General features: G+C 49.8%; 1 protein-coding gene across 1 annotated transcript; it reads right to left on the bottom strand.

Moving 5' to 3' along the window:
* Window positions 1–15,257: 15,257 nt before the first annotated feature.
* LOC141073075 (uncharacterized) lies at window positions 15,258–58,484 on the bottom strand. Its single transcript, XM_073560402.1, is given in 8 exon segments — window positions 15,258–15,401; window positions 15,404–16,846; window positions 40,766–40,883; window positions 41,007–41,104; window positions 54,749–54,872; window positions 56,746–56,925; window positions 57,241–57,388; window positions 58,371–58,484. Coding segments are annotated over 7 exon segments (2,130 nt in total). The 5' UTR covers window positions 57,319–57,388; window positions 58,371–58,484; the 3' UTR covers window positions 15,258–15,312.
* Between the last annotated feature and the right edge of the window lie 13,605 nt (window positions 58,485–72,089).

Raw genomic sequence — 72,089 nt, 5'->3', positions numbered from 1 at the left:
CCCCTCCGTCCGCTGATACACCCGTGTCAGTGGTGGGACTGTGACATAGTGGTGACACAGGGTCCGCTGTCCGTCGCGTTTTGGTGGCAGCGGGACTCCCGTTAGTGTCGCCCGTAAGTGGACGAACGGCGGTGGGCTGTTCGTCACATATTGGTGGCAGCGCGGTGGGATAATCCTAGAGCATTAGTGATTTGGTTTGAGCAATCATTCCTCTCACTAAAAACCTGCACGGTTCCTGCGGGAATCCTGCATCATAGGTTTTGGAGAACAGACTCAGTGGTTACTAGTCCTGAGACATTAGTGTGTACTTGCAAGTATCCCCCTCCCGTTTCTTCGTTTTTCTTTTTCTATCTTTTATTTGGCAACCATGGCGGCAAAAGGAGAACCTTGGTACACCCGGCAGACAAAGGAAGTTCTTGCTGCGTTATGCACGTACCAAGGCCTTGACGCCACGAACAAAAACAGAGCTCAAATGATCGCGGCTCTAGTGCAGCTGGACAACGACCAGAATCCAGCGAGCGCAGAAGTTGGCCCAAGTTGCAATGGGGCTGCAGCAGAGGCTCCACTCCTGAGCGCTGGCCCCACATTCAACCAGAACGGGGTGGACCCCTATCTGCAAATGGCCTTGGACGAACTCCCCGCCGAAGACAGTGATGGGCGGGTGAGGCTGATCCAGCAAGCTCGAGAGAGAGCAGAGCAGCGAGCCGAGCGGCAGGCGGAGAGAGCTGAGCGCCAAGCTGAGGCTGAGAGAGCCGAGCGCCAGGCGCAGAGGGCCCATGAACTGGAGGTACTCCAGCGGGGTGGGAATGCCCTCACAGCCCGAAGCCGTGAGCCCAGCAGCGTCCAGACTCCTAAACCCCGGCCAGAGCATTTTCCCGTGATGGAAAAGGACGGGGACTTGGACACATTTCTGCGAGCCTTTGAGAAAGCCTGCAGACAGTACCAGCTGCCTAGAGACCAATGGGCAAGGTACTTGACCCCAGGGCTAAAGGGCAAAGCCCTGGAGGCATTTGCTTCTCTTCCGCCAGAAGCCGATGATGACTATGACGCCATAAAGCAGGCGCTGATCGCCAAATACCGGCTGACACCTGAGGTATACCGAAAGAAGTTCCGACACCTCCAACGTGGCCCACACGATAGCTACAGTGATGTGGTGCAAGGACTCAGGACCCACTTTGACCAGTGGATCCATGGACTGTCCGTTGAAACCTTTGAGCAGCTACGGGACCTGATGATCAAAGACCAGTTCCTGCATCTCTGCCCAGCTGAGGTCCGACAGTTCATCCTGGACCGCGAACCAACGAACGCGGACAAAGCGGCGCAGATCGCCGACAACCACGAGGCCAACCGGAAGCCCGAGACGCGGAGGCCAGTCGCCACCAGCTGGAAAGGGGGTAAGCCAGCAACCAACCCCAATGCCCCAGCTAGCCGTCCCTCCGGAGGCCCTGTCCCTGTTGCCAACAGCAGGCCGGCTACTGACAGTCGCCTGTGTCACCACTGCCAGCGGCCTGGTCACTTCTTTTACACCTGTCCGAACAGGCCGAAGAACCCCCCAGCCAAGGCCCCCGGGCCCAATGCCTCTGTTCTTTTGGTGGGAGGTGTGGTTGGGAGGGCTGACGACAACGTTCAACCTGTTCAGGTGGGGGCCCGTCTTGCTACAGGCCTCAAGGACACCGGGGCTGAACGAACCCTCATCCGTCCTGGACTGGCGGCCCCTGAAGAGTTTGTTGAGGGGAAAACCTTGACTGTCACCGGGATTGGAGGCACCCGTTGTCCCTTGCCAGTGGCACGAGTTTTTCTTGATTGGGGTGCTGGGAGCGGGTTGAGGGAGGTGGGAGTGTCTGAAAATTTGCCCACTGATGTTTTATTGGGGACTGACTTGGGGAGGATGGTTGCATACTATGTCCCTGACACCCTTCCCCAAACTGATAATAAGGGTAACGTTAACCCTGATGATGTTGATGATGGGAAACTGAATGTGTTACCTGCTAATGCCTTGATGAGTAATGATGCAACTAACAACCATTCTTTCCCCAGGTACGATGCTGATGCTGATGTGAATGTACCAAAGCAAGCTGATAACCATTCTTTTCCTAGGAATGATGATGTTGATGTATCTGTGCCGACTGAACCCGTTAACCCTTTCTTTGAAACGGTAGATGTGTCCACAGGTACCGAGGTGCTCAGCCCCGTCACTCTGCGGAGTGAGACGGCTGAGGAACCCCTGGCAGGAGCAAGCAACGGTGCTCAAGAGAATGGGGAGGTGCATGGGGACCATGAGGAAGGTAATGCCATGCAGCTGACCAGTGCCACCGAGGAAGGTAACTGGCCCATAAGTAGCACTGCTCCTAAAGTGTTGGGGGTGGATGGGGAGGTAGAGCCCAGGGCAGCACCAGCTGGTGGGTCTGCAGAAATCCCCAGGGAGACAGCATACATAGCAGCTGTCACACGCAGTCAGAGTGCCCAGATCGCAGGTAACGCACTGTCTTCTGGACCCTCTGCTGCTACAGGAGAGACTGAACCAGAGGTGAACCCAGAGCCGGTTCCAGAGGGTCCCAGTAAAGAGGGGACCCTGACGTCACTTCTGGCAGCCTCCAGCATGGAGTTCCAGGCTGCTCTGCACTCAGATGCCAGCCTGGAGAAATTGAGAGGTCTCGCCGAGACGCCCACCTCCAAGTCTGATAAGGAGAGGGTGTTCTGGGAACGAGGAAGGTTGTACCGGGAGACAGTACCCGGAGATCCTAAAAAGGAGTGGTTGAGGGAAAGACAGCTGGTCGTCCCCTATCAGTTCAGAACTGAGTTGTTGCGGATTGCCCATGAGATTCCACTCGCTGGACACTTGGGGATCAGCAAAACAAAGGCACGGCTGTCTCAACACTTCTATTGGCCCAAGATGGGGACAGATGTAACACACTACTGCCGCTCCTGTGCCACCTGTCAAAAAGTGGGTAAGGCGGGGCCTGCTCTTAAGGCTCCCCTTATTCCTTTGCCGGTGATAGAGGAGCCTTTCCAGAGAATCGCGGTGGACATTGTAGGACCGCTGTCCGTCCCCAGCAGCTCCGGAAAGCGATACATTCTCACCGTGGTAGACTACGCTACCCGGTACCCAGAGGCAGTAGCTCTGTCTTCAACCAGGGCAGATAAGGTGGCTGACGCACTGGTGACCATCTTTTCGAGAGTAGGATTTCCCAGGGAGATGCTTACCGATCAAGGGCCCCAATTCATGTCTCGCCTAATGGAGGCTCTCTGTGAGAAAATGCAGGTGACGCAGCTGGTATCGAGTCCGTATCACCCACAGACTAATGGTTTGTGTGAACGTTTCAACGGTACCCTCAAACAGATGCTCCGCATACTGGTTGAGACCCAAGGGCGCGACTGGGAGCGGTACCTCCCACACCTGCTGTTCGCTTACAGAGAAGTTCCGCAGGCCTCGACCGGGTTCTCCCCCTTCGAGCTCCTGTATGGCAGGCGAGTCCGGGGACCCCTTGGGTTGATAAGAGAATCCTGGGAAGATGAGCCAAACCCCACAGAAGTGTCCATCGTGGATTATGTCATGCGCTTCCGTGACAAGATGCAGACCTTGACGCAGTTGGTGCATGACAACCTGACGCAGGCTCAGGCTGACCAGAAGCACTGGTACGACCAGAACGCCCGGGAGCGGACCTACCAGGTGGGCCAAAAGGTGTGGGCGCTGGTCCCTGTACCAACGGATAAGCTTCAGGCAGCCTGGGAAGGCCCGTACGTCGTCCACCAACAGCTCAACCCGGTCACCTACGTGGTCACGCTTGACCATGCTCGGGGTAGGCGCAAGGCCTTTCACGTCAACATGCTGAAGGCGCACTACGAACGTGAAGCTTGCATCCTACCGGTCTGAAATCTGCCTGAGTATGGGGAGGAAGATTCCCTCCTGGACATGCTGGCCCAGGCCAAGGCCAATGGGTCCATTGAGGACATGGAGATAAGTGGTTCGCTCACCGTGTCCCAGCGGTTGCAGTTGATGGCCACCCTGGAACTCTTCCGGCCCGTGTTCACCAACCGTCCTGGGAGGACGGAGTTAGCGGTTCATGAGGTGGACACCAGGAATCACTCCCCATTACGGCGAACACCTTATCGGATCTCTGAAACGGTGCAACAAGTCATGCGCCGAGAGGTCGATGAGATGTTAAGGCTGGGAGTGATTCGACGGTCAAAAGGTGCGTGGGCTTCACCTGTAGTCCTCGTGCCTAAAAAGGATCGAACCACCCGGTTCTGCGTGGACTACAGGGGGCTCAACGCCATCACAACCTCTGATGCCCACCCGATGCGGCGCATCGAGGATCTGCTCGAGCGGTTGACAAACGCCAACTACATATCCATCATGGATTTGAGTCGGGGATACTGGCAGATTCCCCTGAGCCCTGAGGCGCAGGAGAAATCCGCCTTTATCACCCCCTTTGGACTGTACGAGTCCACGGTCATGCCCTTCGGCATGAAGAATGCCCCTGCCACTTTCCAGCGGATGGTCAACCACCTGCTTCGGGGACTGGAGGAGTACGCAGTGGCGTACTTAGACGATATTGCCATCTTCAGTTCCTCCTGGGAGGAACACCTTCAGCACCTCCAGGAGGTGCTCAAGCGTCTTCACCAGGCAGGCCTGACCATCAAGCCGGGGAAGTGCCAGATAGGCATGCGCGAGGTCCACTACCTGGGGCACCGGGTAGGCGGGGGTTCCATGAGTCCGGAGCCAGAAAAAGTGGACGCAATCGTGTCCTGGCCCACCCCCAGGACCAAGAAACAGGTGAAGTCCTTCTTGGGCACTGCAGGGTACTATAGGCGGTTCGTACAGGACTATAGCGCCCTTGCCAAACCCTTGACTGACCTCACCAAGCAGAGGCTACCCCAAACAGTCAACTGGACAGATGACTGTGAGGCGGCTTTCCAAGCTTTGAAAGCAGCCCTGTGCAACTCTCCAGTGTTGAGAGCAGTCGACAGCAGTCGCCCGTTTCTGGTACAGACCGACGCCAGCGAGATTGGCCTCGGTGCTGTGCTTAGCCAGGTCGACTCGGGGGACCAAGAGCACCCCGTGTTGTACCTGAGCCGGAAACTTTTGCCGAGGGAAGTGGCATACTCGACCATCGAGAAGGAGTGTCTGGCCATGGTGTGGGCACTGCAGCGTTTGCAGCCCTACCTGTATGGGCGCGCCTTCACGGTGGTAACCGTCCACAACCCACTGAGCTGGTTGCACACCGTGTCGGGAACCAATGGAAGATTGCTCCGCTGGAGCCTTGCCCTTCAACAGTACGATTTTACTGTAAAACACAGGAAGGGCAGTGAAAACGGCAATGCCGATGGGTTGTCGTTGTCCCGCCGGGGCGAACCCGCTGAGGTGCGCATGGCCGATTACCGAGAGGTAATGCCTCCTTAGCGCCCTCTTAAGGGGGGAGGTGTGATGTACCATGTCTGCAAGATATGTTTTCTGTTGCAATGTGCTAACAAATCCTCCATCCTAGGACATTGTAAACTCTCAGTAGTAGGAATTCCTTCCCCCCAGGTTTTATCAACCCTGCCACTTCCTCTGGAAGAGCAGGAATGTTAATTAGCTAGACCATCTTCCTCACACCATTTGCCTTCTCTCCTCTTCAGAGTGGGAAAAACTTCTTTGTTTGAAACGAATAAAACTATGAGAGACTATACCATAAGAACCAAATACCCTAGAGATATGAAAATCATATTTTTGTAACCTGAGCGGTCCCAGCTTCGAGACCGCGTATGTTTCGAAGTTCTACCCTGTCCAGAACATGAGATAGGATTTGCGCCCAAATGGACGGTCATATCGCATAGATGTTTGATGTTTTCTTGATGGGCTCATTACGCTGGGAAACATGATACCACTGATGAGTCCATACCAGCTTCTCCCATAAAGTTATAGCTAATCTAAGTTTTGTAGCCAAAACATAACTTGGATAAGAGAGGTGGGATCAACCCAGAATGCACCTCTCTGTGATGTCACATAGGAAAGTCTATAAGGCATTTCCTGGGCAAACCAGCTCAGAACAGCTCAAGTCGTCGTGCTAGAAGGACCCCAATGAGCGGAGAAGTGCAGCTCCGCCTCCACCCACCTTAGCCGCATGGTCTGCCTAAGGAACAATATGGAACTGTGAGTGTAATCTCTTTGTTTTCTCCACTTTTATTTTATACCTGTACTGTACATATTTTATGTCTCAATTTTATAGCAACTTTTATCTGTAATCACTGTCCTCTTTCGGAAAATAAATGAAATTATTTAGATCTGTCTCCATGCTCTAAGAATCAAACTATACGCCTTTGATAGATAATCGCTACTAATTCAAGGGGTTTGCCACGGACCCTCTTAATTTAACACTGTGAATTAAGTAACCGTGACTGGTGGCAGCGCGTTGTGTACGGCTATTACGGCTTGCTGGCAGTCTAGAAGGGTCTTATATTGCTGAGTAAGGGGCTTCAGCCACAGCATTGATAATTCCCTTACTGCAGAAGCCTAATTGCCGGTTCACAACAGGCAGCCCGTCCGGCAACTAATTATCCTAGGTGCAGTTCCCTGACTGACCTGAGGGTAAGGGGGGCGCCGGAGAGCTGCGAGTTCCAAAGTGGAACTGAGAAAGTGGGATATACATAAATCCCCGCAGTACTTGGAAGATTGATAGCAGTGGTGGGGCATCCAAATTAAACTCCCCCTGCGGCAAATTGTAGAGCGAGATTAGCTTGCTGGATATTTTTGGTCACATGGTGCCAGTGTTGGGATAACTAAGATAAGCCCCACTGCGCCTGTGATAGCCGTGTGCCGGCATTGTGTCACGCCCCTCCGTCCGCTGATACACCCGTGTCAGTGGTGGGACTGTGACATAGTGGTGACACAGGGTCCGCTGTCCGTCGCGTTTTGGTGGCAGCGGGACTCCCGTTAGTGTCGCCCGTAAGTGGACGAACGGCGGTGGGCTGTTCGTCACAGTGTTAATTAAGAGGGTCCATGGCATACCCCTGAAATTAGTAGCGATTATCTAAAAAAGGCGCACAGTTCATTTCCTGGAGACAGAGCTAATAGATTTTATCATTTATTCCCAAAAGAATGCAGGCAGTGATTACATAGATAAAAGTTGCTATAAAGTTGAGACATTACATATGTACAATACAAATATAACATAAAGGTGATTAAAAAGACAGAAAGTAACACATGTGCTTAGTCTGTATCAGGCAGACCATGTGGCTGGGGAGAGAAGGCGGGGCCACACGTCTCCACTCATCTGGGTTCTGGTCGGCACGGACGCTGTAGCTCCCACTGACTCATTGTAAGGGAGGGGTGCCTTATAGCCCAGGGTCTGTGAAATCACGAAGGGGGCAGTCTGCCGAAGTTCATCCCCCCTTTCTCCAAGTTGCCAATTAATTAACAAACTTATGATAACCATATCTCAACGAGGGAAGCTCGTATCAACACACTGAGGGCCTCATAGGTTGTAGTTCATCGAATGCAACATCAGACATGCCATACGTAGGACACTCCGTTGGGGAGCAATCCATATCTCAGGTTCTGGCGGTGATAGAACTTTGCAAGAGACACCGTAGGGACGCCGGGTCCGCGCAGATCACAGAAATGTCCGTTTCGTTTTTCTGTCACGATCGGAGCCCATGCTAGCCTATTTTAATAACTCTCATAGTTTTATTTCAGACACATGTCCCAGAAAACAAAGGACTTCCTTTAGCTTAACTAATTAACATTCCATTCTGTGGAGATGGGCCAAATGCTATAGGGGAAGTGTCCTATTACCAGTGCGGACACAGGCTGTTAAGGAGGGGGAAGGAGGGAAGCTGTAGGAGCTGACAGGCTGAATTTCTCATCAGAGTGAAGTGGGAGATTTCTAGAAGGTTCTAGAAACATCATACTTTATAGACATTTTACATTACACAGGGATGAAGAGAACGCCATCTATAATGTGTATATCATGTAGAATTACTATACAGGGATGAAAAGCGCGCCATCCATAATGTGTATATTATGTAGAATTACTATACAGGGACGAAGAGCGCGCCATCTATAATGTGTATATTATGTAGAATTACTATACAGGGATGAAGAGCGCACCATCTATAATATGTATATTATGTAGGATTACTATACAGGAATGAAGAGCGCGCCATCTATAATGTGTATATTATAGATAAAACGACAACACAGGTATAATTATTTATTAGTATAGTTTGGTTGTTGGTGCCATTGGTGGGATAACTAAGATAAGCCCCCACTGTGCCTGTGATAGCCGTGTGCCGGCAGTGCATCACATCCCTCCGTCCACTGACAAACCCGTGTTGGTGGTGGGATCGTGACCTATTGGTGGCACAGGGTCCGCTGTCCGTCACAATTTGGTGACAGCGGTCCGCCGTTCGTCACATACTGGTGGTAGCGGTGGGCTGTTCGTCACATATTGGTGGCAGAGCGGTGGGATAATCCTAAAGCATTAGTTATTTGGTTTGAGCAATCATTCCTCTCACTAAAGACCTGCACAGTTCCTGCGGGAATCCTGCATCATAGGTTTTGGAGAACAGACTCAGTGGTTACTAGTCCTGAGACATTTGTGTGTACGTGGAGTATTCCCTTCCTTCTCTCCGTTTTTATTTTCTATCTTTTATTTGGCAACCATGGCTACAATGGGAGTAGAGTGGTATAAGCAGCATAACAAGGCATCTCTTATTGCCCTCTGCGGGGTGTGGCGGATCGACACCACGAACAAAAACAAAGCCCAACTGATCGCGGCTCTGGTGCAACGGGAAAACGACCAGAGCCCAGCGAACGCAGAAGCGGGCCAAAGTAACAATGGGGCTGCAGCAGAGGCTCCACTCCTGAGCGCTGGCTCCACATACAATCAGGACAGATTGGACCCCCTACCTGCAAGCGGCCTTGGACGAACTCCCCGCCGAAGACAGTGAGGGGCGGGTGAGGCTGATCCAGCAATATCGGCAGGAGGCCCGAGCCGAACGCCAAGCACAGGCCGAGAGAGCTGAGGCTGAGAGAAGGCCCATGAACTGGAGGTGCTCCAGCGGGGGGGATGCCCCAACAGCCCGAAGCAGTGAGCCCAGCAGCGTCCAGAGTCCTAAACCCCGGCCAGAGCATTTTCCTGTGATGGAAAAGGACGGGGACTTGGACACGTTTCTGCGAGCCTTTGAGAAAGCCTGCAGAAAGTACCAGCTGGATAAGGTCCAATGGGCCAGATACTTGACTCCAGGGCTAAAAGGCAAAGCTCTGGAGGCGTTTGCTTCTCTTCCGTCAGAAGACGACGATGACTATGATGCCATAAAGCAGGCCCTGATCGCCAAATACCGGCTGACACCTGAGGTATACTGAAAGAAGTTCCGGAACCTCCAACGTGGCCCACACGATAGCTATAGTGATGTGGTGCAAGGACTCAGGACCCACTTTGACCAGTGGATCCATGGACTGTCAGTGAACACCTCTGAGCTGCTACGGGACCTGATGATCAAAGACCAGTTTCTGCATCTCTGCCCAGCTGAGGTCTGACAGTTCATCCGGACCGCGAACCACCGAATGCGGACAAAGCGGCGCAGATCGCCGACAACTATGAGGCCAACCGGAAGCCAGAGACGCGGAGGCCAGTCACCACCAGCTGGAGAGGGGGTAAGCCCACAACCAACCCGTGCCCCAGCTAGCCGTCCCTCCGGAGGCCCTGTCCCTGTTGCCAACACCAGGCCTACTACTGACAGTCGCCTGTGTTTCAACTGCAATCGGACTGATCATTTCCGTCACGCCTGTCCGGAAAAGCCGAAGAATCCCCCAGCCAAGGTCTCTGGGCCAACGCCTCTGTTCTTTTGGTGGGAGGTGTGGTTGGGAGAATTGATGACAACGTTCAACCTGTTCAGGAGGGGGCCCGTCTTGCTACAAGCCTCAAGGACACCGGGGCTGAACGAACCCTCATCCGTCCTGGACTGGCGGCCCCTGAAGAGTTTGTTGAGGGGAAAACCCTGTCACTAGGATTGGAGGCACCCGTTGTCCCTTGCCAGTGGCCCGGGTTTTTCTTGATTGGGGTGCTGGGAGCGGGTTGAGGGAAGTGGGAGTATCTGAAAACCTGCCCACTGATGTTTTATTGGGGACTGACTTGGGGAGGATGGTTGCATACTACATCCCTGACAGCCCTCCCCAGTCTGATAATAAGGGTAACGTTAACCCTGGTGATGATGGAAAACTGAATGTGTTACCGGCTAATGACTTGATGAGTAATGATGCAGCTAACAACCATTCTTTCCCCAGGAATGAAGGCTGATGGTGATGTGAATGTACCAAAGAAATCTGATAACCATTATTTTCCTAGGAATGATGATGATGATGTTGTATCTGTGCCGACTGAACCTGTTAACCATTTCTTTGAAACGGTAGATGTGTCCACATGTACCGAAGTGCTCAGCCCCGTCACTCTGCGGAGTGAGACGGCTGAGAACCCCTGGCAGGAGCAAGCAACGGTGCTCAAGGAAATGGGGAGGTGCATGGGGACCATGAGGAAGGTAATGCCATGCAACTGACCAGTGCCACCGAGGAAGGTAACTGGCCCATAAGTAGCACTGCTCCTGAAGTGTTGCGGGTGGATGGGGAGGTTGGGCCCATAGCAGCACCGATTGGTGGGTCTGTAGAAATCCCCAGGGAGACAGCATACATAGCAGCTGTCACACGCAGTCAGAGTGCCCAGATCGCAGGTAGCGCCCTGTCTTCTGGACCCTCTTCTGCTACAGGAGAGACTGAACCTAAGGTGACCCCAGAGCCGGTTCCACAGGGTCCCAGTAAGGAAGGAACCCTGATGTCACTTCAGAGCCGGTTCCACAGGGTCCCAGTAAGGAAGGAACCCTGATGTCACTTCTGGCAGCCTCCAGCAAGGAGTTCCTGGCTGCTCTGCACTCAGATGCAAGCCTGGAGAAATTGAGGTCTCGCCGAGACGCCCACCTCCGAGTCTGTCAAGGAGAGGGTGTTCTGGGAACTAGGAAGGTTGTACCGGGAGACAGTACCCAGAGATTCCCAAAAGGAGTGGTTGAGGGAAAGACAGCTGGTCATCCCCCTACAGTTCAGAACTGAGTTGTTGCGGATTGCCCATGAGATTCCACTCGCTGGATACTTGGGGATCAGCAAAACAAAGGCACGGTTGTCTCAACACTTCTATTGGCCCAAGATGGGGACAGATGTAACACAATACTGCCGCAGCTGTAACACCTGTCAAAAAGTGGGTAAGGCGGGGCCTGCTCTTAAGGCTCCCCTTATTCCTTTGCCGGTGATAGAGGAGCCTTTCCAGAGAATCGCGGTGGACATTGTAGTCCCGCTGGCCTTCCCCAGCAGCTCTGGAAAGCAATACATTCTCACCGTGGTAGACTACGCTACCCGGTACCCAGAGGCAGTAGCTCTGTCTTCAACCAGGGCAGATAAGGTGGCTGACGCACTGGTGACCATCTTTTCAAGAGTAGGATTTCCCAGGGAGATGCTTACCGATCAAGGGCCCCAATTCATGTCTCGCCTAATGGAGGCTCTCTGTGAGAAAATGCAGGTGACGCAGCTGGTATCGAGTCCGTATCACCCACAGACTAATGGTTTGTGTGAACGCTTCAACGGTAACCTCAGATGTTCCGCATGCTGGTTGAGACCCAAGCGAGCGACTGGGAGCGGTACCTCCCACACCTGCTGTTCGCTTACAGATAAGTTCCGCAGGCCTCGATCGGGTTCTCCCCCTTCGAGCTCCTGTATGGCAGGCGAGTCCGGGGACCCCTTGGGTTGATAAGAGAATCCTGAGAACATGAGCCAAACCCCACAGAAGTGTCCATCGTGGATTATGTCATGCGCTTCTGTGACAAGATGCAGACCTTGACGCAGTTGGTGCATGATAACATGATGCAGGCTCGGGCTGACCAGAAGCACTGGTACGACCAGAACGCCCGGGAGCGGACCTACCAGGTGGGTCAAAAGGTGTGGGTGCTGGTCCCCGTACGAACGGATAAGCTTCAGGCAGCCTGGGAAGGCCCATACGTCGTCCACCAACAGCTCAACCCGGTCATAACTTGGTCACGCTTGACCATGCTCGGGTTAGGCGCAAGGCCTTTCACGTCAACATGCTGAAGGCGCACCACGAGCGTGAAGCTTGCATCCTACCGGTCTGCAACCTGCCCCAGGATGGGGAGGAAGATCCCCTTCTGGACATGCTGGCCCAAGCCAAGGCCGATGGGTCCATTGAGGACATGGAGATAAGTGGTTTGCTAACCGTATCCCAGCGGTCGCAGTTTTTTGAAACCCTGGAACCCTTCCGGGCCGTGTTCACCAACCGACCTGGGAGGACGGCGTTAGCGGTTCATGAGGTGGACACCGGGAATCACGCCCCACTACTGGGAACACCTTATCGGATCTCTGAGCCGGTGCAACAAGTCATGCGCCAAGAGATCGAGGAGATGTTAAGTCTGGGGGTGATTCGACGGTCAAAAAGCGCGTGGGCCTCACCTGTAGTCTTCGTGCCTAAAAAGGATCGAACCACCCCGTTCTGCGTGGACTACAGGGGGCTCAAAGCCATCACAACTTCTGATGCCCACCTGATGCCACGCATCGAGGATCTGCTTGAGCGGTTGGCAAAAGCAAGGTACATATCCATCATGGATCTGAGTCGGGGATACTGGCAGATTCCCATGAGCCCTGAGGCGCAGGAGAAATCCGCCTTTATCACCCCCTTTGGACTGTATGAGTCCACAGTCATGCCCTTCGGCATGAAAAATGCCCCTGCCACTTTCCAGCAGATGGTCAACCACCTGCTCAGGAGACTGGAGGAGTACGCAGAGGCGTACTTGGACGACATCGTCATCTTCAGTTCCACCTGGGAGGAACACCTTAAGCATCTCCAGGAGGTGCTCAAGCGTCTTCACCAGGCAGGCCTATCAAGCCGGGAAAGTGCCAGATGGGCATGAGCGAGGTCCACTACCTGGGGCACCGGGTAGGCGGGGGATCAATGAGTCCGGAGCCAGAAAAGGTGGATGCAATCGCATCCTGGCCCACCCCCAGGACCAATAAACAGGTGAAGTCCTTCTTGGGCACTGCAGGGTACTATATGCGGTTTGTGCAGGACTATAGCGCCCTTGCAAAACCATTGACTGACCTCACCAAGCAGAGGCTACCCCAAACAGTCAACTGGACAGATGACTGTGAGGCGGCCTTCCAAGCTTTGAAAGCAGCCCTGTGCAACTCTCCAGTGTTGAGAGCAGTCGCCCATTTCGGGTACAGACCGATGCCAGCGAGTTTGGCCTCAGTGCGGTGCTCAGCCAGGTCGACTCGGGGAACCAGGAGCACCCCATGTTGTACCTGAGCCGGAAACTTTTGCCGAGGGAAGTGGCATACTCAACCATTAAGAAGGAGTGTCTGGCCATGGTGTGGGCACTGCAACTTTTGCAGCCCTACCTGTACGGGCGCTTTCACGGTGGTTACCGATCACAACCCTCTGAGCTGGTTGCACACAGTGTCCGGAACCAATGGAAGGTTGCTCCGCTGGAGCCTTGCCCTTCAACAGTACGACTTTACAGTACAACACAAAAAGGCAGTGAACATGGAAATGCCGATGGGTTGTCCCGCCAGGGCGAAACCGCTGAGGTGCGCATGGCCGATTACCGAGAGGTAATGCCTCCGTAGCACCCTCTAAAAGGGGGAGGTGTAATGTAAAATGTCTATAAAGTATGATGTTTCTAGAACCTTCTAGAAATCTCCCACTTCACTCTGATGAGAAATTCAGCCTGTCAGCTCCTACAGCTTTCCTCCTTCCCCATCCTTAACAGCCTGTGTCTGCACTGGTAATAGGACACTTCCCCTATAGCATTTGGCCCATCTCCACAGAAAGGAATGTTAATTAGTTAAGCTAAAGGAAGTCCTTTGTTTTCTGGGACATGTGTCTGAAATAAAACTGTGAGAGATATTAAAATAGGCTAGCATGGGCTCCGATCGCGACAGAAAAACGAAACGGACATTTCTGTGATCTGCACGGACCCGGCTTCCCTACGGTGGCTCTTGCAAAGTTCTATCACTGCCAGAACTTAAAAGATTAGGGGTTTGGAACACTTGATAAATTTTTCCCTGATATGGCAAAACGAGACTCTACCGGAATTTGTTAAAATGGGAGAATTTAAAAATTGGATGACACTGGGAATACAGTACATGGTTCAGGTGCAGGACGCACTGGGACTGGTGCACTTTGGAAAGTTGCAGGAAGATTATGGGCTCCCGGAGGTCTGCAGATTTCAATATGGGCAGTTTAGGCATGCTTATGGTACGCAGAGTAGGACAATGAATATGGAGATTCACAAGGATATATTATGTCTGTGCAGAGGGGGGAACAAAAGGGGTAGTGTCGGGCATTTATAAGGATCTAATGCATACTTTTTTAAATAATTATCCTATTAGAGCACAGGGGAAATGGGAGGAGTTGGGAAGGATAGAGGAAGATAAATGGGAAGTGATTATGGAATATATACCCTAATTATCGCTGAGTGAACCGGGCAGACTCTCGCAGATATATGTACTCCATAGAGTATATAGGACTCCTGAACGGCTGTATAGAGCGGGTCTGAGACAGACTTCCGAGTGTCCTCGGTGCCGAATGGAGGGGGCTGGAATTCTCCATATGTTATGGCAGTGTCCAAATCTGAACCCATATTGGATGGCGGTGCTTAATGCCATAGGAGGAGCGTATAGTTATAGGATTGAAAGGGATCCTGTGGTGTGTATACTGGGATATGTGGAGGAGGTCCTGGTACATAAAATAAGGTGGCTATAGCTAGATTATTATAAATTGCGCAAAAACTGATCGCAAGATACTGGATAAATTAAGATCTGCCGACGTTGAGGGAATTTTTCAGACAGTCTGACTATATTGTGAATATGGAAAAAGACATTTACGTTAAGAGAAAAAGCATAAGAACATTTGAGACACTGTGGACACCTTGGGTGGAGAGAAGATGACCCTGAACTTAGGTTACACCATGCATTATTTGCTGCTCTTGTATGTAATGGGGGGAGGGGAAAAGAGGGAGGGAATTTCTGAAACTAATGACCATTGTTAATGTTTTCATTGCGATTTTTGTTCTATTGTTTTCCACCTTGAATTTGTATTAATAAAAATTATCTGATATAAAAAAAAGTTATATTAACCTAACTTACATGTTTTGATTACAAAAAAAGTTCCATTAAACTCAGTGTTGGCAACATTAATAAAAATCTTACCAATCAAAGGGGGTGTATTCATTTATGCTGAGCAATGTTTATTAAAATTTATAAAACACAGAACATAATTACAGTTTATTTCCTGCATGACTTCTCCACTGTTTTACAAGATATGATTTATGTATGAAAGATTTCCACCATTCTGAACATGCTTCTATGTGTGACTTCTCTCGTGGCTCACAAGACTTGATTTTTTTGTGAAGCATTTCTCACAGCGTGAACATGAATACGGCTTCTCTCCTGTGTGAATTCTCTGATGTTTAATAAGATTCCCTTTAACTGTGAAAGACTTCCCACAGAGTGAACATGAATACGGCTTCTCTCCTGTATGAATTCTTTGATGTGTAATAAGATTCCTTTTATCTGTGAAAGACTTCCCACATAGTGAACACAAATACGGCTTCTCTCCAGTATGAATTCTCTGATGTGTATTAAGCTGCGATTTAACGGAGAAAGACTTCTCACATTCTGAACATGAAAATGGTTTTTCTCCTGTGTGAATTCTCTCATGTGTAGCAAGATATGATTTATATAAAAAACATTTCCCACAATCTGAACATGAATATGGAGTCTCACCTGTGTGAATTCTCTGATGTATAGTAAGTCTCCCTTTATCTGTGAAAGACTTCCCACATAGTGAACATGAATACGCCTTCTCTCCTGCATGAATTCTCTGATGTGTAATAAGATTCCCTTTAACGGTGAAAGACTTCCCACATAGTGAACATGAATATGGCTTCTCTCCTGCATGAATTCTCTGATGTTTAATAAGACTCCCATTAACCGTGAAAGACTTCCCACATAGTGAACATGAATACGGCTTCTCTCCTGCATGAATTCTCTGATGTTTAATAAGATTACCTTTAACCGTGAAAGACTTCCCACATAGTGAACATGAATACGGCTTCTCTCCTGCATGAATTCTCTGATGTGTATTAAGATTCGCTTTATCTGTGAAAGACTTCCCACATAGTGAACATGAATATGGCTTCTCTCCTGTATGACTTCTCTGATGTGTATTAAGCTGCGATTTAAACATGAAAGACTTCTCACATTCCGAACATGAAAATTTTTTTTCCCCTGTGTGAATTCTTCTCATATGTGTAGCAAGATATGATTTATATAAAAAACATTTCCCACATTCTGAACATGAATATGGAGTGTCACCTGTATGAATTTTCTGATGTGTAATAAGACTCCCTTTATCTGTGAAGGACTTCTCAAATTCCGAACATGAAAATGGCTTTTCTCCTGTGTGAATTCTCTGATGTATTAGAAATTTTGATTTATAGGTAAAGCATTTCCCACATTCTGAACAGGAGTATGGCTTCTCTCCTTTGTGCTTCCTTTCTGCTAAAAATTCTGAGCTTAGAGAATATTGATTGTCACACTGAAATCTTGTATCCACTTTGTCACCTGGAATTGTGGTAACAATGTGAGATTGCTCAGGAGAGGTTTCCTCAAGACTAGGAGTATTATAAGAATGTGAAGTGCTGTGAAGTCCAGGAGGTCCATGGAGGGTAATGAGGTTTTCTCCATTAGAGCGCTTCCTGATATCTTCTTTACAGTTTAGTGATAACCAGTTATTCTCACAAGGATTTCCTATAAGGATGAAAGATAGATTGGATGTGATTTTTTTCGACAACACAAAAGAGATTTCAAATTTTTTTTCTGGAGCTCACAATGAAAACCCTGGCTAGTAAAAGTATCGCTAATAAGGAAGACAACTACATGCCATAACATTAACACGACGACGGGTAAAATGAATAACACTTATAAACTCGTGACATTGGCACAAATCAGGGGTGGCAGAGATTACACAGCAAATATACAGTTCTTAAAAGAATCCGGTCATCAGGAATTACCCCCCTAATGTACCACCAGTGCCATTTCACTCTCGTAGCAAGCTTCCTATCATGCCCTTAGTATAGATAAGTGTCCACGCAATTAAAAATGGAGCTTTAACATTTCAGTACCGTATGCAAATGAGATTGACTAATCACAAAAGTGGGCGTATGTTATGATGAGTCACCGAAGGAGGAAAAAACAAAATACCAGCTAAGTCCAGAAAAACCAGAGAGGTTGGCAGCTATCGGATTGCAGACCCCTGAACCTATCCACAACAACTAGCAGTAGCCATGGGGGGTTCCTACGGTGCCCTAGACCCCTCGATCACAGCCGGAGAACTATATAGCCTAAAGACAGAAAGGGGAAAAACTAAACTGCCCAAGAGCAGACCCCAAAGCAATAGGCAGCCCCCAACATATAATGACGGTGAAGCAAGATGAAAACACTAACACAGATAGAAAGATAGGTTGAGCAAATGATGGGGCCCAAGCTAACTACATAGGACAGGATAGGAAAGCTGCTGTCTGCCATCCGCAAAAACCCTATCAAAATGAGCCAACCGACTGATAGGAAAAACAGGCCCTGAAGTCGCTAGGCTTCAAAAGACTATCAGCACTCAGGTATATTCTGAAGACAGAGCAAAATATCAACAGATCAGAGACAAAAATGGAATCGAGCTCACCCCCGGCCGGGGATGGCAGAACTCCCAAAAAACAAGGCAAAACAAAAACAAAACTGAAGAGTACAAAGCAGAGCAGAAAAACTTAGCTTTGAGATGCAGGAATCAGACTGGTCTCCAAGAATCCAGCAGGAAAATCACCAGCCAGGAAGAAGGGCGTCGGCAGCCTTATATCCAGTCCTCAATTCCAGCCACCCAGTCATCATCCAGCTGCCCAGGTGTTTGGTAATCAGTCTCACTACCTTCTTTCACTAGAGGAGGAGTTCATCAGACCTCAATGGTGAAGGAAAAAATGAACTCACAACAGTACCTCCCCCTTGAGGAGGGGTCACCGAACCCTCATCCATGCCACCAGGGCGATCCGGGTGAGCCTGATGAAAGGCACGCACCAATCTTTCGGCATGAATATCAGAGGCAGAGACCCAGGAATTATCCTCCTGACCATAACCCTTCCACTTAACCAAATACTGGAGTCTCCGTCTTGCCAGATGGGAATTCAGTATCTTCTCTACCTCATATTCCATGTTACCTTCAACCAATATAGGGTCAGGAGGTGCCACCACAGGAACTACTGGTTCAACAAACCTCTTCAACAAGGACTTATGAAACACATTATGAATTTTAAATGTGACAGGAAGAGCCAACCGAAAAGAGACCGGATTAATAATCTCCAAAATCTTGTAAGGTCCAATAAATCTAGGCTTAAACTTAGGAGAAGCCACCTTCATAGCGATATTTTTTGATGACAACCAAACCATATCACCCACCTTAAACTGGGGACCAACGGTCCTACGCCGGTTGGAAAACCGCTGGGCCTTTTCATGGGAGAGAGACAACTTATCCACTACTTGGTCCCAGATATGGTGCATTCTCTCCACCACAGTGTCAACACCTGGGCAGGCAGAAGGCTCCACCTGCCCCGAAGAAAATCGAGGGTGAAAATCAAAGTTACAAAAAAAAAGGTGACATCAAAGTGGCAGAAATAGCTCTATTATTTAAAGCAAATTCGTCCAAGGGCAAAAATGTAACCCAATCATCCTGATCGGCAGAAATAAAACATCTCGAATACGACTCCAAAGTCTGGTTTGTTCTCTCCGTCTGCCCATTGGTCTGAGGGTGAAACGCAGAGAAGGACAACTGAACTCCCAGCTTGGAACAGAAAGTCCTCCAAAATCTAGACACAAACTGAACTCCTCTGTCAGATACAATGTTCTCAGGAATCCCGTGCAAGCGAACCACCTGTTGCAAAAACAAGGGCACCAACTCAGAGGAAGATGGCAACTTAGGGAGTGGTACAAGATGGACCATCTTAGAGAATCTATCACAAATCACCCAAATAACAGTCATTCTCTGAGAGACAAGCATATCAGAGATAAAATCCATTGAAATATGGGTCCATGGCCTCCTGGGCACCGGCAAAGGCATCAACAAGCCACTAGAGCGAGAACAAGGTTTAGACCGGGAGCAAGTCCCACAGGACTGCACAAAATTCCTGACATCACGAGACAAGGCGGGCCACCAAAAAGATCGACTCACCAGATCTCTAGTACCAAAAATACCTGGATGACCAGCCAATGCAGAGCAATGAACTTCAGACATCACTCTCTTCCTCCACTGGTCAGGAACATACAACTTTCCACTGGGACAACGCTCAGGTTTGTCCTCCTGGAACTCTTCCAGAGCACGTCACAAATCGGGCGAGATGGCAGAAAGAACTACCCCCTCGCCTAAGATGGTAGCAGGCTTAATCACAACAGGAGAATCAGCAAGGAAACTCCTAGAGAGGGCGTCTGCCTTGACATTCTTAGTGCCCGGAAGAAAAGAAACCACAAAATCAAAATGTGTGAAAAACAAGGTCCACCTAGCCTGTCTAGGATTCAAGCGCTTGGCCGACTCCAGGTAAATCAAATTCTTGTGGTCAGTAAGGACCACGACTTGGTGTTTGGCTCCCTCCAACCAATGTCTCCACTCCTCAAATGCCCATTTCATGGCCAACAGTTCCCGATTCCCCACATCATAGTTACGTTCGGATGGGGAGAACTTTCGGGAAAAGAAAGCACAAGGATTAATTTTAGATGTCACAGGATCTTTTTGGGACAACACCGCTCCTGCACCAATCTCAGAAGCGTCCACCTCCACCTGAAACGGGAGTGAGACATCAGGTTGCCGCAAAACCGGAGCAGAAGTGAATCTTCGCTTCAGCTCCTGAAAGGAAGAAACAGCCTCTGGAGACCTATTCAGCACATCAGCACCCTTCCTAGTCAAATCCGTCAATGGCTTGGCAATACCAGAAAAATTAGCTATAAATTTCCGATAAAAATTAGCAAAACCCAAAAACTTCTGGAGGGCCTTCAAAGAAGTGGGCTGAACCCAATCATAAATGGCCTGTACCTTGGCCGGGTCCATTTCAATAGTTGACGGAGACAAAATAAATCCCAAAAATGAAATCCTCTGTACCCCAAAAAGGCATTTTGATCCCTTGACATACAGGGAATTCTCCCTCAAAATCCGGAACACAGTCCGAACATGATCCACATGAGAGTCCCAATTCTTGGAGAAGATCAAAATATCATCCAGATAGATAATCAAAAAAATTTATCCACAAAGTCTCGGAATATATCGTTCATGAAGCACTGGAAGACAGAAGGGGCATTAGTGAACCCAAAAGGCATCACCAGGTACTCAAAATGTCCCTCCGGAGTATTAAACGCCGTCTTCCATTCATCCCCATGCTTAATGCGAATAAGATTATACGCCCCCCTGAGGTCAAGCTTGGTAAACCAGCAAGCACCGTTAACTCTGGAGAATAGATCAGAAATCAGGGGTAACGGATACTGATATTTAACAGTAATTTTGTTGAGGGCACGATAGTCAATACAAGGCCTTAATGAACCATCCTTTTTAGCCACGAAAAAAAACCCAGCACCTAAGGGTGAAGAGGATGGTCTAATATGACCCTTCTCCAATGCCTCCTTAATATAGAATCGCATAGCCTCGTGCTCGGGTACAGATAAATTGAAAAGCCGACCCTTGGGGAATTTACACCCCGGGTTCAGCTCAATAGCACAGTCATAACTCCTATGAGGAGGCAAAGACGCAGACTCATTCTCACTAAATACATCATAAAAGTCAGCCAAATAGTCAGGAACATCATGTGACTGGGGAGAGGTGGAGAAAACAGGAGCATCACTAAGGGCACACCGACAACCCCAACTCACCACAGACAAAGATTTCCAATCCAGAACTGGATTATGGATTTGCAACCAGGGAAACCCCAGAACAATGGTATCATGCAAATTATGCAACACCAAAAATCTGCAATTTTCTTGATGGTCTGGGGCGACCCGCATTACCACCTGGGTCCAAAACTGAGGTTTATTTTTCGCCAAAGGAGTAGCATCAATACCCCTTCAAAGGGATAGGCGTCCGCAGAGGTGTCATAGGAAATCCACAACGTTTAGCAAAATCCAAGTCCATCAGGTTCAGAGCTGCTCCTGAATCCACAAAAGCCTTGGCGGAAAATGTGGACAGGGAGCAGATCAGAGTAATTGCCAGAAGAAACTTAGGTTGAACACCACCCACAGAAAACGTGTGTGCACGTTTCTCTCGTTTAGGGCAGACAGAAATAATATGCGAGGCATCTCCACAAAAAAAACACAGCTTATTACGCCTTCTGAACTCCTGACGTTGCGCCCTAGACAAAACTCTATCACATTGCATAGGTTCAAACATTTGTTCAACAGGTGGTAACATCTCTTGTGTAGTTTTGCGTTCACGTAAACGCCGATCCACCTGAATGGCTAATGACATAGAATCGTCAAGACCAGAGGGAACAGGAAATCCCACCATAGTATCTTTTACAGTTTCTGACAAACCCTTCCGAAAGAGGGCTGCCAAGGCACCATCATTCCAGGTAGTAAGGACCGCCCACTTTCGGAATTTTTGACAGTACAACTCTGCCGAATCCCGACCCTGGCTTAATGCCAACAGGGTCTTTTCAGCCTGATCAATAGCATTAGGTTCATCATACAACAACCCCAAGGCTTGAAAAAATGCGTTCACATTATTCAGAATAGGATCATCAGGTTTCAAAGAAAACGCCCAATCCTGGGGATCGCCGCGCATCAAAGAGATGACAATTTTAACCTGCTGCGTGGAGTTCCCCGACGAGTTAGGTTTCAAGGCAAAAAATAATTTACAATTATTCTTGAAATTCAAGAATTTAGACCGATCCCCCAAAAATACATCAGGAGTAGGAATCTTTGGTTCAGCAGCATGTGAATGAGCAAGATAGGCGGAAATTCCCCGCACTTCAGCAGCGAGCTGCTCCACACGATCAGACAATTGCTTCAGCTCCATTGAGAGAAAAATCCCCCCTACGGCCTCAGAGATATAGAGGAAAAAATATGCACACAAAAAAAAAAAAAAAAAAAATTCTGACACTTATTTATTTATTTTTTTTTACAATTCTCTCCTGCTATTGAGTACCCTAGGATCTGCGGTGGGGCTGGTGATTCTGTTATGATGAGTCACCGAAGGAGGAAAAAACAAAATACCAGCTAAGTCCAGAAAAACCAGAGAGGTTGGCAGCTATCGGATTGCAGACCCCTGAACCTATCCACAACAACTAGCAGTAGCCGTGGGGGGTTCCTACGGTGCCCTAGACCCCTCGATCACAGCCGGAGAACTATATAGCCTAAAGACAGAAAGGGGAAAAACTAAACTGCCCAAGAGCAGACCCCAAAGCAATAGGCAGCCCCCAACATATAATGACGGTGAAGCAAGATGAAAACACTATCACAAATAGAAAGATAGGTTGAGCAAATGATGGGGCCCAAGCTAACTACATAGGACAGGATAGGAAAGCTGCTGTCTGCCATCCGCAAAAACCCTATCAAAATGAGCCAACCGACTGATAGGAAAAACAGGCCCTGAAGTCGCTAGGCTTCAAAAGACTATATCAGCACTCAGGTATATTCTGAAGACAGAGCAAAATATCAACAGATCAGAGACAAAAATGGAATCCAGCTCACCCCCGGCCGGGGATGGCAGAACTCCCAAAAAACAAGGCAAAACAAAAACAAAACTGAAGAGTACAAAGCAGAGCAGAAAAACTTAGTGTCATGGTCACGTGTGTCAGGACGCAGATGATACCGCAAGGCGGACCCATAACACACGTGACCCTGGATACAGCGCCTCCAGTGGGGCGAATTTAAATAATAAAACGTGCAGATGGATACACCGCCTCCACCTAGCGAATTTAGGAATTACGCGTTATACATACATTCTGGAAACCACGCCTCCAGTAAGGCCAATTTAAATAATATGGGGGACCTGGGAAATATAAATAGTGGTGGGCCCTGCGATAGGGAAAAGGGAATTGGAGACCTCCTGAGCTCCCCTGAGCCAGTGTCCCTGCACTCCTAACGTTCCCTATGCCGGTTCCGCACCGGGCGCAGCACGCGTACCTCAACGCCCTAGATCGCCCTGACCCTAAATCCTCACTAGGGAATTGGACGGTGTGGAAACTAATTCCACCACTGCACTAACAACACACATGAGGGAAAGAGACAATACAGGGGGACACCACTTAGCTTTATGCTCTGTGCTTATGCTCCTGCAACAGAGCCCTCCACCTGCGTGCGTCTTCTCCTCCACCCGGATCCATCACCATAACAGGATCCAGCACCATAGTGCTGCCTAGGAGCAGAGTCCACCACCAGTTGTTGCTGCTTAGTAACAGAGTCCCAAGGATGAGTTCAGCTTCTGCCACGAAGTCAAGCATGCTTGAGTCCAGCTCAGCAGCTAAGTCCCACATGGTGAGTGCCACTCTCCATAGTCGCCACTCCACCAGTCCATGCAGACACTTCCCGCCGACACCATCACTGCGACCCCACCACGCCATGCCAGCCCTTCGTCCAGACACCATAGCTGACAAACGTCCCCCCTGGCTAAGCTGCGCAGGACTCCTCCTCAGCTCCATCCTTCCACCAGGCTCTCACCAACTCAAAAGCAATGAATGAATGAATATCACCCGCAGTGATTGCACACCCTGAGACTCCTTTATAGAGCCCCACACCTGATTCCTAATTACGTGCACATTAAACTGAAACCTAAGGTGCGATACCACTAACCACCACCGGGGACAGTCAAGTCACCTTGGCAACTTGCCAAAAGGAAAAAGTTCACACAGTGCTTTTAAAACTGTCAGATCACTTCAGATCATGACAGTACCCCCTCCTTAATGAGGGGCCTCTGGACCCTCAAGACCACCCCTCATTAGGGAAATACCTACAGTGGGGACGCCCAGATCCTGAGTTCACTCCACCACTACCTGACACTTCAGGTTTATGACAACACACCACTGGTATTGGCAACAAAGTTCATTTTGGAGGCACCACTCATCTCCACAGCGCCGACCTGGGGAACGAGTTTATGTATATGTATGCTTGTTTGTTCTGAGCTGATCAGGCTCCACAACACACTTCCACAAGATGTTTTTTGGTGGCACACATACACGCTCGTTCACACACAGGTCCGGACCTGAACGTTTATTGCACACATTAGTTTGTCATATTTTGGTGAACTCATACTGGACTCGACAACAGAGGCGTCCCTCCGCTGTCACCACACTCACAGCCCCGCTATTCACCAAGGGACACCACCCTCCAACCCTTTCACCATGAGGTCTGCGCCTACCAGGGTTGGTTAATGGCGAGGGGTGAGAATTGTCCCTACTCCCCCGCAGCACACCTGCTGCTCACACCTGGGGGTGAAGGGACCGGGATATGGAGGGAATATACACTCGATGGTCGCCTCCACACGACCAGGAGGGGCGGCTTCTTCGGTGGTATTTGAAGATTTGGCGTAAGCCCCGCGGACTATCACACCAGTCTGCTCACTACAGGGACGTACCCCTTCACCTCGGGGAACCCCAGACAGCACCATGGGGACACCAATTCCACCCACCTGTCTGGTTACGTCCGCCTGTATGAACCAGTCCCGCTCCCCAGCAGCGACTCTAGGGGGCACTTTGCCAGAGCCGCAGGAATATGGAGGAAAAATACACTCGCTGGTCGCCTCCACACGACCAGGAGGGGGCAGCTTCTTCAATGGTATGGAAGATTTGGCATAAACCCCGCGGACTATCACACCAGTCTGCTCACCACAGGGATGTACCCTTTCACCTCGGGGAATACCAGGCAGCTCCGTGGGGCACCATTCCTCCCACCTGCCTGGGTACCTCCCCGTGCATGAGCAAGTCCCGCTCCCCAGCAGCGACTCTAGGGGGCTTTTTGCCAAACGCCGCCATTTTGATTTCCTGGTTGTCTGAGCAGAGGCCCCAGACCCTGATAACTGCTGCTGCAGCGGCTCTAACACACCATGCCGCTCCTCACTCACCTCAGTGAGGCCCGGCAGCAATTACTCACAGGTCTCCACATGGCCAAAAGCTCACCAGAAAAAAGGTAAGGCGGGTGATAATGTCATGGTCACGTGTGTCAGGACGCAGATGATACCGCAAGGCGGACCCATAACACACGTGACCCTGGATACAGCGCCTCCAGTGGGGCGAATTTAAATAATAAAACGTGCAGATGGATACACCGCCTCCACCTGGCGAATTTAGGAATTACACGTTATACATACATTCTGGAAACCCCGCCTCCAGTAAGGCGAATTTAAATAATAAGGGGGACCTGGGAAACATAAACAGTGGTGGGCCCTGCGATAGGGAAAAGGGAATTGGAGACCTCCTGAGCTCCCCTGAGCCAGTGTCCCTGCACTCCTAACGTTCCCTATGCCGGTTCCACACCGGGCGCCGCATGCGTACCTCAACGCCCTAGCTCGCCCTGACCCTAAACCCTCACTAGGGAATTGGTCGGTGCGGAAACTAATCCCACCACTGCACTAACAACACACATGAGGGAAAGAGACAATACAGGGGGACACCACTTAGCTTTATGCCCTGTGCTTATGCTCCTGCAACAGAGCCCTCCACCTGCGTGCGTCTTCTCCTCCACCCGGATCCATCACCATAACAGGATCCAGCACCATAGTGCTGCCTAGGAGCAGAGTCCACCACCAGTTGCTGCTGCTTAGTAACAGAGTCCCAAGGATAAGTTCAGCTTCTGCCACGAAGTCAAGCATGCTTGAGTCCAGCTCAGCAGCCAAGTCCCACATGGTGAGTGCCACTCTCCATAGTCGCCACTCCACCAGTCCATGCAGACACTTCCCGCCGACACCATCACTGCGACCCCACCACGCCATGCCAGCCCTTCGTCCAGACACCATAGCTGACAAACGTCCCCCCTGGCTAAGCTGCGCAGGACTCCTCCTCAGCTCCATCCTTCCACCAGGCTCTCACCAACTCAAAAGCAATGAATGAATGAGTATCACCCACAGTGATTGCACACCCTGGGTGTGTCTAAAAACGCCATAGTAAATTATGTGTATGAATGGTTGAAGGACCTGTGATGAGGTTATAGCTATGTGATGTGCTGGGCGTGGCTACGCGCCATATAAGGTGACCAGGGTAGGTCACATGAGTGAATGGCTGGACCCGGTTGGTCCATATAGAAGGTCTCGTCTGGCTGACATGCTGAGAGCACGTGGGACGCTGAGAGTAATGGCAGACCTGTGTCTGACAGTTACCTGGAGGGAACGGATGTCTGCAGTATGGTGAAGCAGCTAAGATGTAACCCGGACAAGGGAGTGTAACTAAGAGACTGTATAGCATGTACGCTGGATGAAGCACAGCCTGTCTGACCAGAGGGCTAAGGGGGAGCAGAGCTCCACTGTGAAGATACTCTGCTGTCTGCTTTAAGACTGTTGCATACTGCTTTGGTTTATGATGTTGAATAAACTGAATGGACTATGTTGATGCTTTTATGAAAACCTGTTCCGGACCTGGTTATTTGGCTGCTAAGAGAGTGTCCCCAACCTGAGAAGCAAGCGCTACCTTACAATGGTCACTCTTCTGATGGACACAGACAAAGAACCTGAAGGTCGGAGTACTATGGTCCACTTACCCTTATGTAGTGGTCACCATGGACGCCAGCATGTGGGAAAGGGGAACCCATCTACAGGGGAGAATCCTTCAGGGCAGGTGGCCGGAAGACATCAGGGGCAGATCCTCCAACTTCAGGGAGTTTGGGAGGCCTTAAGCCGGCACCGGTCCACGCTCTCAAATCGACACGTCAGGATATTATCCGACAATGTGACAATGGTCTTGTTCCTGAAACATCAAGGAGGTCCAAGACATCGACCACTTCAGGACCTGGCATTGAGAATATTTTCCTGGGCCGAAGGTACAGTCCTCTCCATAACGGCCATACACCTGGAAAGGTCCCAGAATGTGGTAGATTACTTGAGCAGACAGCAGGTCTGCCCAACTTAGTGGGAGCTGAACCAGGATATCTTCCAGGAACTATGCCGGTGCTGGGGAACCCCCAAGATAGACCTATTGGCAAACAGAAAAAACTCGAAGGTCTCAAAATTCTACTCTCTGAACCCCTCGGACGTTCCGGATGGGATAGATGCCCTGAGTCAGAAGTGGGTAGAACCCCTCTCATACGCTTTTCCACCCCTGGCGCTCATCCCAGCCGTCCTAAGAAGGATCCAGTAGGATTGTACAAGAGTCATCATGGTCGTCCCGTACTGGCCGAGGAGGAGCTGGTTCTCTCTGCTGGGAGCCTTGGCGATCGAGAACCCAATCGAGCTCCCACCAAAGGGAGGTTGTCATCCACCAGGGCCCGATTCACCACCTGAACCCAGAGAGACTCCACCTCTCAGCCTGGATCCTAAAAGGGACATCCTGAAGGCTAAAGGCTTATCAGACCAGGTCATAGCCACTATCCAAGCCAGCAGAAAACCGGTCACATCAGCAATTTACCTTATAATTTGGAAGCGGTTCTGTCTGGTAGGTGGCAGGTCCGACTTTGTGGCAGGTACCCCAGACATATCTAGAGTCCTAGATTTCCTTCAAGCAGGGTTCAACAAGGGGCTTAGGCCCAGCACCTTGAAGGTCCAGATTTCAGCACTAAGCTCTTTCTTCGACTATCCTCTGGCATCTCACCCATGGATAGTAAGATTCATTCAAGCGACACAGAGGCTGCACCCCACTATTAGGCAGTTTACTCCGCCTTGGGACCTTAATCTGGTCCTCAGGTTTCTGTGTAGGGATCCATATGTCCCCAGCAAAGATATACCTATCTCAATTCGCACCTGGAAAACTGCATTTCTAGTGGCGAACACCATGGCCAAGAGGGTAGGGGAGATCCAGGCCCTATCCACCAGAAACCCATATCTCCAGATCAGGGATGATAGTATAATCTTAAGATTAGACCCTGCTTTCATACCAAAGGTAGCCTCTAGTCGGAATCGAAATCAGGAGATTGTGTTACCCTTCTTTTGTAACAATCCTTCCAACGCGAAAGAGCAGAGCCTCCAGTCTCTGGATTTCAGACAGGCGGTTATAGACCATCCAGAAGCCACAAGTAGCTGGCGCGTAGACCCAAACCTGTTTATTCTTTTCGGGGGAAAGAACAGGGGGAAGAAGGCCAGTAAGGTTTCCATCGCAAGATGGATTACAACTGTAATCTCAAACGCTAACCAGGCCGAGGAGGTTAGACCTTGTCATGGTTTGCTCAGCTTGTGGGATTAGGTAGTTCAGAGGTTAACGTGGACGGCCTCACTCTGAGATTCTGGGAGGCTTTTTATAGCCTCATTGTGGGCTCATTCCTCGTCGCTTATACTCAGACTCTTGGCCGAGTGTTTGTGACCCTGGTGTGCTTTGTGACTGTGATACTTTATGATCACTCTGTCAAAACTTTTTGACAGTTAGAGTGATCAATGAGTGGAACAGGCTGCCACAAGAAGTGGTGAGTTCTCCTTCAATGGAAGTCTTCAAACAGAGGCTGGACAGACATCTGACTGGGATGATTTAGCGAATCCTGCTTTGAGCAGGGGGTTGGACCAGATGGCCCAGGAGGTCCCTTCCAACTCTACGATTCTATGATTCTATGCTTGTTTGGTTCTGATCCGGTTTTGTCCCTGTTACGAGTTTTGCCTGTCCCTCTTGTACTACGTTGCTATCTCTGTGTATGACTCTTGGCTTACGTTCTGACTACTCTCTGCTTGACCCTCTGGTACCGCGCCGCCCTCTCCGTGTATGACCCCCTCGTTTGTCTGACCTGCGTTTCCCTCGCCACTACTACAGAATCCCTGTAGTAGAATCCTAGAGTCATCTCCAGCAGTGGGATGCCAAGACCCGCCCACTGTGGTCACATGATCGTAGGTCCTTGTACACCTTTCTACCTTTAGCATCGCAGGTCCTGTTCTCGGAACTTTCCCTGTAGTTTCGGACCCCGCGCCCTCCCATAGTCTGGGTGAGTTACCCTGCTCAGCCGAGGCAATCTGCAGGCGCTGACAGGATCCTGATATTATAAATGACCGCACATTTTTTTTTTTAGAGTTGGGGAAGTTGTGTATATTTTCTGAGCAAATTAGCACTATGAATCCCCTGCAGGCTTTGGCCGATCATGTCAAACATCTAACCCAAATGTTCCAAAATCTCAATGTGGAACAGCGCACGCTGGCCCATACACAACAGCAGTTGGTAGACACCGTGCAGGGGGCCATGGCGGCAGGGTCTCCTGGTCCCGGCAATAGGGACGTATCTGTGGGATGCCCTGAGTCTCCGGTGAAATTGCCCGACCACTTTTCAGGGGATAAAAAGGAATTTAGGTCCTTCAGAGAGGGATGTAAGCTTTTTTTTCTTTGAGGCCCCGTTCCTCTGGGGACGAGTTCCAGAGGGTGGGGGTTATTATTTCTCTGCTGCGGGGTGTCCCCCAAGCTTGGGCTTTCTCTCTGTCTCCCGTCGCCCCCGAAAGAATGACAGTGGATGCCTTCTTTGATGCCCTGGGCCGCATATATGATGAGCCTGACAGAGTACGTGTGGCTGAAGATATGGTCATGAGTGTGCATCAGGGTAAATACTCGGCTGAGTGGTTTTGTGCGGAGTTCCAATGCTGGGCTGCGGAGGTCTCATGGAATGATGCTACCCTTCAGGGCTTATTCCGCAGAGGCCTGTCTGAACGCCTCCAAGATGCTCTGGCCCTCCATTCCCCACCTGACAACTTGGAGGATGCCATTACTCAGGCCGTGCATATGGACCGCAGGGACTTCGGGCTAGGGGTGTCATGCATTCCGAGACATCCCTATTCTCCGGCAGCAAAGAGACCAGTGCTGCTCATGAACCCATGGAGATCGGCGCCACTTTGGTCAAAGAAAAGGAGAGGAAACGCCGCCGTGAGAAGCAGCTCTGTTTTTATTGCGGGGAGTCTGGTCATTGGAAACAGGATTGTCCCTCATGCCCATCGTCCTCCAAGGCGACGGGAAACGACTAGGTCTGGGTAGTGATCGAGGAGGCTGCCCAGACCTTCAGGTACTTTCTTCCTCATGTTCTAAAGTTTTGCTAAGGGTTGAACTGTTGATAGACAATGTCCGTTTTTGTTTTACAGCACTGGTGGACAGTGGTTCATCACTCAACCTGGTCAACTCTGAGGTTGTTTGCCAATACCAAATAGGGACAGTCAGGCTTTCCACACCACTTAAAGTCATGGCTATCGACTCATCTCCTCTTACCCGAACTGGGATAATTTCGGTTTCTGAAAAATTTACTTTGCAAATCGGTTCTTCCCATGTGGAAGAAATTGAATGTTTTGTCATGGACAAATTGCCAGCAGGACTGGTGCTGGGCATGCCATGGCTTCGGTGCCATAACCCAGCGATTGACTGGGAATCTGGGGAGATTGTTAAGTGGGGGTCCAAGTGTGCTGATTGTTACCATAAATCAATTTGTTGTATGAAAATAGCAAAACCTGTCTCTGTGTCCTCTACTAGTCTGGAGGGTATTCCGGAGTGCCTGAAAGACTTTGAGGATGTGTTTTCTGAGAGCGAGGCCGAGGCGTTACCCCCTCATAGGCCATTTGATTGTGCCATTGATCTGATTCCTGGAGCCAAATTGCCCAAATCTCGCCTGTTCAATCTGTCAGGCCCCGAGCGCCTAGCTATGAAACAGTACATTTCTGAAAGTCTCCGTAAGGGGCACATAAGACCCTCAGTTTCCCCGGTTGCAGCGGGATTTTTCTTTAAGAAAAAAGATGGCGGTCTACGTCCCTGCCTCGACTTTCGTGAACTTAATAAAATTACTGTCAGGAACACATATCTCCTACCGTTGATTCCTGATCTCTGTAACCAGCTCTCCGGTTCCAAATGGTTTTCTAAACTGGATCTGAGAGGGGCTTACAACTTAATAAGAATACGAGAAGGGGACGAATGGAAAACTGCTTTCCTTACATCTGAGAGTTTGTTTGAAAATCTAGTAATGCCTTTTGGTCTCACCCGCAGTGTTTCAGAATTTTATCAATGTGGTATTTTCGGATCTTATCGGCCGTTTTGTAGTGGTATACCTAGATGATATCCTGATATATTCTGTTGACGAAGTTTCCCATTTGTTGCATGTTAAAACAGTGCTTCAGAAGCTCAGAGAAAGTCAATTGTTCGTCAAACTCGAGAAATGTTCATTTTCTGTTCAGGAATTGTCATTTCTAGGTCTGATAATTTCACCTCAGGGGTTTCGTATGGATCCCAAGAAGGCGCAAGCTACTGTGGAGTGGGTCCAGCCCTGGGACCTTAGGGGACTCCAGCACTTTTTGGGATTTGCGAATTATTATCGCAAGTTTATTAAAGGGTTTTCTCAGGTAACTAAGCCTCTCACGGACCTCACTTGTAAGGGGGCAGATGTCAGAAACTGGTCCTCATCAGCTAAACAGTCCTTTCTGACGCTAAAAAACTGTTTCTCATCTGCTCCTATCCTGGTCCAACCGGATCCTTCCAAAACATTCGTGGTCGAGGTGGATGCTTCAGAGGTGGGGGTGGGGGCAGTTTTGTCACAAGGACCAGCTTCTCTGACGAATCTCAGGCCCTGTGCCTATTTTTCTAAGAAATTTTCTCCAGCGGAGAAAAATTATGACGTAGGCAACAGAGAGCTTCTGGCTATTAAATTGGCGTTCGAGGAATGGAGGCACTTTTTGGATGGGGCGGCTCACCCTATTACAGTTATCACTGACCATAAAAATTTAGAGTACATTAAATCGGCTAAAAGACTGACTCCCAGGCAAGCCCACTGGTCACTTTTTTTTTTTTCCAGATTTCAGTTTTCAATTACTTTTCGGCCAGGGTCTAAGAACGTAAAGGCTGATGCCTTATCACATAGTTTTGAGCCGCTATCCGCCCCCGATCCGCCGTCCCCCATTCTTCAACCCAGTCTCGTGGTTGCCGAGGTGTCGTCGGAATTGGAGCGATAGAATGTGGGGGCTCAATCTTTGGCTCCAAGCTCCAAACCTGTAGACAAATTGTTTGTCTCGCAGCATTTGCGCAACAAACTCCTGTGGGAGTTCCATGATTCAAAGTTGAGTGCACACCCTGGTATAGCCGCCACACGGGAAGCAGTGGCAAGGGTCTTTTGGTGGCCTTTAATGGCCTCAGATGTCAAGAAACATGTTGCATCATGTGGGATATGTGCCCATTCTAAGAGCTTGAGTTGCCAGCCGGTCGGGGAATTGGTGCCTTTGCCAGTCCCAGGAAGGCCATGGACTCACTTGTCCATGGACTTCATCACCAACCTTCCATCATCCTGTGGGTATACTGTTATTTGGGTTGTGGTGGACAGGTTTTCTAAATTGGCACATTTTGTACCCATGACAAGTTTACCGTCAGCAGAAACGCTCTCTAGACATTTCCTGTCCCAGGTGGTACGCTTGCACGGGGTTCCCACTAATATTGTGTCAGACAGGGGGACTCAGTTTGTGTCTAAGTTCTGGTGGGCCTTCTGCAAAAAATTGGGGATATCTCTGTCTTTTTCCTCAGCGTATCACCCTGAAACCAACGGACAAACTGAATGCACCAACCAGTCGCTTGAACAAATTCTTCGGTGCCTGACTTCTACCCTGCAGAGTGACTGGTCTGATGCCTTATCATTAGCTGAATTCGCCTTCAACAACCGGGTAAACCAATCTACAGTCATGGCCAGAAGTTGTGAGATTGACACAAATATTATATTTTCACATGATCTGCTGCCCTCTGGTTTTTATATGTGTTTGTCAGATGTTTTTATCACATACAGAAATATAATTGCAATCATATTATGAGTAACAAAAGGTTATATTGACAGTTAGAATGAGTTAATGCAGCAAGTCAATATTTGCAGTGTTGACCTTTCTTCTTCAGGACCTCAGCAATTCTCCCTGGCATGTTCTCAATCAACTTCTGGATCAAATCCTGACTGAGAGCAGTCCATTCTTGCAAAATCAATGCTTTTATTTTGTCTGAATTTGAAGGTTTTTGTTTGTCCACCCGTCTCTTGATGATTGACCACAAGTTCTCAATGGGATTAAGATCTGGGGAGTTTCCAGGCCATGGTCCCAAAATCTCTATGTTTTGTTCCCTGAGCCATTTAGTTATCACCTTTGCTTTATGGCAAGGTGCTCCATCATGTTGAAAAAGGCAATGTTGATCGCCAAACTGCTCTTGGACGATTGGGAGAAGTTGCTCTGGGAGGACATTCTGGTACCATTCTTTATTCATGGCTGTGGTTTTAGGCAAGACTGAGAGAGCCCATTCCCTTGGCTGAGAAGCAACCCCACACATGAATGGTTTCAGGATGCTTGACAGTTGGCATGAGACAAGACTGGTGGTAGCGCTCACCTGGTCTCCGAATAAGCCGTTTTCCAGATGTCCCAAACAATCGAAAAGAGAAAATGACTTTACCCTAGTCCTCAGCAGTCCACTCCCTGTACCTCTTGCAGAATATCAGTCTGTCCATGATGTTTTTTCTGGAGAGAAGTGGCTTCTTTGCTGCCCTCCTTGAGACCAGGCCTTGCTCCAAGAGTCTCCGCCTCACAGTGCGTGCAGATGCACTCACACCTGCCTGCTGCCATTCCTGAGCAAGCTCTGCACTGCTGGTAGCCCGATCCCGCAGCTGAAACAAGTTTAAGAGACGGTCCTGGCGCTTGCTGGTCTTTCTTGGGCGCCCTGGAGCCTTTTTGGCAACAAGGGACCCTCTCTCCTTGAAGTTCTTGATGATGCGATAGATTGTTGACTGAGGTGCAATCTTTCTAGCTGCGATACTCTTCCCTGTTAGGCCATTTTTGTGCAGTGCAATGATGACTGCACATGTTTCTTTAGAGATAACCATGGTTAACAGAAGAGAAACAATGATGCCAAGCACCAGCCTCCTTTTAAAGTGTGCAGTGGTGTCATTCTTACTTAATCATGACAGATTGATCTCCAGCCCTGTCCTCATCAACACCCACACCTGTGTTAATGGAGCAATCACTGAAACGATGTTAGCTGGTCCTTTTAAAGCAGGGCTGCAATGATGTTGAAATGTGTTTTGGGGGATAAAGTTCATTTTCTAGGCAAATATTGACTTTGCAAGTAATTGCTGTTAAGCTGATCACTCTTTATAACATTCTGGAGTATATGCAAATTGCCATTAGAAAAAATGAAGCAGTAGACTTTGTAAAAATTAATATTTGTGTCATTCTCAAAGCTTTTGGCCATGACTGTACTGGTAGGTCACCATTCTTTACTAATTATGGGATCAACCCTCATTTTGGCGAACTTTCTCAGATAGATTCTGGTTGTCTGGGGGCAGAGGACGGGGTTAATCGTCTCAAGGACCTTTGGACAAAGGTTCGTATAAATATTTCTAAGGCTCAGGAGAAATATAAACGTTTTGCAGATAGGAAAAGGGACACTGCTCAGACACTGTCTTGTGGGTATAAGGTGTGGCTGTCCACACGAAATATAAATCTTCGATTGCCCTCCGCCAAACTGGGGCCTAAATTTATTGGCCCCTATGAGGTCATCGAAGTGGTGAACCTGGTAACCTACCGCCTCCGTCTTCCTCCCTCCTTAAAACTCCATAAAACCCTTGGGGTCGGTGAGGGAAGGTACTGACACTGTTCCTTCTCCAGTTTTGGTTGAGGGACATATGGAGTTCGAGGTACAACACATTGTGGACTCCAGGCGGGTTCGGGGCTCTTTGCAGTATTTGGTACACTGGAAGGGGTACGGTCCGGAGGAGCGGTCATGGGTACCAGCCAGGTCAGTACACACTGACCGTCTGGTTCGTGCGTTTCATGCCTGGCATCCTGGGAAACCTAGGCGTCCGGAGGCCCCCCGTTGAGAGGGTACTGTCATGGTTTGCTCAGCTTGTGGGATTAGGTAGTTCAGAGGTTAATGTGGACGGTCTCACTCTGAGATTCTGGGAGGCTTTTTATAGCCTCATTGTGGGCTCATTCCTCGTCGCTTATACTCAGACCCTTGGCCGAGTGTTTGTGACCCTGGTGTGCTTTGTGACTGTGATACTTTATGCTTTTTTGGTTCTGATCCAGTTTTGTCCCTCTTACGAGTTTTGCCTGTCCCTCTTGTACTACGTTGCTATCTCTGTGTATGACTCTTGGCTTACGTTCTGACTACTCTCTGCTTGACCCTCTGGTACCGCGACGCCCTCTCCGTGTATGACCCCCTCGTTTGTCTGACCTGCGCTTCCCTCTCCACTAATACAGAATCCCTGTAGTAGAATCCTACAGGCATCTCCAGCAGTGGGACGCTAAGCCCCGCTCACTGTGGTCACATGATCGTAGGTCCTTGTACTTCTTTCTACCTTTAGTGTCGCAGGTCCTGTTCTCGGAACTTTCCCTGCAGTTTCGGACCCCAGGCCCTCCCGTAGTCTGGGTGAGTTACCCTGCTCAGCTGAGGCAGTCTGCCGGCGCTGACAGGATCCTGATAGACCTCCAGTAGGTCTAAGTGCCCACTCTACCCGAGGGGTATCTGCTTCCTGGGCTGAGAGAGCAGGCACCTCATTAGAGCAGATCTGTAGGGCAGCAATATGGGCCAGAGTTGACACATTCTGTAAGCACTATAAACTTGATGTACTATCTGGCCAGCAGACCGCATTTGGTAGGAAAGTTCTTCAAGCAGTAATCCCACCCTAAGGAGGTGCTTTGGTACTCTCCATGGTGCTGTCAGGAGGAACGTCCTGGAAAATAGGTATTAGACCCAACAGTAATTATGTTTCCAGGAGTCCATCCTGACAGCACTGGTAGTTTCCTCCCTGTTCTTGATATGTCATATGCTGTAATATGATTCTGTTATTAGTGTTATTTGCATTATCCTTGTGGTGGTACTTGTTACAACACTGAGGCAATGGGGGTGGGACGGGACCTTTTAACCTCTCGTGTGCTTCCTGTCCCTGCAAGGAGGAGGAGGACGTCCTCCATGGTGCTGTCAGGATGGACTCCTGGAAACATAATTACCGGTAGGTCTAATACCTTTTTTTTGTAACATTGTACTTCATGTCAGTTGTAAATTTTGGTCATTTGCGTTTTTTTATGGAAATATCAAAGATTTGACCAAAAATGTGAGTATTTTGCAGTTTGCAAACTTTGAATTTCTATCTCTTTATACCAGATAGTTATTTCACCAAAAGTAATTAATAAATGACATTTACCACTGGTCTACTTTACATTAGCATCATTTTTAACTCCTTTCCGACATCGGGCATAATAGTACGCCAATGTCGGACACCCTCCCTTTGATGTGGGCTCTGGCGTTGAGCCCACATCTTTTCCGGCACATGTCAGCTGATTAAAAACATTAACTCGGCTCTCAAAAAATAAGCCCTCACCCAACCCGAGATCACGAAACATGGAGACGCTACAGGTATCGGAAAAGGCACAATTTTTTTATTTTGGATTTTTTTTTTACCACTTAAGATAAAAAAGAACCTGGACATGTTTGATGTCTATGAACTCGTAATGACCTGGAGAATCATAATCGCAGGTCAGTTTTAGTACTTAGTGAACATGGCAAAAAAGCAAAACAAAAAACTATTGTGGAATTGCACTTTTTTTTTGCAAATTCACCGCACTTGGTATTTATTTTTTTCCTGTTTTCCAGTACACAATATGGTAAAACCAATGATGCCAATCGCAACTACAACTTGTCCCGCCAAAAAAAGCCATCACATGGCCATTTTGACCAAAAAATAAAAAAAAGTTATGGCTCTGGGAAGAAGGGGAGCAAAATATGAAACTGCAAAACCAAAAATACCTCTGGTCGTTAAGGAGTTAAAGCATACATTTTTTTTGTGAGGTTACAAGGCGTAAAATTTTATCAGCAATTTCTCATTTTTACAATAAAATTTACAAAACCAAATTTTTTATAGGGACCACAGCACATTTGAAGTGACTGAGGGACCTATGCGACAGAAAATATCTAAGTGACTCAATTTTAAAAACTGCATCACTCAACGTGCTCACAACCACATTCAAGAAGTTTATTAACCCGTCACGTGCTTCACAGAAATTAAAGCAACGTGGAAGGAAAAAGTTAAATTTTACTTTTTCCTACAAAAATGTTGTTTAGCTCCAAATGTTGTATTTTTACAAGGATAACAGGAGAAATGGACCACAATTTATTGTGTACTGTCCCCTGAGTATGCCGATACTCCATATGTGGGGGAAAACTACTGTTTAGACGCATGGCAGGGCTCGGAAAGAAAGGAGCACAATTTGACTTTTGGAGAGCAAAATCGGCTAAAAAAGATAGCGGACAGCATGTTGTGTTGGAGAGCCCCTGATGTGCCTAACAGTGGAAACCCCCACAACTGACCCAATTCTGGAAACTACACCCATCAAGGAATTTATGTAAAGTTATGGTGAACATTCTGAAACCACAGGTGCTTCACAAAATTTTAAGACATTGGACTGTGAAAATGTATAATTTTCACAAAAAAATCATCCAGAGGTGCAGCGAGCAAATTGACTCCACATGTGTTTCACAAAATGTTATACCAATGAACGGTGAAGAAAAAAAATAACATTTTTAGCACTATAATGTTGTTTTAGCCCCAGATTTTACATTTTCACAAGAGGAAATGGGTAAAGATGACCACATAAATTATTACACAATTTCTGCTGAACGTGGCAATACCCCATATGTGTCTGTACAGTACTGCTTAGCCACATGGCGAGGCTCAGGAGGGAAGAAGCGCTATTTGACTTTTGGAGAACAAATTTTCAAAGAATAGTTTGCGAACTCCATATACAGAGCCCCTAAGTGGCAGAAGACCAGAATCCCCCCTCAAGTGATCACATTTTGGTAATTACACCACTCTGGGAATTTATCTACAGGTGTAGTGATGAATTTGACTTATGTGTGTTTTCCAGAAACGAGCAGCAATGGATGTTGCTAAGTAAGCATGCAAATATGCCATTATAGTTCCCGGATATATTGTAGAGCCTGGTATTTTGTAGTGCCTGTACACTGTAGCATCCAGTACATTGTAGTGCTCCGTACATTGTAGTGCCCCGGACAATATACTCAGCTCGTGCTTCTGGAAGACACTCACCCTGTAAATGAAGTGGGGATCCTCAATACATTAATGTTAAATGTATGGACCCCAACTGCGGTTTAGCAACACTGTGGGGCTCAGGAGCAGGGTGTGTTTGGAATTAGAAGCTCATATTTTGGTGGATTTCTTTTGTTGTTAGCCACATCACTGTTCCAAAGCCTTTGTCCTATCAGTAATGTGGACACCTCCTACATTTCTGTTAACAAATGAGGAATCTTAGTGGGGACTTTTTTTTTCTGGGTTGACTAGAAGCTTTTATCCGAGGCATTTTGGGGTAAACAACATTTTGGATCACATTTATCCTGTGCTCCACGCTGAGCACTTACATCAGGGTTTCCATCTAAATCTACAAAATACATTATTCAGATGACCCTTACGAGGGATCCATTCCCTATAATGAGGCAGCAGTTACTCTGGACTCTGTCTGGCCTCTGTTCAGTGGTGTCCTTCTTTTCGGTGATGCACAAAACTGTGGTTGATCGTCCTTTTATGCGCGCTTAAAAAGACAGTCACTGCCGAACCATAGGACAGAGTGCGTCCACAGTGCCTCCATCTTTCTTTTTATAGGGAATCTTCCGCCAGTGGTTCTGTCTGAATCACAAGCTCAGACATTTATATGGCAGCACAGGACTTGTGTAAGAAAAATATTAAAGTAAAGGATGGAATATTAAAAAATGTATAATTAGAAAAATTAAATATGTGCTTCCCAAATAATTAGAAATTAGCTTGGAGAGTCTCCTTATGAACAATCTAGAATATAACCTTTATTAATTCATTATAAAAGTAATTCAACCTCGGACAAAAAACATGAAATACACATTTCACATAAATAAAGTGCTCGTGCTGAACCAGGGCTCATTAAAAAGATGGTTTGATCTCACCCATCCGTAGAGTTGTTAGCAGCCAGATCCCGTATGGCCGGAGCAGTAACATATATGTATAGAAGTGGGGGAATGGGGAAACTGTCACTCTCTGTCGTGCCCCTGCATAGCTCACGTCCTTACAAGGACAGTACCCGAATATTATCTGCTACTGATACCCCACTATATGTATATGAATAGATGTCTTCCCTACGCGTTTCTTCCCTGGTAGAAGGGATTCATCAGGGGAACAGAGATGAGAGAATAGTGGGTATTCACAAACCCTGCAGTGGCAGCAACAATAGTCCCATAAATGTAAGGTGATATGGAAACAAGGGACAACCCTGCTCCAACACCATATGCATAAGCTCAGAAACAAGTATAGATACCAGGAGAAGCAAAAGAGCACGCAGTCACTTTAATATAAAAAATATCAATAGTACAAAACAAATAACAAAGAAGTGCTCATGAATGAATGTGGGCAATAGATCCCATGGAGCATCCCCTCAACCTCCCCAAGATGGAAGACCCGGCAAGTAACACAATAGGGAATATAGCACATGTCCTATCTCATATCATAGTACCATGTCGGCGTCCAAAGGCTAAGTCTCTGCAAATCAATGGCCAGATAAGATACCAGTGCTGCCTGTAAGGCGACTTACCAGGGAGGGGATGGAGAGGAGAGCCCAGCAGTGGAGCCCCCGACCTGCGTTTCGCGACGTCCCCCGCCGCTTTATCAAGGAGGAGATAGCTGTAAGTGTCCCAGTAGGACCTTGATATAGCCCTTGAACCCGGTCATGCCAATTTGGTTAATTTTGTTATCAGAAGTGTTGGACATTATTTTGTAGGGTTTTGGGCAGATTGCAGACAGTGTCTTTCCTTTCCTCTCCTTTTTAGTTAGTTCGGGCCCCATCGTTTGCTCAGCCTATTTTCCTACCTGTGTTTGTGTTTTCATCTTGTCTCACCGTCAGTACATGTGAGGTGGGCTATCTATTCCTTTGGGGTCTGCTCTGGGGCAGTTAGTTTTCCCTTTTCTTGCTTTAGGCTTACTTAGTCCTCCGGCCGTGGCGAGGCGTCTAGGTTCATCGTAGGCATGCTCCACGGCTGCTGCTAGTTGTGTGGTAGGATCAGGGATCTGCAATCTGCATAGTTACCAACCTCTCTGGTTTTTCTGGGCTTAGCAAGTTTAGGTTTTTTCCTCCTCGGTGACCCATTCATAACACATAGGGTTATGTTCCCCTGATGAATCACTTCTACCAGGGAAGAAACGCGTATGGAAGAAAACTATTCATATACATATGGTGGGGTATCAGTAGCAGATCATATTCGGGTACTGTCCTTGTAAGGACGAGAGCTATGCAGGGGCATGACAGGGAGTGAGTTTCCCTGAGGGTATTAATAGTGTTACTGTAATTTAAACACTATAGCTGCATTTTGCTTCCTAAATCATTAATAAGAGGTGCGAAGGCGGCCCCGTTATTCATCGGTGCACCGCCAGACTCTGTACAGGAGCAGTCGCGCCATCACCGGACACTTCTGTAGTGAGCAGTGAATAAAGCTTCACTGCACTGGAGACTTCACACGATATCACACACCGGTCATCATCATCCGACACCAATCATTATTACAGACTAGACATTATGACATACCTGTGGAAACATCTACCAGAATCTCCTCCTTCCCGGCACTCACACACGGCTGATCCCCCCTCGTCATCGCTTCTTCTTCTGTCTCATCCTTCACGTTATTCTTAGTCGGATCTTCCTCCTGATATATCAGATGTGACAATCAGCACAATACAAGAAACTACCAAAATCTGTGACACCTATGACCTCGATCAGAAATGTCCCCCCCATATACAGATCCGGTACAGGGCTCAGCGCAGTCTACCTGATGATCCTCCGCGATGTTGTGATTCTCCTCTGGACAGTCCTGGGAATACAGAGGACGGGGACATCTCTCTGGTGGATTTCTTTCCACGAGTTCATCTGTAGGAAACACGCAGTGATGGAATACAGCGGCATGTTAACCCCTTCACCCCGAAGCCTGTTTTCACCTTCCTGACCAGGCCAATTTTTACAATTCTGACCACTGTCCCTTTATCAAATATAAAAACTTAAGGGATAAAGAGCAATAAGGGCTGAATAATAAATATGGTTGAAAATGATTAACCCCATAAAACCAATATCTAAATAAATAAGGTATAAAATACTCCCACTATTTGTGACCAGATATAAATATATACAGTGTCGGCCATACTCCTGCCGAGCACCCGGAACGCCACCGGCTGGGGCGTCTCTGGCTCTGCATGGCTCATTGCACACTCCTCCTGTATACCGGAGAGCTGGAACCTTCTTTCCTCCATGTTAACCATGGCGGTTTAACCCTTCACACAGACGCTAGCTGGGTAAGGAACTTCACACCTATCTTACTAGTAGTTTGTTTTGCCCTACATATCTTTGGTTTCTCTCAGCAGTACTGCCTTTCATGTGCACTGCATACTAATTCACACTTGGCTTCATAGGTCACTGCAGGTTGTGCCCTATTTTTTCCTTTTTCCTTAGCAGGAATTAGCCCTGATTAGCACAACATGCTATCTGGCATTGGTCCCTGGAATGAATCTTTATGTTTTGCAATTATTGATCAATTCCTGCACCAGAATCAAATAGCTGAATTTTATCAAACGTATCACTATCCGATTTATTTCCCTTTTAGCGCGGTACCGTCCTTTATTTATACAGTATAAAGTAAAATGCACAATTCATCCAGCAAAAGAAAACACAAGACCTCAAGTATCTGTGGGTGGAAAATAAAGATGTGATGGCTTATGGGAGAAGGGGGGCAAAATGCAAAAATTAAAATTAGCCCCATCAGGACGGGGTTGAAACGTTGATATTGACACCAAGGATTGCTGACTCCTATATGTGACACTATACCCTGTTCCCTGCATCTGGGAAGAGGAAATTGGCATATCTTATGTCCCATGGGGCATTGCATGGCCCATAACGCTCTGTACTCAGAATTGTCGCTCTCCTCAAGGGGCAACATTACCCCCTATAGAGAGCAGTGTGCGGTGATCCAGCCTCCTCCAGTACAGAAAGTTCTGTACTTCTACACCTGCAGAGCGAGTGGTGAATAGACGCAGGGCCGGAGAACTACGGGAAAGCCTCCATGTCAGACTGACGGGTGATCGGCTCCACCACGTTCCATCTTTATGTCAGGACGGCGACTCGTGTCCCGAGGTCTGAGGGACGGTCCGGTGCCGATATTTATCCAGGACTTTGTGCACAGAACAGAGAAAGTGATTTGTCACAAAGAAGAGAGAATGAAGGAGGAGTCCAAGGAAGGTGACACAAGTTTCAGCCAAGAGGGAGGAGCCGGACGCCGACCACGACTGAAGACGACATTGAGCCTGCACCGATTCTGAGGGACGGACGAGCGACAGCGGATTAGGGGGAAAATCATCAGTAAAGTAACCCCGACTCTGCTGAGTAATAATCCACAACAGACTTAGGGACCGAAAGAACTCACAGGAGAGAACGGACAGAAGGACGAGACATCTGCAGAGAAAATGTGGACCCATGGGGGGTGTGGCGATGCAGAGGAGCTGAGAGGACGTGCTTAGGCAGAGCTCCTACAATCCTGCCTCAAATCCTGCCTTTATATCACCTGAAAGACCCACCTTGATAATACTGTGGAACCCCTGGGCTCCGAGGAACCTCTGGCTTCCAAGGAGGTGCGGAGTGTGTCTCCGGTCAGAGCAGATCCCGGGAGACCCGGACGGAAAGTAGAGCCTGCAAGGAGGCGGCAGCCATTTTCTACTGTGTGCTCTGAAACTGAGACGCAGCCTGGAAGACTTCACCTCAGGTGCGGCAGGTTGGACGGAGTGCAAGACTCATAAAGGTACATAGGAGGGTGCGCATGGTGTGAGCTCTGAGAAAAGAGCCCCGTGCTCCCTCATTGAAGTTATACACTGCTCGCTGGCGCCCGCCATCTTGATTTCATTCACCACTCTCATCACCTCTCAGTTGCTTGGGACTGGAGCTGCGGTCTCCGCGGCAGTTTGCTGACAGCACACTTCATTGCATCGCACGCTGGAGTCTGTTGTAGGACCTTTATAATACGATCTCTGTTGTGAGTTCATTCTCTGGTTCACCAGTTGTGAGTTCTCCTTCCAGACTCCCTCTGGTGGTAATAGGAGGTAGTGAGGCTGATTTGATCGGTGGAGATCTGCCACCTGAGAATGAGGATGATGATTGGACCTCAGGAGTCTCAGATTGGATTTAAGACAGCCGACGCCCTATTTAGTTGCTGGTGATTCCTTCTGGCTTGTCAGCTCTTGGTTTTCAGCTCTGTTCCAGTCATCTAAAGCTATGTTTTTCTGCTAATGTTCACACTTGATTTTGTTGGTCTATTCAGTTTTTTGTGTGGTCAGCCAGCCCCGGCTGGGGGCTGTGCTGAATTTCCACTCTTATTTATCAGTATTTTGCCAATTTGCTTTTTGTCCCTTACTAGTTTGGACTCTTTTTACTCTGTCTCAGAATATTTCAGAGTGCTGATATAGTGAGAGAAGTCTAGTGACTTCAGGGTTAATTTTGCTATCAGAAGTGTTGGACATTATTTTTGTAGGGTTTTTTGCAGGTTGCAGACAGTGTCTTTCCTTTCCTTTCTAGTTAGTTTGGGCCCCATCGTTTGCTCAGCCTATTTTCCTGCGTGTTTGTGCCTTCATCTTGTTTCACCGTCAATACATGTGTGGGGGCTATCTATTCCTTTGGGGTCTGCTCTAGGGCAGTTAGTTTTCCCCTTTTCATGCTTCAGGCTTATTTAGTCCACCGGCTGTGATGAAGCGTCTAGGAACATCGTAGGTACGCTCCACGGCTGCTGCTAGTTGTGTGGTAGGATCAGGGATCTGCAATCTGCATAGTTACCAACCTCTCTGGTTTTCTGTGACTTAGCTTGTTTTGCTTTTTTCTCCTCGGTGACCCATACATAACAGATATTATACCCTGCTGATAAAACGACATTACAGACTGTGCTGGTATCTCTGTACTTTCACTTTCAGTTCCCCAATTCCCTGGGGCTGGAAGGGTGGATAACGCAGGGACTTGCTGACAGAGCAGCATATTATTATATTATAGCTGGAAAAGAGTTTCACAACTGACCATATACGTTTGGTTGTTCTGTCTCACAATAGTGAATTCAGGCATATTAAGCTCATGCACTACAAGAGCTGCTGTATATTAGGGGCAAAGGAAAGGAACAATTTACTTCACCAACTTGCTATACCACATAAATCTTAACCATGAGCCTGCCGAAGAGTTCAGGGGCGATTGAAACATTAAAAGAATTTGCAAGGCCCGACCACTCTGATAATTCCAGATCCCGCAGAAATACTCTGTGAGGAACGCAAGCAGGAGGCACGCCGTTGCCACCAAATTGTGACGAACGGCGCGGCCAGTGCCACCAAAACGTTACGATCCCACCACGGACACGGGTTTGTCAGCGGACGGAGGGACGTGACGCACTGCCGGCACACGGCTACCACAGGCACAGTGGGGGCTTATCTTAGTTATCCCACCACTGGCACCATGTGGCAAAAACACAGCAAGCTAATCTTACTCTAACAATTTATCGCAGGGGGGTATTTTGGTTGCCCCTCAACCGCTAACAACCTTCCAAGAACTGCGGGGATTTATGTATACCCCACTTTCTCAGTTCCACTTTGGAACTCGCTGCTCTCCGGCGCCCCCCTTACCCTCAGGTCAGTCAGGGAACTGCACCTAGGATAATTAGTCGCCGGACGGGCTGCTTGTTGTGCACGGGCAATTAGACTACTGCAGTAAGGGAATTATCAATGCTGTGGCCTCAACCACTCATTCAGCAATATAAGACCCTTCTGTACTGCCAGCTAGCCTCGCCAGCCACAAACACCACGCTGCCACCAGCCACGCTTTACTTAATCAAAGAGTTAATTAAGAGGGTCCGCGGCAAACCCCTGAAATTAGTAGCGATTATAAAAAAAAGGCGCATAGTTCGTTTCTTAGAGCATGGAGACAGAGCTAATAGATTTTATCATTTATTCCCAAAAGAATGCGGGCAGTGATTACATAGATAAAAGTTGCTATAAAGTTGAGACATTACATATGTACAAATATAAAACAAAGTGGACGAAAGAACAGAAAGTAACACTCACATGTGCGTAGCTGGTATTAGGCAGACCATGCGGCTCGGGGGATGGGCAGCAGCCAAACATCCCAAGACATGGGGTAGGTCTGCTCAGCATCAGAACTCCAGCTTAACTGACTGGGATATGGAAGAGAGTACCTTATAGCCTAGGGTCTGTGACCTCACGAAATGGGCGGTCTGGAGAGGTCCAACCTCCCTCTCTCCAAGTTATGATTTGGCTACAAAACTTAGAATAACTATATCTAAACAAGAAAGGCCCGTACGAACACACATAGGGCATCATTGTTTGTGATATACCGAATAGAATCCAAAAACACCAAGCATGCCATAATTAAGACCCTCCATTTGGGAGCAATCCATATCTCAGTTTATGGAGAGATTAGGATTTTGCAAGAGCCACTGTAGGGAAGCCGGGTCCGCGCAGATCACAGAAATGTTCGTTTCGTTTTTCTGTTGCGATCGATCAGAGCCCATGCTAGCCTATTTTAATATCTCTCACAGTTTTATTTCAGACACATGTCCCAGAGAACAAAGGACTTCCTATTGCTGTGCAGGGAGGGGGGAGGAGAAGAATTCTACACTGAGGCTTCAGGTTTCACAGAGCTGCACGCAGGAAGACGCTGTTGTGTGTGTTGTGGGGGAAGAGATGGGGGGGTTGCAGCTACATGACAGAGGGATTTTCTAGAATGTTCCAGAAACATATCTACAGTACATTACATACTCCATCAAATGTTAGCAAGCTGCGGACCAATGTAAAAATTGCAATTCTGACGGCGGAGAGGGAGGGGATCAAGAAGACTTGACTCTAAGGCAGGAGTCTGAACAATTAATGCAGGCCATATCTCTAATTAGAACATCCCTGACTGAGAAAATAGAGGAGGTACACTCGGAAGTGGGGCGTCTTCGGCAGGTTAGGCAAGACATGACAGGGCGAATTACGGAACTTGAAACGAGTCTCCAACCTGGAAGATACCCTAACACCCTTGGAAAGTAAACTGACAAAAGTAGCTGGCTCCATAATTGCCTGGAGGCAGAAGGTGGACGACCGGGAAAACAAGTCTCGCCGGAATAATATCCGAATCATTGGATTACCAGAACGCACTGAAAGTCAACGACCGGAGCAATTTTTGGAAAATTGGCTTAAAGACACTCTGGGAGATGAGTTCTCTTCAACCTTTTCTGTAGAAAGGATCCATAGGGTCCCAACAAAATCTCTCCCCCCAGGCAGTCCGCCACGTCCTTTTTTGGCAAGTCTCCTAAACTGCAGAGACAGAAACGCTCTCCGCATGACAAGGCAAAAAAGCCCCATTAAATTCAATAATGCCACAATATCAATCTTTCCAGATTTTTCTATGGAGCTACAGAAGCAGCGGGCTCAATTTATGGAGATCAAGAAGCAACTCAGAGAAAGAAACATCTTATACTCAATGATTTACCCAGCTCGACTCCGTATTGTTTACAAAAGATCTTCCATATTCTGCACAACCCTGGCGGAGGCCGTGGAATGGTTGCGGTCCCAAGCGTGAGCAACTGGAACGTCACCCTGATTTAACTGCTGCTGTCTCCTATATGGGTACATAGGGGGAAAAAGGGGCTCTTTCTGCCAACGTCCAATGCACCACCGATACCGGACAGTGTTCAGTGAGGGTACCCTCTTTTTTGGGAATATGACAGGAGCTTGGGACTGTGCTCTTCTTTGAACTTTATTTTGATTTTTCTTGTTTTAGTATTGCTAGTTGATGTTTATATAGATACTGCCGCTGTGATACTAATTTTGCTGCCTGTAAGGTTCAATCTGCGTGACACTGTATACCATATTAGGACAGGGGACCATGGGGTCTGAATTAATATGCATGAGTTGGAATGTGAGAGTTCTTGAGTCTCCCCAAAAGAGAATTAAGGTTTTTCCCCAGATTAAACGTCATCATCCTCACATTGTGGCCCTGGTTGAAACACACTTGACCAGAGATTCGGCTCGTTACGTGCAGAAACCATGGGTACAATGGTCCATACATGCATTCCACACCATTCCGCAGTTGGGCAAAGCATACTGTGCGTGCGCAAGCCAAGAATGCTTCGCGCACGCGCGAAAGATGGCGGACACCTACTCCTATTCATGAAAAAACTATGGACGGCGGCCAAGGATGGGGAGGCGGCAACGATCGGAAACACCGCCCATCGGACCGGACAGACCTCATTTAAATAGCCCGCCAAAAGTAGGTGACAGATTCCCTTTAAAAGGATCCTACTCCCCAAACTCAGTTACTCCCTCCAACATAGTGCAGTACTGATCCCTAAATCTTTTTTCTCAGGCCTAAATTCATTCATCTCATCCTTTATATGGGGGAAGACTAGACTTAAACTCAAACTGTCTACCTTACATAGGTCTAAACAGTTGGGCGGGGCGGCATTGCCGGATTTCTTTGTATATTACTTGGCGGGGCGAGTCAGAGCCCTGAGTAGATGGATGCCTAATAACTGTTTGCCTAACTCGGAGAGCCATCTGGCTCATGCTGCAGGGACTGATTGCTTGTTGGGTTTTTTAGAAGTAGACAAACATAACATCTCTGGATTATTACCCTTACTCCGGTTTGCAAGGTCAGTCTGGAGACAACTTACACGAGTGGTTCGCTTTGTTGATGTTATAGCTGAAATGCCATTATGGAATAATTCCTATTTCCTGATGCTATTAAACCACTCGTCCACTCAGTTCTCGATCTCATATAATGTTTCCTCGATTAATGATTTATATGATCACAATGTCCTAATGTCCTTTGAGCAAATGCAAATTAAACACGGTGTCCCGAGGTCCCAATTTTTTCGATACCTACAGCTTAGATCAGCAATTCAATCACACTTACTGTTAGGAACGGCGGAACGCACTAAATAAAAATAAATATTAAAGTGCGTTCACCGCTCGAGGTCCACCATGCAGTAGGTGTTACACCGCTGCTAGGTAATGACAGAGGAGCAATATGGCGATATAATGCGCACGGGTTAAACTTCACCCGAAGTGCGCAGAGCGGGCTCTGTTCACACACAGAGGCGCCTCAACAAAAACATACAAAAACGCTGAGCCTGTGTCACAGGCCTCAGGTAAATGCACACACGGTATAAGGTCACACGAGCAGGACCTAAGACAGAGGAGCTGCGTCCGTCTATACCTACCGTGTGTGCGGCGTCACTACTGCGAGCGCCAAGAAGGGCTGCAACTACAGCACGGCGTAGGACACTGCCGCTGGACGACACAGCTACAAAGCAGGCGCAATGTCCGACGCTAGCGCAGAGGTGCGGTGTGCACAGTGGCCTAAGGCTTGCCACTGACTGGCGCTGACTACTGAACTAATTCTCTATCCACAAGCGTAATATCAGAGGGAAGGGGTTTCAAAATAAGTCAGTCACCAGAATCATACATCCGTCACCATTCACACATAGCAAGTATAGTCTATACTAGCGCATGGCGGAACGGCCATGTGCGCCTTTTATAGCAGCCGGGACCTTCCGCAAGCTTCCAGATCTCTGAGATGGACCAATGAGATCTGGAGCAGGACCTGAGCACATGACTCCTGATCTCCAATGGGAGATTGTCCCATGAGCATGTTCAGTAGGAGGACAGAAGGACTTAGCCTCAGGAGAGATTTGCTGCAAGGCAATCTCCTCTGCAGTAGATAAACAGCAGGAGACTGCAGAATGTGAGGCTCTGGATTCCTGCAGAGCCAACGCAGGAATCTGACGCCTAACATTACCCCCCCTCCTAGGGCCCCCTCCTCCCTGAGCCTTCCAATCCACCAACTTGTGCCCATCAGAGCTATAGGCCTCAGACTCGACCGAAGGCAAGTCTGATGTCCTGGTAGGTGACAGAGAGACCCGGGACAAGTGGAAGGCATCAGGGGCGGCAAGAACGCCAGGTTTGAGAAGGGACCCGTGGGAGACAACGGGAGCGGAAGTTAAAGTGGAACGCCACCGTGTGTCGGCAGGCGTCTCCACCCTTCGCTCAAGGAGGCTATTCCAAGCACAAAAGGCACAGGCCCGAATATATTTTTTAACATCCCGAGCCCTGTGCGGCCACAAGTAAGACCCTGCCAGGAGTTTTGTGGTCTGCATATAGCCACAGTGATCACCCCTCCTGGACGCGTGTGCCCATGCGAGAACCCTCGGCTGAAGGCGGGGAAGAACAAAGGTCTTGCCCGGCGGCACAGAATTTGGCCATTGCGGGGCACTGTTGTCCTGAGACACAGCGTGTTGACAATAGTAACCGCAACTGGAGTTTTGTGCCGGACGCGCCTCGAGAATGGTGCGAGACACCTCCATGGGCTCTGGGAGTGGAACCTCTGGCTCCGGTGGTTCCAGAGGCTCAAACAAGTTGGGAGCTAAGGTAACCTTCCGCTTGGATTGAGCACGCTCCATACCGCGCTCCGAAAAACGGAGGTCAATACGGGTGGAAATGGCAATCAGCTCTTCCAAACTTGCAGGAACCTCTCTGGTAGAGAGAGCATCTTTAACATGCTCCGCCAAACCTCTCCATAACAGAGGGATGAGGGCTTTGTCGCACCACTCCAGCTCGGAAGCCAGTGTCCGAAAACGGACGGCATACTGACTAACCGAGAGGGATCCCTGAGACAAAGCAAGAAGCTGAAGAGAGGTGTCATGCGTGACCCGTGGACCGAGGAAGACCTGCTTAATAGCTGTTAAAAACTGAACAGCAATCCGAACCTCTGGGTCACCACGTTCCCATAGTGGAGTAGCCCACTCCAGCGCCTTGCCCGACAGAAGGGAAACAATAAACCCCACCTTGGCCCGCTCCGTAGGGAATCGCGCAGCCAGTAGCTCCAGCTGAATAGAGCACTGGCTGACGAAACCCCTACAGGAGTCGCAATCGCCAGAAAATTTATCGGGCAACGGGAGGCAGGTAACTGTCGGAGCGAGGGAGGACGTGGACATACGTGAAACCGCGTCTCTGCTTGCCTGTACAGCAGCTTCGGTGGATTGCGCAGCTGAGAGAGCCCTCTCAAGAGTGGCCAATCGGCCCTCAAGCTGCCGAATACACTGTAAGAGTTGCTGCTGTTCTGCCATCACTAGCCAGACCCTGGCGCTAGTATAATGTTAGGAACGGCGGAACGCACTAAATGAAAATAAATAATAAAGTGTGTTCGCCGCTTGGGGTCCACCGTGCAGTAGGTGTTACACCGCTCCTAGGTAATGACAGAGGAGCACTATGGCGGTATAATGCGCACGGGTTCAATTTCACCCGAAGTGCACAGAGCGGGCTCTGTTCACACACAGAGGCGCCGCAACAAAAACATACAAAAACGCTGAGCCTGTTAGTGACACAGGCCTCAGGTAAATGCACACACGGTATCTGGTCACAGGAGCAGGACCTAAGACAGAGAGGCTGCATCCGTCTAGACCTACCGTGTGTGCGGCGTCACTACTGCGAGCGCCAAGAAGGGCTGCAACTGCAGCGCGGCATAGGACACGGCCGCTGGACGACACAGCTACAAAGCAGGCGCAATGTTGGATGCTAGCGCAGAGGTGCGATGTGCACAGTGGCCTAAGGCTTGCCACAGACTGGCGCTGACTACTGAACTAATTCCCTATCCACATATGTAATATCAGAGGGAAGGGGTTTCATGAGTCAGGCACCAGAATCATACATCCGTCACCATTCATACATAGCAAGTATAGTCTATACTAGCGCATGGCGGAACGGCCATGTGCGCCTTTTATAGCAGCCGGGACCTTCGGCAAGCTTCCAGGTCTCTGAGATAGACCAATGAGATCTGGAGCAGGACCTGAGCACATGACTCCCGATCTCCAATGGGAGATCGTCCCATGAGCATGCTCAGTAGGACAGAAGGACTTCACCTCAGGAGAGATTTGCTGCAAGGCAATCTCCTCTGCAGTAGATAAACAGCAGGAGACCGCAGAATGTGAGGGTCTGGATCCCTGCAGAGCAGACGCAGAAATCCGACTCCTAACACTTATATAACAGAAATGTGACCCAAGCAATATCGTCCTGTCCTTTGATAGGGATTCTCGAATCACTAGGCCCCCAGGGTCTTATTTCTACCTTATATACTTATATGTTGTCCGCGGGCTCTGACTCTGCTTTATCGTCAGTAAGGGAGAGGTGGAGGTCTATAGTTCCAGATATCCAGAATGAAGATTGGGAGGAGATCCTTGGTTCTCCAACCGGGGAGTCTCCATCAGCCAATAATAAAATGCCTCCAATGTATATAGTGCACCAGTCATATCTGACGCCACTACGGCTATTTAGGATGGGGTGGTCCCATTCCTCAGAATGTTTAAGATGTCATACAATGGATGTGGATTTTATACATATGGTGTGAGGACGCCCAACTATTCTACCATTTTGGAGCGAGGTGACCTCGTTGTTATCCTCCCCTCATAGGTACTCCTGTTCCTCTCACCCCATTGGTGTCTATTTGGTGTGCTGGAGGAAGAGATATGGGGACACCACGTCAGAATTATCCTGCGGGAGACACTTTCTTTTAGCCAAGAAACTATTGGCCGATCAACATCCTTCTCTCAGAGCTTGGATTGAACGAGTAAATTCAATTATACCTTACGAGCGGACCCTGTGCCAGAGTAGGGGTTGCTTGGGCAAGTGTAATAACATTTGGGATGTATGGAATCCATGTCACCTTCCTATAACAGCGCGTAGATAGTGGTCTGTTATTAGCATGTGTTATGCCGTCTCTGTGTACTCACCCGGCCATCGCTCCCACACCGCAGCCTACCGCCGCCCGACATCCACGGAGGTCGCCTCTGGCAAGTGCGCGGACGGCGGCGTCCCTGCATGCAATGAGCATGCGCCATAGGCCGCGCCTCCCTCCTGCTTCTTGTGCTCCGGCTATGCCCTGACCCGGAAGCACCTCCCTGACCAATGGCAGACCAGACAGGAGCATATCAGGCTGCTTCCCCCTGAGGGAGGTGCCTGATTGTTGTGTTTCCTAGCACACTGGGCCTTGCTTCATCGTGTGCTCTCTGCTCCTGCAGTTCCGTTCTCGTCTGCTCCCCGCAGCAGCCTCTCAGTCCTGCTACCCGTGTTCCTTGCTGTCTTCCGCAGTCCTGCCTCCAGTGTTCCTGTTCCATCCTACTCCAGTCCTGCTGTCCTACTGCAGTCCTGCCTCCGGTGTTCCTGTTCCATCCTACTCCAGTCCTGCTGTCCTACTGCAGTCCTGCCTCTGGTGTTGTGAGTTTATTCTCCCCTTCACCTTTGATGTCTGATGAACTCCCTCTGCTGGTGAAGAGAGGTAGTGAAATTGATTGGGATGGGAAGAACCTGTCATCTGAACTGGCGGAGTGTGATTGGACATCTGGAATTTCTGAGTGGATATAAGGCAGCCGACGCCCTGCAGGGTTGCTGGTGATCCTTTCTGCTCTTGAACTCTTGCATCCAGCTTAGTTCCTGTCTACTAAAAGCTAAGTTTTTTCACTGCTATTATTCCATGAGATTTTGTCTGGTTTCCTTAGTGTTTGTATTCATCCAGTCCTGGTTGGGACTGGGCTGAATTCCATTTTTGTCTCTGATCAGTTGATCTCTTTGCTCTGTTTTCAGAATATACCTGAGTGCTGATATAGTGATTTTCAGGGCCTTTTTTTTCCTATCAGACGGTTGGGACGTTTTTGGTAGGGTTTTTCTGCGGATTGCAGCCAGCATCTTTTCTGTACTGTCCTATCTAGTTAGTTGGGGCCCATCGTTTGCTCAGCCTGTCTTTCTGTCTGTGTTTGTGTTTTCATCTGTTTTTGACCGACAATACATGTTGGGGGCTGTCTATTGCTTTGGGGTCTGCTCTGGGGCAGTTTAGATTTCCCCTTTCCTTCTTTAGGCTTATGTAGTTCTCCGGCTGTGACGAGGGGTCTAGGGCACCGTAGGAACCCCCCACGGCTACTGTTAGTTGTGGTGTATAGGATCAGGGGTCTGCAATCTGATAGCTACCAACCTCTCCGGTTTTCTGGACTTAGCTTGCATTTTTGTTTTCTCCTCCTCCGGTGACTCATTCATAACAATCCGTTGTTAATGTTCCATCCTACTCCAGTCCTGCCTCCAGTGTTCCTGTTCCATCCTACTCCAGTCCTGCTGTCCTACTGCAGTCCTGCCTCCGGTGTTAATGTTCCATCCTACTCCAGTCCTGCCTCCAGTGTTCCTGTTCCATCCTGCTCCAGTCCTGCCGTCCTACTCAAGTCCTGCCTCCAGTGTTCCTGTTCCATCCTACTCCAGTCCTGCCGTCCTACTCCAGTCCTGCATCCGGTGTTCCTGTTCCATCCTACTCCAGTCCTGCCTCCGGTGTTCCTGTTCCATCCTACTCCAGTCCTGCCTTCAGTGTTCCTGTTCCATCCTGCCGTCCTACTCCAGTCCTGCCTCCGGTGTTCCTGTTCCATCCTGCTCCAGTCCTTCCGTCCTACTCCAGTCCTGCCTCCGGTGTTTCAATTCCATCCAGCTTCAGTCCTTCCGTCCTCCTCTAATCCTTTCTCCTGTGTTCCTACTCATGTCATCCCTCCTCGTCCCAGTCTACAGTCTTACTCCATTCCTGCCTCCTGGTTCCAGCTCTGTCCTGTCATCTACACTTCAGTCCCACACTCCTACTCCAGTCCATCCTGAGCCGCCCCTCTCGATACCGGCTACCGTGGTACTCGAACCCCTGGGTCTGCTCGTAACGGTCACTGTATAGGGGTCGGTTCCACCTGGCAGCTCGCCCGGGGCCCCTCGGTGCCACGACCCAGACGGTCCACTCCTGGAGTTTCCGGCTCCAGACTAACCACTCTAACAGCATAATAGCTGCAGTGAAGAATATACTGACTTATACTTAATAGGCTTATAATATCATCAGTGCTATGGAGGGTTGGCAGCAGGGTAGGAGTAGTAGTTTTGTATGATGTTAGATATGTTGGTTGTGATGTGTCATTCTGGGTTATACACAGCCAAACATTTGTATAGATGAATAACGGGTTCCTGTACCTGCTCCTAGATTATCCATAGGCCTCGCAGGAGAGTGAGGACCGGTGACCCTGAGATCTGCACCAATAACTCAATATGGAACCTTGTAGGTTTCTCCCTTTACAGATACTATGATGGTCGGGGATACATTGCATTGGTCATTCACAAAATCTCTACAGCTGTTCGTTGTTTAATAAACTAATTAAAAAAAATATATATATATGGACCGATGCTCTAAGGAAGGAGAAAGTTTCAGAAAGAAGCCGCCGAGAACGAAGACTCAAGACTGATGAAGACGAGACGACAGCGGAGAAACCGCGACTCACAGATCAGAAGAAAATAATCAGGGAAATGAAAGCTGTTGTCAGACGGAGAAAATGTAGAGAAAACCAGAGCAAGTCTGGAGAAAACTCATCTATTATAGGAGGACGCCGGAGAGACGTCATCACATCCACCGGAGCCAACAAGGAGCCTCGCTGCTCACCTCGTGGAGTAAGAGGCCGGAGCTCCTCCATCATCACGGCCTGGTACCGATCCTGGTGTCCTTCTAGATACTCCCACTCCTCCATGGAGAGATAGACAGCGACGTCCTGACACCTTATAGGAACCTGACAACAACGACACCGTCACCACCCAGAATCCTCCAGTGCTGTATAATGTCCCAGCAGTCACCTCTCCGCTCATCACCCAGAATCCTCCAGTGCTGTATAATGTCCCAGCAGTCACCTCCCCGCTCATCACCCAGAATCCTCCAGTGCCGTCCTGCATAATGTCCCAGCAGTCACCTCTCCGCTCATCACCCAGAATCCTCCAGTGCTGTATAATGTCCCAGAAGTCACCTCTCCGCTCATCACCCAGAATCCTCCAGTCCTGTATAATGTCCCAGCAGTCACCTCTCCGCTCATCACCCTGAAGCCTCCAGTGCCCTCCTGTATAATGTCCCAGCAGTCACCTCTCCGCTCATCACCCAGAATCCTCCAGTGCCGTCCTGTATAATGTCCCAGCAGTCACCTCTCCGCTCATCACCCAGAATCCTCCAGTGCCGTCCTGTATAATGTCCCAGCAGTCACCTCTCCGCTCATCACTCAGAATCCTCCAGTGCCGTCCTGTATAATGTCCCAGCAGTCACCTCTCCGCTCATCACCCAGAATCCTCCAGTGCCGTCCTGTATAATGCCCCAGCAGTCACCTCTCCTCTCATCACCCAGAATCCTCCAGTGCAGTCCTGTATAATGTCCCAGCAGTCACTTCTCCGCTAATCACCCAGAATCCTCCAGTGCCGTCCTGTATAATGTCCCAGCAGTCTCCTCTCCGCTCATCACCCAGAATCCTCCAGTGCCGTCCTGTATAATGTCCCAGCAGTCACCTCTCCGCTCATCACTCAGAATCCTCCAGTGCCGTCCTGTATAATGTCCCAGCAGTCACCTCTCCGCTCATCACCCAGAATCCTCCAGTGCCGTCCTGTATAATGTCCCAGCAGTCACCTCTCCGCTCATCACCCAGAATCCTCCAGTGCCGTCCTGTATAATGTCCCAGCAGTCACCTCTCCGCTCATCACCCAGAATCCTCCAGTACCGTCCTGTATAATGTCCCAGCAGTCACCTCTCCGCTCATCACCCAGAATCCTCCAGTGCCGTCCTGTATAATGTCCCAGCAGTCACCTCTCCGCTCATCACCCAGAATCCTCCAGTGCCGTCCTGTATAATGTCCCAGCAGTCACCTCTCCGCTCATCACTCAGAATCCTCCAGTGCCGTCCTGTATAATGTCCCAGCAGTCACCTCTCCGCTCATCACCCAGAATCCTCCAGTGCCGTCCTGTATAATGTCCCAGCAGTCACCTCTCCGCTCATCACCCAGAATCCTCCAGTTGCGTCCTGTATAATGTCCCAGCAGTCACCTCTCTGCTCATCACCCAGAATCCTCCAGTTGCGTCCTGTATAATGTCCCAGCAGTCACCTCTCCTCTCATCACCCAGAATCCTCCAGTGCCCTCCTGTATAATGTCCCAGCAGTCACCTCTCCGCTCATCACCCAGAATCCTCCAGTGCCGTCCTGTATAATGTCCCAGCAGTCACCTCTCCGCTCATAACCCAGAATCCTCCAGTGCCCTCCTGTATAATGTCCCAGCAGTCACCTCTCCGCTCATCACCCAGAATCCTCCAGTGCCGTCCTGTATAATGTCCCAGCAGTCACCTCTCCGCTCATCACCCAGAATCCTCCAGTGCCGTCCTGAATAATTTCCCAGCAGTCTCCTCTCCGCTCATCACCCAGAATCCTCCAGTGCCGTCCTATATAATGTCGCAGCAGTCACCTCTCCGCTCATCAACCAGAATCCTCCAGTGCCGTCCTGTATAATGTCCCAGCAGTCACCTCTCCGCTCATCACCCAGAATCCTTCAGTGCCGTCCTGTATAATGTCCCAGCAGTCACCTCTCCGCTCATCACCCAGAATCCTCCAGTGCTGTATAATGTCCCAGCAGTCACCTCTCCGCTCAGCAGCTCGATCATCTTGTTGCTGAGCTCCAGGATCTTCTTGTTCCTCTCATGTATCGGGGAGTGCGGGGGAGGCTCTGTGATGGGGCCTGGGCTCCGCCCTCCTGACTCCTGGAGATGGATGATGGGAGTCACACAGTCGCCCGGTGTCTTCCTCACTATTGTGTAATCCTGTGTATGGAGAGAGACACTTAGGGAGAATTCCTTCCCGACTCCAGATCTGACAATCAGTAGAAATCCCGGGATCAATAACCGTCTCCAGTAATCTGGGGCCATAACCGGGAATATTATTACACTCCAGACAGACATCCCGGCCCCTCTACAGCTCTTATAGGGAATCCCCATGAAAACTCCTCCGGGCAGAGAGCTCCACAGAATCCCTGCTCTTACAGCAAAGAATCCTTCTCTCCTATTCTGGATTTCCTCTTCCCGGTGTCGGACTCGTCACATCACACAATAAAGCTGATAGAAATGTAGAGGAGTTACCTCTCCGCTCAGCAGGGAGATGATCTCCAGGGCGCAGTGGAATAATCTCCTGGTGGTCTCATCCCTGTCCTCGTCCATCCTCGGGGGTCATTCAGGAGGAGGAGGGATGAGCACTGGATCAGCTGGAGGGATCTCGTCCTGCCGGCGGCTTCATGATGAAGGAGAAGATGGAAATCACAGGGGACGAGAGAACGACAATCACTAAATTCTGCCCAAATATCAACATTTACCAGGAAGAATCTGGAGGAAAAGCCACAAAACTCCACCGTGGCCTCCTCCGCCCATCTGACCGCTCATTATCAGCCTCGTAGGAGGAGGACGGTCACCGTGGTAACTACACCTCCAGCGGGGGACGGTCACCGTGGTAACTACACTTCCAGCGGGGGACGGTCACCGTGGTAACTACACCTCCAGCGGGGGACGGTCACCGTGGTAACTACAGCGCCAGCGGGGGGACGGTCACCGTGGTAACTACACCGCCAGCGGGGGACGGTCACCGTGGTAACTACACCGCCAGCGGGGGGACGGTCACCGTGGTAACTACACCGCCAGCGGGGGACGGTCACCGTGGTAACTACAGCGTCAGCGGGGGACGGTCACCGTGGTAACTACACCTCCAGCGGGGGACGGTCACCGTGGTAACTACACCTCCAGCGGGGAACGGTCACCGTGGTAACTACACCTCCAGCGGGGGACGGTCACCGTGGTAACTACACCTCCAGCGGGGGACGGTCTCCGTGGTAACTACACCTCCAGCGGGGGACGGTCACCGTGGTAACTACACCTCCAGCGGGGAACGGTCACCGTGGTAACTACACCTCCAGCGGGGGACGGTCACCGTGGTAACTACACCGCCAGCGGGGGACGGTCTCCGTGGTAACTACACCTCCAGCGGGGGACGGTCTCCGTGGTAACTACACCTCCAGCGGGGGACGGTCACCATGGTAACTCCACCTCCAGCGGGGGCCGTGAGGTGAGGAGGAGACGCTGCACATCCCCCATACAATGCTGCCCGTCCCCAACACTGAGGAGCCGCAGTCACATGGAGCAGGAGCCTCCACAGGAACAGCTCTGATCTCCCCCCACACTCTCCTCTCACAGATTCACCACAAACCCTCCTGTCATCTCACCGGAATGGCGGGAACCGGAAATCTGCTGCTGGCTGACCCCAGAGAACACGAGCTGCGCACACCCGGGACGGAGCGGCTGCACTGAGCGCGGGAGGACCTGTGGTGACGTCTCCGTCATGTAACCAGGGGGCGGGGCTAAGGAGAGCTGTGGTGAAGGACCTGTGGTGACGTCACCGTCATGTGACCAGGGGGCGGGGCTCAGGAGAGAAGTGGTGAAGGACCTGTGGTGACGTCACCGTCATGTGATCAGGGGCGGGGCTCAGGAGAGAAGGGGAAAGGACCTGTGGTGACGTCACCGTCATGTGATCAGGGGCGGGGCTCAGGAGAGAAGGGGTGAAGGACCTGTGGTGACGTCACCGTCATGTGATCAGGGGCGGGGCTCAGGAGAGAAGGGGGTGAAGGACCTGTGGTGACGTCACCGTCATGTGATCAGGGGCGGGGCTCAGGAGAGAAGGGGAAAGGACCTGTGGTGACGTCACCGTCATGTGATCAGGGGCGGGGCTCAGAAGAGAAGGGGTGAAGGACCTGTGGTGACGTCACCGTCATGTGATCAGGGGCGGGGCTCAGGAGACAAGTGGTGATGGACCTGTGGAGACGTCATGTTAGTTCCTCCCCCTCCTCGCAGTGCAGCAGACATTTCCATCTTGTTCTGTGGAGGAGAATGGAGGAGATTCCGGCGGCTCCGGTGTAGACGGCTCGGCGGTGACGGGCGGAGAATGGAGGAGATTCCGGCGGCTCCGGTGTAGACGGCTCGGCGGTGATGGGAGGAGAATGGAGGAGATTCCGGCGGCTCCGGTGTAGACGGCTCGGCGGTGACGGGAGGAGAAGGGAGGAGATTCCGGGGGCTCCGGTGTAGACGGCTCGGCGGTGACGGGAGGAGAATGGAGGAGATTCCGGCGGCTCCGGTGTAGACGGCTCGGCGGTGACGGGAGGAGAATGGAGGAGTTTCCGGCGGCTCCGGTGTAGACGGCTCGGCGGTGACGGGAGGAGAATGGAGGAGTTTCCGGCGGCTCCGGTGTAGACGGCTCGGCGGTGACGGGAGGAGAATGGAGGAGTTTCCGGCGGCTCCGGTGTAGACGGCTCGGCGGTGACGGGAGGAGAATGGAGGAGATTCCGGCGGCTTCGGTGTAGACTGCTCGGCGGTAATGGGAGGAGAAGGGAGGAGATTCCGGCGGCTCCGGTGTAGACGGCTCGGCGGTGACGGGAGGATAATGGAGGAGATTCCGGCGGCTCCGGTGTAGACGGCTCGGCGGTGACGGGAGGATAATGGAGGAGATTCCGGCGGCTCCGGTGTAGATGGCTCGGCGGTGACGGGAGGAGAATGGAGGAGATTCCGGCGGCTCCGGTGTAGACTGCTCGGTGGTGACGGGAGGAGAATGGAGGAGATTCCGGCTGCTCCGGTGTAGGTGGCTCGGCGGTGAAGGGAGAATGGAGGAGATTCCGGCGGCTCCGGTGTAGACGGCTCGGCGGTGACGGGAGGAGAATGGAGGAGATTCCGGCGGCTTCGGTGTAGACTGCTCGGCGGTGACGGGAGGAGAATGGAGGAGATTCCGGCGGCTCCGGTGTAGACGGCTCGGCGGTGATGGGAGGAGAAGGGAGGAGATTCCGGCGGCTCCGGTGTAGACGGCTCGGCGGTGACGGGAGGAGAAGGGAGGAGATTCCGGCGGCTTCGGTGTAGACGGCTCGGCGGTGATGGGAGGAGAAGGGAGGAGATTCCGGCGGCTCCGGTGTAGACTGCTCGGCGGTGACGGGAGGAGAATGGAGGAGATTCCGGCGGCTTCGGTGTAGACGGCTCGGCGGTGATGGGAGGAGAAGGGAGGAGATTCCGGCGGCTCCGGTGTAGACGGCTCGGCGGTGACGGGAGGAGAATGGAGGAGTTTCCGGCGGCTTCGGTGTAGACGGCTCGGCGGTGACGGGAGGAGAATGGAGGAGTTTCCGGCGGCTCCGGTGTAGACGGCTCGGCGGTGACGGGAGGAGAATGGAGGAGATTCCGGCGGCTTCGGTGTAGACTGCTCGGCGGTAATGGGAGGAGAAGGGAGGAGATTCCGGCGGCTCCGGTGTAGACGGCTCGGCGGTGACGGGAGGATAATGGAGGAGATTCCGGCGGCTCCGGTGTAGACGGCTCGGCGGTGACGGGAGGATAATGGAGGAGATTCCGGCGGCTCCGGTGTAGATGGCTCGGCGGTGACGGGAGGAGAATGGAGGAGATTCCGGCGGCTCCGGTGTAGACGCCTCGGCGGTGATGGGAGGAGAATGGAGGAGATTCCGGCGGCTCCGGTGTAGGTGGCTCGGCGGTGACGGGAGGAGAATGGAGGAGATTCCGGCAGCTCCGGTGCAGACTAAAGTCTAGAGGCCACAATCGGGGCTGTGGAGTCGCGGAGTCAGAGTTGGTGCTCATTTTGGTGGAGTCGGTATAAAATGGTCTGACTCCTAAAATATATAATAAATTGGGTACAGTAGTTCAATGCAGAATGTGCAGAATATTTTTTCATAGGAATTTGGGAAAGTTATGAAGTGTCCTATATATGGCTGTTCTATTCCTGATCTAAGGCTACTTTGACACTTGCTTTTTTTGCAGCGTGTTTATTCCGGAAAAAAAGCATGGAAAAAACGCATACAAATGCTGCGTTTTTTTCAAGCATTTTTATGCGTTTGTATGCGTTTTTAGTGCGTTTTTACCGCGTTTGCATTTTTTCCATCATTAGTTGGCCTCACCAAAAAATCAAGATAGGGTTAGGATTAACACCCAAACCATGACTTTACTAACCGTAAACCTCAACCAAACCATACTAACCCTAAACCCCCTTAACTAACTCTAACCCAAACCCCTAATTTCCATTGTCTAACCAATGGTCCGCAAAAAAACGCATACATGAGCATGCCAATGCGCACCCATAGACTTACAATGGGTGTCTTGCTGTAAAAAAACACATTGCGCACTCATGCGTTTTTTTGAGGCAAGTCGGACGCCAAAAAAATGCAACAGGATGCATTTTGTGCGCCCGAGCGCATACCACAAAAAACGCATGCGCGTAAAAACGCATACAAACGTGTATGCGCACATAAGCGCATCCCATGCAAAATATAGGGAAAAAGCGCATGCGTTTTTTAGCGCTAAAATACAGCACAAAAAAAGGCAAGTGTGAAACCAGCCTAAGGCTGCATTCACACACAGCGTTTTTGCTGCGTTTTTTGAGGATACGTTTTTCAGCTGCAAAAGCAGATCAGCTTTTTAAAAAACCGCATCACCTGAAAGGTTTTTGAGCTCATAGATAATGTTTTTAATAGCAAAAGCAGATTAGAAAAACACCACACAAACTGACATGCTCATTCAGCCCAAAAACGGATCCTCTCAAAACGATGTGTCTGAATGTCATATCTTGAAACCCATTGACTTTTCTGGGATGCCCAGAGTTACTGCATTTTACTGCAAAAAAACGGATCCGCCAAAACGCTGTGTGTGAATCATGGCCTTAGCCAGGGAGGGGCAGCATCCCCCCCTTAGCAGGGGCACGCGCCTGTCAAAACTCACTTGTATGCTGCAGTGCTCCCGTCCTGCACCTGCTCCAGACTGCAGGGGGCAATCTCCCCTCCTCTGTCCTGTCTTCTGCCGTCTTTACCAGAGAGAGGAGCGGGAGGGGTGCCTGCCCTGCACAGGATCCGATTCCTGGGCCCGAGCTGGAGAAAGTTGTGCACATGCTGCAGCTGGCAATAAGAGAGTCTGCAAGAGGGACATGCTGGAAATCTGATTGGAAAAGTGAGGAAATTGGTTATTGCTGCCAGAACCCCTAAAATTGATTCTATCTTGAAGAGATGAGCTGGGAAATGGGCAATTGTCGATCAAGCCACTCGGTTGGGGCAGCACCTATTTAATGATTGAGCAATTGCTTGAACTAAAACCGATTCTTCAATGAAACGGAGAGAGTGTCACGCGGGGCTTAATTCAACTAAGGCTGAAATACCCGGGGCCCCTGTGATGTCCCTTTAACTAGGGGAAACCCTGTCTGACCCTCAACCCAGGGTTTTTGCTGATGGTGCAAATGCCTGAGCCTCCAGCCTTTCCTTATCTCCTGCTCAGCCCTGCACTTAACCCTCCACCCAGTGAGGAGACACACCACCAAAGCCCCCACACAAATTATGACAGACAGGGAGAACTTAAACTGTACTGCGCCGCACACACAGGAATATACAGTAATGTGAACAGGGCACAACTAAACACAAATATGGGAAGGAGAAAGGATAACAACGGATCATACGCCACCAGATACGAATCTCTCTCTCTTCAACACCTCCACTCCAGACCGGAACCACTTGGTATGAAACACAAGCTATAATCGGCGACGCCCATAGGCCAGCATGACTATTTAAAGACTGTGGGCGTGACTAACCATCCAACCTGGTCTCCAGCAAGATTAACCCCCGAGAGCCTGAAGATCAAGCCGGCGCCACTGAGGCTATAGTGGATGGAGGTGGAACTACCTCTGCCTGCCGGACGCTGTGGTGTGAACAGCGTCCGACATGACATTACCCCGTCTTCTACGAGGGACCCCCGGACCCTCAGGACTCATAGGACCCGGCTAGCCCGGATGACGATGGTGAAAGGAACTGACCAGCCGATTCGCATGTATGTCTGAGGCTGGAAGCCAAGACCTCTCCTCCGGACCATACCCCCGCCAGTGCACCAAATACTGAAGAGTACGGCGTACTACTCGAGAGTCCACTACCTTGGCGACCTCTAAATCGCCATCCACCATGACTGGAGGTGGCATCGGCGTCGTGTCCACAGAGCCTACCACCTTTTTCAATAAAGCCCTGTGAAACACGTTGTGTATCTTGTACACCGCAGGAAGTTCCAACCGATAAGCCACTGGGTTAATGATGGCAGAAATCCTAAAAGGCCCAATAAACCTTGGACCCAGTTTTAAAGATGGAATTTTGAGTTTTATGTTCTTCGTAGCTAACCACACCCATTCACCCACACACAGGTCCGGACCTGGCACGCGTCTACTGTCAGCCACCCGTTTGTACCTAGCACTCATGCTCAACAAACGCTGTTTCACCCTCCTCCAGACCGATGACAATTGGGCTCCTAGCTGATCCTCCTCCGGGACACCCCCCGAGTCACCCTGACGTAAGGTACAAAACTGAGGATGTTGACCGTACACACAAAAGAATGGAGACTCTCCCGATGACTCTTGTCGGTGATTATTTAACGCAAATTCGGCCAGAGGAAGGAAAGTAGACCACTCCTCCTGGTTGTCGGACACAAAGCATCGTAAATACTGTTCTAGATTTTGGTTCATGCGCTCAGTTTGTCCATTAGACTGGATGAAACGCCGATGAATGTGACAACTTGATCCCCAAATGTGAGCAAAACGCTTTCCAAAACCTCGCCACAAATTGCGTACCCCTATCAGATACTATGTCCGAAAGAACTCCGTGGAGTCTGACCACCTCCTTCACAAATACCTGAGCCAACGTCTTTGCATTGGGCAATGAAGACAACGCCACAAAATGCGCCATCTTTGAAAAACGGTCAACCACCACCAGGATGACCGTGTTCCCCGCCGAGGCTGGCAAGTCAGTGATGAAATCCATGGAGATTTCTGTCCATGGCCTATTGGGTACCCCCAGAGGCTGTAGCGGGCTAGCAGGACGGGTTCGGGGTGACAGCCCTAGCGCACGTGATGCAAGCTGCCACGTATGAGACCACGTCCTGCCGGATTTTGGGCCACCAGAAACGACGCGATACCAGCTCTAAGGTGCCCTTCACCCCTGGATGACCAGCCAGTACCGAGTCGTGGTGTTCCTTCAACACCTTAAGCCGAAGATGCAGGGGTACAAATGATTTGTTGGCGGGAAGTCCTGGCAGTACCTCCTCTTGGGCCTCGGAAATCTCCGCCTCTACCTCCGTCGTGAGAGCCGAGACCACTACCCCCTACTGGAGGATGGGTACCGGCTCTTCCCGAGGTTCTCCCCCCGGAAAACACCTAGACAAAGCATCCGCCTTGGTGTTTTTAGCCCCGGGACGGTAAGTCACAAGAAGATTGAAACGAGTAAAAAACAATGCCCAGCGGGCCTGCCTAGGAGACAGACGCTTGGCCGACTCCAGATAGAGCAGATTCTTATGGTCGGTGATGACTGTGACCTGGTGAGCCGCCCCCTCCAAGAAGTGTCGCCATTCCTCAAAAGCCAATTTGATGGCCAACAACTCCCTGTTGCCGATATCATAATTCCGTTCGGCCGGCGACAGCTTCTTGGAGAAGTAGGCGCATGGATGCATCTCGCTCAAGGACGAGCCTTGAGACAGTACTGCCCCCACTCCCACCTCCGACGCATCAACCTCCACCACAAAAGGTTTAGACACGTCTGGTTGCACCAGAGTGGGGGCTGAAGCAAAACTATTCTTCAGACGCTCAAATGCACGTATAGCCACCTCAGGCCAGCTCGCCAGATCGGCACCTTTTTTTGTCATGTCCGTGAGCGGTTTGGCGATAGTCAAAAAGTGTTTTATAAATTTCCTATAATAATTCGCAAACCCAAGGAACCGCTGGAGTGCTTTCAGACTCTCCGGCCTCTCCCATTGCAGCACCGCTTGCACCTTAGCGGTGTCCATTTTAAACCCGGCTGCGGACACAATATATCCCAAAAAGGGCAACTCCTGGACAAAAAATAAACATTTTTCCAGCTTAGCATAGAGCTGGTTCTCCTGGAGCAACTGTAACACCTGCCTGACATGCTCCAAATGAGTGTCCCGATCGCTAGAATAAATTAGGATATCATCCAGGTATACAATCACAAATCTCCCCAGGACATGAGCAAATACATCATTAATAAAATGTTGGAAAACGGCAGGCGCGGTGGTCAACCCAAACGGCATAACAAAACTCTCAAAATGACCCTCAGGAGTGTTAAACGCCGTCTTCCACTCATCCCCCTGACGGACCCTTATGAGGTTATACGCCCCCCTGGGGTCCAGCTTGGAAAACCATTTCGCCCCCGCTACCTGATTGAACAAATCCGGGATCAACGGCATTGGGTAGGGATCACGGATAGTAATCTGGTTTAACTCTCGGAAATCCAGACACGGGCGTAACCCCCTATCTTTCTTCTTAATGAAGAAAAACCCCGCGGCTACAGGCGAGGACAAAGGCCAGATGCGTCCTTTGCTCAGACTCTCCGCGATGTAGTCTTTCAGAGCTTGTCTCTCAGGACCAGAAATATTAAACATCCTGGCCTTAGGTAATTTGGCCCCGGGTTTTAACCTAATCGCACAGTCATAGGCTCTATGTGGAGGCAGTTCTGAGCAACCCTTCTCAGAGAAAACATCCGCAAAATCCTGCAAAGCCTCCGGCAGGCTGGGTGTCACGGCGGACACACATGTGGCCAAGCAATTGTCTTGGCAGAAAGCACTCTATTGTACTATGTCCTGAGTTTTCCAATCAATTACCGGGTTGTGCCTGGACAACCATGGAAAACCCAGGACCATTTGTGCTGGGAGATTACGGAGGACCCTACATGTAACCGACTCAGAATGTAGGACCCCAATGTGGAGTTTCACCTCTGCCACAAACTCCGTAATCTCCCCTTGAGGGAGGGGAACAGCATTAATGGTAACCACCTGTATGGGGTGAGGAAGTCTTTTGATCTTAAACCCGGCGGTGTGTGCAAACTCCTCATCTATGAGATTGGTGGCGGAACCGCTATCCACAAACACTGATATTGGTAGCTCTCTGTCCGCGATAATAACCTTGGCAGGGAGCATACATTGAGATACCATCATGGAGGATATGCATACGCTCAGTTGGGTCTCCTCCATACCCTCTGAGCTTAACAGTTTTCCACCGGTGTGACCCTCTTAGGTAGTACAGGGCAAACGTTAACATAATGACCTCTTTTACCACAGTAGAAACATGCTCCGGGCTTCCGGAATCCCGGAGCGCGACGCTTAACCTGTGCCACGCCAGCAATCTGCATAGGTTCAGGGGACTCATCTACTTCAACCACACTTGCACCTCTGCTTTCCCCCAGAGGTAGCGTCGCCTGTGCCCCCTGACGAAAACGGCGATCAATACGTATCACCAAACTCATGGCAGACTCCAACGATGCCGGAGTCTCATACATCAGGAGGGCTTGTTTAACCTTCCCTGATACCCCATGAATAAACTGGCTCCGCAGCGCTGGGTCATTCCACTGTGTGTCTACGGCCCAACGGCGAAATTCCGAACAATAGTCCTCTGCCAAGCGCTCCCCCTGGCAGAGGGCGCGGATTTTAGATTCCGCTAGAGCCAGTCGGTCAGGATCATCGTAAATGAGCCCGAGGGCAGAAAAAACATTATCGACAGAATGAAATGTAGCAGAGTCAGCTGGTAAGGAAAATGCCCATGCTTGGGGGTCACCACTCAGTAATGACAACACCAGCCCTACCCGCTGGGCCTCATTACCAGAGGAGATAGGGCGCATGCGGAAGTATAACTTGCAGGCCTCCCGAAATACGACAAATTTGCTGCGATCCCCTGAAAATCGTTCTGGCAGCGGAAACTTCGGCTCTGCACCGATACCTGCAGATGCCGTTTGCACCTTCGCTACTACCAGGCCCTGCTGCTGAACTGCCCCTTTCAACTCGGAGACCTGTAAGGACAGCGCCGCCAACTGGCGGGTTATGGAATCTAATGGATCCATGGACTCCTGAAAAATGTGGGCCGATTATAATGTCACGCGGGGCTTAGTTCAATTAAGGCTGAAATACCCGGGGCCCCTGTGATGTCCCTTTAACTAGGGGAAACCCTGTCTGACCCTCAACCCAGGGTTTTTGCTGATGGTGCAAATGCCTGAGCCTCCAACCTTTCCTTATCTCCTGCTCAGCCCTGCACTTAACCCTCCACCCTCCACCCAGTGAGGAGACACACCATCAAAGCCCCCACACAAATTATGACAGACAGGGAGAACTTAAACTGCACTGCGCCGCACACACACAGGAATATACAGTAATGTGAACAGGGCACAACTAAACACAAATATGGGAAGGAGAAAGGATAACAATGGATCATACGCCACCAGATACGAATCTTTCTCTCTTCAACACCTCCACTCCAGACCGGAACCACTTGGTATGAAACACAAGCTATAATCAGCGACGCCCATAGGCCAGCATGACTATTTAAAGACCGTGGGCGTGACTAACCATCCAACCTGGTCTCCAGCAAGATTAACCCCCGAGAGCCTGAAGATCAAGCCGGTGCCACTGAGGCTATAGTGGATGGAGGTGGAACTACCTCTGCCTGCCGGACGCTGTGGTGTGAACAGCGTCCGACATGACAGAGACACAGCTATTGGAAAATAAAATTTTTCTGGCAGCTGTTTATGTGGAACCAAGGCATCGTATACTGCTTGATGATCAACAGCTTACTAAAGGAAAAGAAGCTCTGACTGAGGTAGCAGTTAGGATGAGTGGCCTTCAGGAGGACTGCCAGGCGCAAAAGGGCTTGAGTCCTGACAGAGTTACTGCTGCTCTATCTTCATCCTTATCAGATGAGGAGTTTGACTTTGACAAGTATTTGGATGATATGGAGCAGGCAAAGCGTTGCCGCAAGGAAAAAGATTTCACTCCGTCTCCTATAGCAGCAGATTGACCATATTTCATATATTTAAATGTTTCCCTTGCTCTCAAAGAAATAGAAGAATTCAACCGTTCATCAAAACTGACTGTGCATGAGACAATTCCTTTATACTTGGAAATTGTTAGAGATGTTGCCCATGTGGTTACGGCTTTGCCTCCAACCCAAGTTAGTGTAGAGAGGTTGTTCTCTTGCCTTAAAATTATTAGGTCAGATGTGAGGTCATCTATGAAGGAGGATCTGATGGAGGCAATTCTATTTCTTAGAACAAATTCATAGACTGCACAAATGTTATTTAGTATGTTTTTGTTGAAAACTTTTTTTCCACTTACATAGTTTATTACATAGTGATATATAATATTACATAGTGTATTAGATATTTACAATTTATTACAGTTTTTTGTGTTCTAAAGTTGTATTCCAATAAATATATATTATGTTCTATCTAAATATCTTGATTATTCAATCATAAAAATGATTAAATGTCTGATGTTCACATTGTACTACAATAAATTTTTCACTTAAAAATAAGCACTATATGTGGGAGTCGGAGTCGTGGAGTCGGTGTAAGGGAAATTGAGGAGTTGGAGTCGCTGGTTTGACAGTGCAGAGAGCTGGATAATGAGGAGGTGCAGGAGGGAGGGGATCAGAGGTGTTTTTCAATAGATATTGTGATTCAGTGACCCCTGTGAATGCTAGGGGGCGCTGTAGGGGCTGCCCAGACATGCATGCAGGCGTTTCCTTTATTGTGATGGGGAAATGGTGAGTGGCAGGATTGTAAATGGCCAATATTTATCACAAGGGTGGGTGCCTTGTGATGGAAGCTGGAACGTGTATTGATCAGTAGCGGTACTGCTGAGGGTTTTTGTGTATTGAGATAGCTTCCAGGTGAGATGGGTGAGACCGGTCACCTACAAACCCACCTAGGGGCATGTGTCTGAATGCCCAATTTAAAGCCTGAATGTGTGTGGCTGTGTGTGGAATAGGACCTGTAGTGAGGTCATGACCATGTGATCCATACCTCACCTGTGGGTGTGGTTATGTACCATATAATGTGCCAGAGGTCTGGTCACATGGGGAGAGAGTGTGTACCTGAATGGTTCAGGGAGCAAGGTCCTGGAGGGTCAGTGTTGGGAGATTCTGGCAGAAGGATCGGATCCCTGGAGCACGTACTGTGACCTTGGACTTGGTGAGGTGTGAGTATTGGATGGTCTCAGGAGGGGACGGATGTCCTGAATAGCACCTGGTGAGGCCGGTGTGTTGGGAAACCCTGGGAGGAGGGTCGGATCCCTGAATAGCACCCGCTGAGACCCTGGGGACCTGGTGAGGCCGGTGTGTTGGGAAACCCTGGGAGGAGGGTTGGGTCCCTAAATAGCACCCAGTGTGTGTTGGACGGTTCCAAAGTGGGGACGGACGTCCGGAATAGCACACAGACAGGCCACGTGTTAGGGACTGCGGAACGCACCAAATAATATGAAAGGAGGTATAAGGTGCGTTCACAGCCCGGGGTCCACCGTGCAGAGATGGAACCTGCTGCTGAGTAATGGTGGAACAAGATGGTTGCTAAACGCTTACTTACACGTGGGTTACTTCAACCAGTGTGAATAGAGGCGAACTCTGTTACTTCACAAAGCCGCTACAACAAACTCCGGAGCCTGTTGAACTGACAGAGCTGGGCTAAGTGAGCGCTAATTAGGGTCACAGAGCCCTGTCCTAAAGACACCAGACTAGAGCTCCTCTAGACCTTCAGCGCTCGCGCCGCGGCTGCGGTGCCAGCAAAAGGTGATAATATATTTAGTCATACCAAGTACACAGTGCCGCTTCGGCAGATGCCACTAACCACCCAGGATGGGGAGGAAAGCGCTAGAGGTGCGCACGGCGGTCACAGCTACCTGGTGCGGTACGACAGTGCCCATAGCAGGGTGGCACAGTCGGATGCTAGTGTACGTAGACTACTGGGAGCACAATGGCTTGAGCATAGCCACCCTTTGGCGCTGACTCTCACTCTGAATCCCTAACCAACATGCGTATCAAAGGAAGGGGAGTCTTAATGAGTCAGTCACCAGATACATGCATCCATCATCATACACACAAATGAGCATGAGTCTATACTAGCGCATGGTTGGGCGGCCATGCGAACCTTTTATAGCCGAGACCTTCCGGAAGCTTCCAGATCCCTGTGATGGTCCAATCAGATCTGGAGAAGGACCTGTGCATGTGACTCCCGATCCCCAATGGGAGATCGTCCCATGAGCATGCTCAGTGGAGCGACGGAAGGACTTAGACTCTGGAGTGGCTTGCTGCTGACCAGCATGTGTTGCTATTGCTGGCCCAGAGGTGGCAGCAGCAGCAACCAGACCCACAGAGCTGGTCTGAGCAGAGCGCCGGAAACGACGAGTCTGCTGAGCAGGCCCCTCTGCGGCTGAAGGAGAATGGGAGACCGCCGAATGCAAGGCTCTGGATCTCTGCTGTGCAGCTGCAGAAACCCGACGCCTAACATTACCCCTCTCCCCTCTGAGCCTCGCTACGCTCAAATGCCGCAATGAGAAGCGGAGCGTGGATGTTCTCCACTGGCTCCCAGGTCCGAGCCTCTGGACCATGACCCTTCCAGTCCACCAAATAAAACTTTTTACCATACACCACCCTGCATCCCACGATGGCATTGACCTCAAACTCGTGCGAAGACAGGTCTGATGTCCCGGCAGATGACTCGGAGAACCGGGACATGTGAACAGGCTTAAGGAGAGACATGTGGAAGGTGTCAGTGATAGCCAAGTGTGGTGGAAGGGCCAGGCGGTAGACCACAGGATTGACCTGCTCAAGAACCTTGAAGGGGCCAATGTAGCGAGGAGCAAACTTAGTGGACTCAACCCACAGCCTGATATTACGGGCGGAGAGCCACACTAAGTCGCCAGGAGCAAAGGTCGGAGCAGGGCACCGATGCGTGTCGGCGGAAGCCCTCATTCTCTCCTTAGAGGCCCGGATGGCATCCTGAGTGTGATCCCAAATGTCCCGAGCCTCCACCGCCCAGTCTGCCACCCTGGAATCGGTGGACGACATGGGCATAGGGACAGGGACGTGCGGATGCTGGCCTTAGTTAAGGAGGAATGGCGTCTGACCAGTGGAGTCGGCCACAGCGTTGTTCAATGCAAACTCCGCCCATGGTTGCAAGGATGCCCAGTCATCCTGTCTGGCCGAGACAAAATGTCGTCGGTATGTGACCAGGGTCTGATTGGCTTTCTCAACCAACCCATTCGTCTCGGGGTGGTAGGCCGAGGAGAGATTTAACTCAATACTGAGCAGACTACAGAGCTCTCTCCAGAACCGAGATGCAAACTGGGGACCCCGGTCACTGACTATCTTGTCCAGCATACCATGGAGAGGTGAAAGACGTGTTTTATGAACAAGGCTGCCAGGCCATGTGCAGAAGGTAGCCGCGATAGTGGTACCAGGTGCACCATTTTAGAAAAAATGATCAGTGACAACCCAGATGAACGTGCTGCCACTGGACTTGGGCAGGCCGACCACAAAGTCCTTGCCAACCATCTCCCAAGGTCTGTCCGCCACCGCTGGGGGGTAAAGTAGTCCGGCAGGCCTCTGACGAGAAGACCTGTTCGGGGCGCAGGAAACACATGCCCGAATATAATCTCCCAAGCCTCGTGCCATGTGCGGCCACCAATATGTCCTCGCCAAAAGTTCGGTGGTCCGCTTCGTCCCAAAATGACCTCCCACCCAGGATGCGTGGGCCCAAGAGAGAAAAAAGGCAAATGCAATTCTAGGATGTATTAACAGAAGCATACAGTCTAGATCACGTGAAGTCATTATTTCCCTCTACTCCTCTTTGGTGAGACCTCATCTGGAATATTGTGTCCAGTTTTGGGCACCGCATTTTAAAAAAGACATCAACAAACTGGAGCAAGTTCAGAAAAGAGCGACCAGAATGGTGACCGGTCTGCAAACCCTGTCTTATGAGAAAAGGTTGCAGGATTTGGGAATGTTTAGTTTGCAAAAGAGAAGACTGAGAGGAGACTTAATAGCTGTCTACAAATATCTAAAGGGCTGTCACATTGTAGAAGGATCAACTTTATTCTCATTTGCACAA

This window comes from Dendrobates tinctorius, unplaced genomic scaffold (assembly GCF_039654945.1).
Source record: "Dendrobates tinctorius isolate UK_male_01 unplaced genomic scaffold, ASM3965494v1 ptg000296l, whole genome shotgun sequence".
Lineage (NCBI taxonomy): Eukaryota > Metazoa > Chordata > Amphibia > Anura > Dendrobatidae > Dendrobates > Dendrobates tinctorius.
The sequence above is the reverse complement of the archived record's forward strand: the minus strand, read 5'-3'. Positions and strand labels throughout refer to the sequence as shown.